At 34.9% G+C, this 72,089-nt stretch overlaps 2 pseudogenes; one reads left to right on the top strand and one right to left on the bottom strand.

Annotated features, from left to right (window-relative positions):
• Positions 1 to 13,590: 13,590 nt before the first annotated feature.
• Positions 13,591 to 26,106, bottom strand: LOC140506851 (ornithine decarboxylase pseudogene; annotated as a pseudogene).
• A 35,808-nt stretch (positions 26,107 to 61,914) lies between these two features.
• LOC140506850 (small ribosomal subunit protein uS7-like) lies at positions 61,915 to 62,524 on the top strand (annotated as a pseudogene).
• Positions 62,525 to 72,089: the final 9,565 nt, after the last annotated feature.

The raw sequence follows: 72,089 nt of genomic DNA, 5'->3' as shown, positions 1-72,089 counted from the left end.
TAGATTTGAGTAAGAAAGATCAGGTTAAGTGTGAAGATTCAAAGGGAGCTCAAGGAGGCTCTCAGAGTCTGAACTCCATCACTTTGACATCCAGACCCAAAGGAAATCACAATGAGAAGGAAGTCAGAAATAAGCAATAGGGAAAATAAGGGGGAGGAGGGTAAAAAGTATCAAAGATTCCAAAAAGTAGGAATCTCAAAGCCTTTGAATATAAACAGAAAAATCAATAAGGACAATAATGACAGGAAATGTGGCATCCAGACTTAGTAAAAAAAAAAAATCAAGAATTTATGAATAAACGCTGCAGAAGGAAGGGAAATGATCAAACAGCTGAGAGAGTTGACTTTGTGGAAAATGAGGAGAACGTGAAACAGCATCCTGTAGTTTATGTTCAGCAGAGCAAAAAGTAGTGAGAATAGAAAAACATGCTTGAATCTAAAATGACAAGCCTCACCAAAGAAATGGAAAGTAGAACAATAGTTTGGGATTGCAAATGCAGAGAAGTGAAAGACAATCTAGAAGAAAGGAAACAAACAAAAAATAGCACCAAAATAATATATGTTCTTTATGTAAGCAAAATACGAATCTAAAACACAGGATGCATAGATACAACATAAGGATCATTGATGCCCCAGAGAAATATGACCAGACAAAAAACAAACAAATAAAACTTTAACACCATAATGAAAGAAACAATAGGGTACAGCTTCCCAGAACTTCTGAATATAGAAAATAAAATTTTAATTGAAAGAATTCACAGATTAACTTTAGGAAAATTGACAAATAAGACTCTAAACTTTAAGACACTCAGAGGCTAAATTTAACAGTTAAATAAAAATAAAATCAGGTTCTTCAAGTCAATAGGAGAAAAACTTTCAAGTACAAAGGATAGGACCTTCAAGCAAAACAAAACTATTGTTCCCTCTAGAAAAATGAAGAGGGAATGGAATAATGTGTTTTGAAAAGCACTGGAGCTCAGCGTGTAGATTAGGATGAGCTATCCTGCAGATCTCAAACTAATACAGGAAACAAAAGATAAAGGTTCAATAATTAAGAAAAGTTTGAGACAATTTTTGAAGGAGAACCAGAACTGAAGAGTTATTTGCCTTTTGAACATCCCAAGTAACAGAAATACAGAAAAGCAAAAATGCAGCAACTAGTGACAAAGAGGTAAATACATACACACAGTAAGATTAACAATGACAACAGAAAGACTTCTTTTTAAATGCGCACAAGGAGACAGAGATTAAGGTGGAGAATTTGAGAGGCATCAGCTAATAAGTAAACGAGTGGCATTATAGACAAAATTTGGCAACATTCTGCTCACAAGCTAATATTTCTTTTGCGATATATATTACAATACGGGAAGGCACATGAAATGGAGGAAGAGCAGGAAGGGTATAAAGAGGAGTAAATGATACCCTGGAGTCAAATCAAGCACTAGCAATGAGGGGAAGATGAGCTTTGGAGTTCATGAATAGGACATGCCATTAAAATAAAAATGACTATATTACCAAAATTATTTTCTGCTTTTAATGGTATACCAATGAAATTACCAAGAGGATACGTTGTGGAGCTTGAAAAAAATTAACAAAATGCATTTAAAAAAATAAACAATCTAGAATATCAAGAGAGTTGGTGAAAAGAAATGGAGTTGAAAGGGAATTAGCACTTTGAGATATCAAATTATATTACAAAGCAGCAATAACGAAATCCACCTGGTACTGGTTTAAAAAAAGAGAGATCAATGGAACAGACTAGATGGAGATGATTCAGAAACAACACATTTCAATATTCTAGAGTCTGATAAAGTAAAAAAGAAAGGTTACCTAAGGGAGTGTTCTTTATTTGATAAAAATTGCTAGGAAAACTGGAAATCAGTCTGAAAGAAGTTAGGTTTAGATAAACATCTTACACCACACTCCACAATGTATTCTAAATGAATATGTGAACTCTATATTAAAGATCATGCTATAAAATAATTAGAAGAGAAACAGATCATGTAACCCTCATAGCTATAGGTAAGAGATATTGCAACAACTAAATAAGAAATAGAAGCAATTAGGAAAGATAAAATAGATAACTTTTATTGCTTGAAACTGAATAGCTTCTGCATAGATAACATGAATGCATTTAGGATAAAAAGGGAAGTGTTCAAAGGTGGAAAAATTTGTATCAAATTTCTCTAAATGAGTTTGACATCCAAGATAATCAATCAATAAATATATTAGAGTGATAGCCGTATGTGACCCAATAGATAGTCAACAGATATGAATAAAAAGTTCTGAAAAGACCTCAAAGGACTGTAGAGGAAAAATTGGATAAAGAAATGACAACAAAAAAAGAAAATCATGAAAAGACGTATTATGCTATCATAAGATTATTAAAGGCAACAGGAAAGCTATATACTTTACTGTTAATTAATGTCATCTGTCTCAGAGAAACATGCCTTGTTTTATCTTTTTGCAAAATTTCACTCATCATATTCCTCTTGAAGGAAAGTGCTCTCTCCACTCTTAAACTGTGATATAGGAGTGGGTATAGCAAATGGAGTTGCCTACAGGGTCCTTTCCTTTTTCCAGTGCTAGGAAAGGAGTTTCCTGTAATCTCTTTTTGACCAGTTGTCAGGTCCCTTTAGCATTTCTGACTTGAGAGCTCTCAAAGCTGTTGCTGCTTCTTTTACTACTACCTAGTTCCTGCACTGATGTTCAATATTTATGGGCTCCAAGCCAGCTTCCAGTCCCATGTCAGGGATCTCAGAAGTTAGCTCTTAAGGTGTCTGGAGCTGGAAGAATATTTCACTCTTTTTGTTGGCTCTGCCACTTTAGAATTTGATTTAAGATTTTATCTTAAAGTTGTTTGGAAGGGAACATTGGGAGAATTTACAGTTTGTTCTTCACCATCATCTTTGCTCTACCCCCCAAAATAGTAAAATTCTTTTCAATGGTGCATTTAAGTCAACAGGCATCTTGCTGTGGAGGCAGAGAACTTGAAAGAGACAACTGCACAAGACCAGAGGTTGTTAGCAAGTAACTAAAATATGTGCTGAGAGCACTGAACCAGCTTATGGTCACCTTGATCATATAACAATAATAATATGAAGGAATAAAATGCACAGATTTTATAAGGCACAAATGGCATTGCAATTGCCATATTTCTGAGTCCAATGTCATCAAAATAGGTATTCACAACTAGTATTTAAGAGTGACATGCTTCCGAAAATGAGTTTGACAAAGAGATATAATTTTGTCTTAAAATTATGAATGTATTCCCCTCGTGATGGGACCTTAAAAGGGTAATTATGTCCAGATCTACAACTACAGAAAAGGTCAGACTAATTGTTTAAGTGATTTTAGCTTGTGAAGATACAAATAAAGTTATCCAGAGATAATTTCACTATTGTCCCTATGTTTTATATTACTCCATTTGTCTATACTGGAAAATAGCATGATATTCAGAACAGATGTTTATTAAAGGGGCATGAGAGACTAGTCTGATTCCTTTAGCTTTTTTGAACACATATATTCAAAGCAAACAGTACTACTACAGACTAAGGCCCAGCTCTAGTGTTTCAGTTGTGTTACTCTGGGCAAGTTTAACTTTTTTGAATCTCAGTTTGCTCACTGAGAAAATGGGGCTAATAATATACTTGAGAATGTCATAAGGAAGTACTTTGCATAGTCTGTATGAGTTTTAACTTTTTATCAAAAATAAAGGGAAGGGAGGAAGAACTTAGTATGTAATACCTTGTATTAGTTCAAACAATCCTGCCATCAGGTCAGTGTGTTACATCATTTGACATATGACCTAGTTTCTGCATATTTAAAATGGAATTATTTGGTTATTTGTTGTTCTTTGTGCTCTAATGGGACCAAAATGACATCACATTGTGATCAAGGTACAGTATATCTGACTATGACTGATCAGAACAATACAAGCATGGAAGGCTCTACCTCAGGTCAAGTACAAATAGTGTATATGAACATTTGGAGTGGAAATGTCTCAAAATATGTGCATCTCACATGTTTTTGAACTATTGCAATTTTGCTTTGCTCATAAAACTAAGTGTCTTCTTTGATACAGTTCTACTGTGCTGGGTGCCAGTGCCTTACATATTTCACAACCAATTAAAAAGTTTTTCAGAGACCTTGACAATGTCCTTGTATCATTTCTTCTGACTTCTTCATGAGCACTTGTCTTACATGAGTTCTCTGTAAAACAGTCTTTTAAGCAAATGCACATCTGGCATTTAAACAATGTGGCCAACTCATTGAAGATTCACTCTGCAGTAGTTTGAACACTTGGCAGTTCAACTTGAGAAAATACTTCATTGTCCAGTACTTTATCCTGTCAGTTGATCTTCAGAATCTTCTTAAGATAATTCAAATGGAAGAGATTCAATTTCCTGGCATTATGTTGGTATACTCTTCAGGTTTCACAAGCATACGGCAATAGAGTCAGCACAATGCTTCTGTAAATCATCAGTTTAATAGGCATCCTAATACCTCTTCTCTCCCCCACTTTCCTTAGGAGCCTCTCAAATGCTGAGCTAATTCTGGTAATGAGTGAGTTAACCACATAATCTCTGTTTATGTCCTTAGAAAATATACAGTCAAAGTAAGTGAACTTATCATTCACAGTATTTAAATTTTCTCCATCTGGTGTAATCAATGGTTACACTTAGGGATGGTGTGGTGCTGGTTGGAGAAATGTATGTATTTTCTTAATGTTGAAAGTCAGGACAAAATTAGCACAAGCAGCAGAGAATTCATATGTTGTAGTTACTTCTAAGCCTTAGGTAGCTGCACTGAGTTTGCAATCATCTCTAGACAAAAAAGGTCAAACACCAACTCTCCTTCTACTTTAACCTTAGCTTACAGCCTTTTCAAGTTAAATAATTTACTATCAGTGTCATAGATGATGTCATTGCTGTTTTGGTCTTTGTTGAAGGCATCTAACAACATTACTGAAAACATCATGCCAAACCCATGGGAATAAGCGCACAGCTCTGCCTTACTCTATTCATAACTAGGAAAGCAGGAGAGCATTGCCCATTATCCAGAACCTGTGCAAGCATGCTGTTATGAAACTGACATACAATATCAATGAACTTCTGCAGAGAACCAAATTTTGCCATGATCTACCACAAACCCTAATGACTGACAGCATTAAAGGCCTAAGCTAGATCAATGAACATTGTGTATGAACTTCTGCTCCTTGAGTTTTTGGGCAAACACCATACTGACTATTTCTCAACCCTTTCTGAACACACAATTCCTTTTGGGTAGATGACAATCTTTCAAGATAAGCTTTTTAATCATGATTCTAGCAAGAATATTGACAGCATTGACAGACAGACAGACAGAGACGCACACAGAATGAGGGAGAGACAGAGAGAGAGACAGAGACAGAGAGAAAGAGAGAGAACTTATCTCCTTTTCCTTTATGGAGATGGATAATGGCGGCATACTTGAATTCCTAGGGCATAATCTTCTCTTGCCATATAAACCAGAAAGTTTCCAACAACTTTTATATAAGAAGTAGAATCCTTGCCTTCTAAATCTTAACTGGAATAAAATTAGCAACACAGGCTTTGTCCTAAGAGAGGAACCTAAAGACAGTCAGTTGGATGTTTGACTAGAGAGAGATTAACTTCAACCTAGGTATATGATCAGTGACTTCAGTACTGGTTGATGACAGTCTGTTAAACATACTTTGGAAATGTTTACACCATCACTCAAGAACCATGTCCTTATTATTAATGAATGTGCTCATCAGTGTCATGCAGTTGAGATACACTATAGGTCTTTGGCACATAAATAGCCTTCAGGGAAACATAAAAATTATTTGGATTGTTACTATCTGTTGGGATTGGAAGCTCAAATCCGTGTGGATGGTCTCGGGCGGGTAAAAGTGGGACTTCTAAATCTTAGAGTCTTACGAGGCCCTCGATGAACAGCGGGGGTTCGAGAAAGTCAGACTGAGCTAGCTCGGCTAGCTCGGGTATTTCCGCCTCTCCCCGGGAGATAAGTGATGGGTGGAGTCTCCCTGCCCTCGAGATTGTCCCAGATTGGAGCACACCTAGTTACCTAACAGCACGGTATTGAGATGCAAACTGTGCGGCTGAAGGTTAAGTAGGATTGAAGAAGCCTGAAAGCTCTCTCTTAGCATGTGAGGAGCCAAGAGGACAGTAGGCTCCGCTTTCTTCTTTCCTCTCTCCCCTCCCCCTCTCTCCCCGCTTGTACTTCTACTTCCAATCCCTTAAGCTTAGCCTCCTTAGGAAATCTCCCCCTCTTCCTCCTAAGGAAGACCCACCTGCACTTGTAACTAGATCCTGAAATAAAGCTCAACCCTTGTTCGACTCTGGAACGTCCTTTCTCTCATATGTGCATCCGGTTTTGGCCAACCGAAGACCTCAGAGGTGAGGTAAGAAAGACTCGGGTAGCCCACACAGGCCTCTAGGCCTGGCAACTATCAGCATAAAACTGAATTTTATCTTCCTTCTTATTGTTCCAAGAATCTCTAAGCCTTGCTTGCCCTTTACTTTTGGCAGAATTAAATACTTCCTTCTTAGAGATGGATAAACAGCCTTGCTGGCAAACTGTGGTGTTCTCTTTTTTTGCATTTTCAGCTTCTGAATTACCCCATCATTTCTGTGAAACCAGTCTTGATGCCCAAGTATACTATGGCCCAGATGAGTAAATATGGTTTTGTACCTTAAATCTCTGAAAGCTGTCCACTCCTTTGCTGTTCCACTATTTCCAACAGTGTGCTGGCTAGCTTTCTATCCAAGTTAGCAACAAACTTCACATGGGTAGAAGCAATCTAATCTATTGACACGAAGTTTTATGGTAGTCAACTTGCATTGGGGCTACCACTTTTGAAGAGTGTAAATGTTGAGCTTGGGGAATATAAGTCTATGATGGTCCAGTACTTGGTGCCATAGATTGCCTTTATCCCTCTCTTTTCTTATGTCTCATCTCTTTATAATTCTATTGGCTGCTAAATTCCAATATTTGCTGCAAGGGTGAATGTATGAAGCTTTACTTTTTTAGGTAAGCAGAAAACAGTGTTGGTGATGAGAATGTCATGAGATGCACAAGCATTCAGTAGAAAGTGGCTATTGCTGCTGTTTTTGACTCAATTCCTCCCAAGGATTCTTTCCATATCTGATAGTGTGTTCCCATTCTGGCTTTAAACTCACATAGAATTACAAGCTTGTCCCCCACCCTTTTTTTTTTTAGCACATTGATGATGTGGGTCTCCAGGTATTTATAAATTTTTTCTTCTTTGATCTCATCTGGGTTTGCCATGGTGGGAGCATATGTACTGATGATGGCTGTGTGGCACTTTCCTAAGACTGACAATCTCATAGTTACGTGCCCACCATTCTCTCCTTTTGGGAGGCATGCAAGTGTTTTGGCTAGATTAGTTTTGATTGGGAAACCTACAGCAGATTCACCACACTCCCAATCATCACAGACTATCCAGAAAACAAACAAATGAACAAACAACAACAACAACAAAACATATGCATTTCTGATTTCAGTAAGCTGGCGTTCATTTATCAATTTTGTTTTACTCAAGGTTGCTATTTGGATGCAATACCTGTTGAATTGCTTTGCAACAAGAGCAGTTCACCTTTCAATTCTACAGTATTTCTTTTTGTCCACTAACACCTTTATATCCCATGTACCATTGGTGAGTAGAACTATCTTTCCAAAGGGTTTTGTGCATTTTTTGTGTTTTGACCACAGGCCCTAGCCTAAGATCTCTTCTTGCTTCAGTAAGCAGGCCAAGTTTAGGTTGAGTGAGGCAGAAAATTTTTAGGGCATCTTTACTAGGCTGTTCCTCATGCCAAAAAGTGAGCATTGCAGTCCTTCAAAAAGACCGCTCAAGTACTCAGGGGGCTGCCAAATCCCACTGCTACTTATATCCAGTGAGAAGATGAGCCTGTGGTCTGGGTTGCCAATGAACAATGCTATGTGCACTTGTAATGTATCCGTACCTTTTGCTTCATCACTTTCCCATTGCCACAGAAATTTGATGTGGGTAAAAATGATAAAATGGTACAAATGATGTATTTTGACTCATGAATAAATTATACTTAGGTGAGACAAATTTGCACCATCATCAGCCTTATTCTCTCTTCCATAGTCATTAGAATCCAGTGGCAAGAAAAAAGTGTCTTTGATGTCTCACCAAGCTCTTAGCACCCTAATAACACCTGCTTCCCCTGTCTTTGTAGTCTATTAGAACAAATACTTCACTTCTGCCTATTCTGCTGAGGATGTCTTCACATTCTTGGGGTAGATATCTCCTTAACTCACTTGGTTATCCCCAACCTGGTTAAGCCCATCTACTGAAATAATTTACTGAAATATGGGTGCTGTGCATGTCACAGGTTCTTGGATCCGCTGGTGAGAGTTGGGTGGCAAGACACCAAAGGTGGAAGGTGCCTTGGAAAGGGCTCACCAGCCTTTATTCCAGAGGCATTAATCTTCCCTAAATATCTGTATACCCTCAAATAGAATTATTTAAGAAACATTTAAAGTTCCTAAGAGGTGGTGGGACAAAAAAAACCCAAGCAAGCAGAAAAATGATGCATGCACAAGTGTCCAACATTCTACTGGAGGCCTGTAACATTTAAAACAGATAAAGCTAGGGAGAAGAACACTGAATTCCTTGATATAGGGAACACTTGGATGAGGGAACTCCAACAAAATCTAGTGTTTTTTTCCTTCATGGCAATTTAATCTCAGAATTGTGTAACAGAGAGAGATTATGTCACTTGCTGAGGACAACAGTATGTTGAAGATGAACACCTGAACTCAGGTGTTTCTCACTTGTTTCTTCTACAGTCTATTTCTTTTCTTTCTCCTCCCCTCCTCTAGCAATGGAGGGGTTTACTCTTTCAGTCTAGGCCCTGCTCAGAAGATCTGGAGATGGCTGAGGTGGGAGGCTTGCTATTGGAGGAGAGAATAGTCTTCCCAGTCACTGGTGTCTTTGCTGATTTTTGAGGTACAAATTCTCACAGTGGAAATTTCACAATCAACTCTGAAGATTTGATACAAGCTACCTACTGCACGTCACTCTGTTGATCAAAACCAGGGTATGAACTAATGCCTAGAATTGTGCAATAGACTATTTTTACCCATCATAAACATACCACAAATAGTATAAAAGAAATCTAGATCTTATATTACCCATGATAATTCACGAATAAAATTAGTTCACAGTGGTAGTTATCATAGATAGAATCCCTGCTCAAACTTACTCAGACATTATATTGATCCATAAAATGAAATGAAAATATTTTAATATCTGTCTCCGTAACAAATATTTATACTTTTTAATGGACATCAAAGAAAACATGTTCATAATATACAGACTTAGCAGAAGAAATGGAAATGGTATAGGAATAAGAAGACACACATATAGCATATGTGTGCATGTATGTATATGCATATATATGCATATCTGTATATGTGTACATATACACATACAATTTTCTCTTGTTTCTATATAAGAGGTGTGTGTGTGTGTACGTGTGTGTGTGTGTGCGTGTGTGTATATGCTATTCTGTTTACTTTCTGGAGAAGAGTAAGATCCTTTCACTATGACACCAATAAATTTCCCTTTATAGATCCAGGTTTCTTCATATGCTTACTGTCTAAACCAAAGGATTTTTGCCCCATATGATTTTTTTCAGAGTCCATCGACATGACAAATGATATTATGCTGACTTTGGTAAATGTTTTACTGGGTCTTTCATGCTGTTGGAGTAAAAGTAAGGGATACATAGGAAGAATTTACCAAAAATTAACAGATGATATATAATATAACAAGCAGGTATTACTACCTGTCAAAGTTTTCAGACACAGAGTAGAGAGTAAAAGCATAAGGAAATGCTTATGCTCACTCTTCCAGTTCATTCCTACTATAGGAATATGAGCAAAGCAAATTTTTCAAACCTATAACTTTTTATTTTCATTGCTTTGAGTTAGGACCTTCCCTTGGTTCATGACTCAACTCTGAAATTTCTTGCTTTGGAAACCAGGATGTGCCTGACATACTTTTACTACAAGGCACCTGAATCTGTTGCTCCAATGACTCCTTTAATGTAGGAGTATATGGACCAAAGTTATATTGTTCATCTCTCTTTATTACTTAGGGGCTTACATAAATAAGAATAAAATGAGTAACATGAAATTATCTCATAATCAGTAAAACATCTAGATGATAATGACTTAGTATTTTGGAAAGAGATTTAAAGCTGTAACCTGTTCTAATATGGTGTATTCCATTATAATTCCTGTTGTTGTCTATCATACTCTGCCTTGCACATAATTACTTGATATATGTCACAGTTTGCTTATGACTGGTCACAATTCATAGAAGGAAAAAAATCAAGAAAGTAAATAATTAGAAAAAGCAGGAAAATCATTTTGAATGCTCTTCTCGGTGATAGTTTCAACCATGAATAATATCATCCTGTTTCAGTTACCCCATTTAGAATCCTTCACTTTTGAGAGCAAAGGCTTGCCTGCTACAACCTAGCACGAAATTCAGGTTTTTTTTACTTCTGAACTCTTTTTCCAATAGGTATTTAACAAAAGTTGTCAAGCTTGTTGCTCCTGCCAACATAGACTGTTGCTTATGGGCTCTGCCTTAACTAGTGTTAACAAACCAATATGGACTTTGTCAAATGAAACTAGAATCATACCTGACAACTCCAGTTCATCCCCCTCGATCTCCCAAAATCTCAGTTTCACTATTTCAGTACCAGAGATTCCATTTCAAATCCCATTAAATTTTTCTCTGAGTCCCTGAGGAACTATATTTATAAGGAAGCAGTAGTAGATATCAGAAGAAAGGAAACTGGGAAAGGTAGGCAAAATGCATTTAAATATTTGTAGAACCAGCAATTGTGAACAAGCAATTATTATAATTGTTCTATTTAATGATGCCAATCTGTGTATGTGTGTGTGCATGTGTGCGTGTGTGTGTGTATGTCTGTGTGTGGTGTGCTAAAGGCATAATTTCTTCTAGTTTTTCATTTTTTTTGACCTTTGTCCATAGATGTATAGAGTGAACACTTTCACCTGGGTCAGCCTAAGCACTGCTTAGCTAGATTCTTTCCTTAATATTTCATTCCATTAAGTGTTATTTCAGAAGATTTGCTACATTCTTAAGTCCATGTTCAGTGGGGGCAAAGAGAATGCGAGAACCAAAGCAACTTTTTATTGAAAGTTTTTTGTTTTGTTTTGTTTTCTTTTGGCCTTAGTTATCACTAGCAGTAAGAGTAAGGGAAATAAGTAACTTAGACTATGCTTAGGCAATGGAGAGATCATGTCTAATTCTTTGATCTGCAAAATGCCTGGGGTTGAAAAACATCATTAAAATTAATAAATTCATCTTGTGCTCTGGTAGATTCACTTTTCTCATGCTGCTGTTGCTCCACATCACACCACATAAACTGCAGTGTTCAGAGGGTGAAGTTGCAAATGGCAAGAAGATAGCCATATTAAATATTTATATAACACTTATACGCACTGAGACAAATTTCCAGTTTGTACATATTTATCTTAGCATTACATGGAGTTTGAAGTAAATACAAAGCACTCCAATACACTACTCCGTAAAACACTGGGACAAGGAGTTGAAGGTAGAAGAGTTTTAGAGACAAGATTGTTAATACTGACTACATGTCATCCTTCAACTTAAGAAAACCTATTAAAGCTATGCAAGTATTTACATGAAGAGATGAATTAGGTGGAGATTTTTTTTTACTTTATAAAGATGCACAATACCTTTTCTTTAAATAGCCTGCTTCTTTTGTATATATATACATAGAAATACATACAATACAAGTACATACATACATACATACATACATACATACATATTCACATGTGTGTGATTTCCATATAATTTTTAATTAGCACATCTTCAAATAAGCAAGACACACTTGCATGTCCTTTCACAACCTTGGGTATGTTCCAAGATATAAGACTTTAAATAAAAATTCAGTTTCTAATATTAGATTAACAATCATACTACAGTGACAACAGGTACCACTGCTACTACTGTTATAGTTATTATTACCAGCTAACCACATTTACATGTTTCACTTTTTCATTCACAAAAAAAGAAAATTTAAAAAATGAACTATATATTTATCTTGTACATAGTATATATGTGCTTTTTCATGTATATGTTGTCTTCTTCATAGAATGTAAATTCCTTGAGGGGAAGAACTGTTGTGTGTGTGTGTGTGTGTGTGTGTGTGTGTGTGTGTGTGTCTTTGGCTTCCTAGACATCTAAAACATAAAATTGGCATATAATTATTTTTATTTAAATGTAATATTTTATTATCCCCAAGTTACATGCAGAAGCAATTTTTATCATTCATTTAAACAACATTTTTGAGTTTCAGATTTTGACCTTACCTTCTTCCCTTTCCTCTCTCACTGAGAAGCAAACAATTTGATAATAGGTTATTCATATGCTTTCAGACAAAACATATTTTCACTTTAGTCATGCTGTGAAAGAAAACACAAGAAAAATAAGGTAAAGAAAAAGTATTATTCAATCTGCACTGAGACTCCATCAGTTCTTTTTAAAGAGATAGAGACAGGAATAGATAGAGCTAGAGATAGATAGATAGCATTTTTCATCATAAGTCCTTCATAATTGTCTTGGTTCATTGCATTTCTTAGTATAGCTAAGTCTTTACAGAAAAACATCATACAATACTGCTGTTGTGGTATACAATGTCCTCGTTCTTCTAATTTTACTTTGCATCAGTTCATGTAAGTCTTCTCAGATTTTTCTGAGAGCATCCTGCTCATCATTTCTTATAGCAAAAATAGTATTCCATCACATTATATACAAAAACTTACTCAGCCATCCCTCAGTTGATGAATACCCATCAATTTCAAATTCTTTGCCACCCTAAAAGAACTGCAAGTAATATTTTTGTACATACAAATCCCTTTTCCCCGTTTTTTAGTCTCTTTATGATGCAATCTTAGCAGGACATTGCTTGGTCAAAGGATATGCATGTTTTTGTAGCCTTTTGGGCTGATCCCTATACCACTTCACCAAAAGTGCATTACTGTCTTAATTTTCCCACATCCCCTTCAACATTTGTCATTTTCCTTTTCTATCATATCAGTCAATCTGATAGTTGTGGTACTTCAAAGTTATTTTCATTTATATTCTCTAATCAATGGTGATTTAGAGCGTTTTATACTATAATAGATGACTTTTATTACTTCATCCGAAAGCTCATATTCATATCTCTTGATGATTTATTAACTAAGGAATGGTTCTTATTTTTATAAACTAAGCTCGGTTTTATCAATTTGAGAAATGAGGTCCTTGTAAAATATGAATATATATATGTATACATATAAATGCATATGTGTATGTATATAAAATTTATTTATTTTCAGTTTTCAACATTCACCTCAACAAGATCTTGAATTCCAAATTTTCTCCCCATCTCTCCCCAACTCCCACCCCAGGACAGTGTGCACCCCAACCACCCTTTTCCTCAATCTGCCCTTCCATCTGTCACCCATTTCTTCTCCTATTCTCCCCATCTATTTTCCTGTAGGGCTAAATAGGTTTGCATACCCCTTTGCCTGTACAACTTATTTCCCAGTTACGTGCACAAACAATTTTTAACATTTATTTTTAAATCTTTGTGTTTCATAGTCTGCCCCATCTTCCCTCCCTACTCACCCTCATTGAGAAAGCAAGTAATTTCATATAGGTCATAAATGTACTGCCATGCAAAAAACTTTCATAACAGTTATGTTGTAACAGACTAACCACATTTTCCTCTATCCTGTCTTGCCCATCATTTATTCCATTGTCTCCCTTGATGTGCCCTCCCACAATAGCGTTTGCTTCTGATTACCCCTTACCCCAATATGCCATCCCTTCTATTATACTCCCTCTCCTATTTCCTTCCCCCCTGCCTTCCTGCAGGGTAAGATATACATTTCCTAACACTATCAAATGTGTGTTATTCCCTCCTTATGCCAAATTTGATGAGAATAGGGCTCACTTATTACCTCTCACCTCCCCCCTTCTCCTCTCTAAAGTAAAAGCTTTTCTTGCCTCTTTGATGTAAGATGATTTGCTACATTCTACCTCTCTCTCTTTCTCTCAGTACATTCCTCTCAAGACAATTTTATTTTTCAGGCATCCTCCCTCTGTATTCAGCTTATGTACCTTCTGTCTATCTGTCTATTTCTCTCTCTCTTGCTCTCTCTTTCTCTCTCTCGACATACACACACATATACATATGCATACACACATATATCTAGACATGTATAATATACCAATACACAAAGACATGTATACACATTTGCACACACACATACACATATGAGTATATATACATATGCATGTGTGTATATATATATATATATATATATATGAATATGTGTGTATTCCCTCTAACTACGCTAATACTAAGAAATGTTTCATGAGTTACAAATATCATCTTTCCATGGTGGAATGTAAACAGTGCAACCTTAATGAATAGCTTATAGCTTCTCTTTCCCATTTACTTTTTCATGTTTCTATTGATTCTTGAGTATGAATACCAAATTTTCTATTCAGCTCTGGTCTTTCCAAGAAGAATGCTTAGAACTTCTCTGTTTCCATTTTTTCCCTGAAGTTTTATACTCAGTTTTGCTGGGTAGGTGATTCTTGATTTTAATCCTAGATCCTTTGACTTCTGGGACATCATATTCCAAGTCCTCTGATCTCTTAATGTAGAAGTTGCGAAATCATATGTTATCCTGACTGTATTTCCATAGTCCTTGAATTGTTTCTTTCTGGCTGCTTCTAATATTTTCTTCTTGACCTGGGGACTCTGGAATTTGCCTATAATATTGTTAGAAGTTTTTCTTTTGGGATCTCTTTCAGGAAGTGATAAATGGATTCTTTCCTTTTCTATTTTACAGTCTAGTTCTGGAATATTAAGGTAGTTTTTCTTGATAATTTCTTGAAAGATGATGTCTAGAATCTTTTTTATCATGATTTTAAGGTCCACCAATAATTTTTTAAATTATTTCTATTTTTCAGGTTAGTTGCTTTTCCAAGAAGATATTTCATATTGTCTTCCATTTTTTTCATTCTTTTGGTTATGTTTTACAATTTCTTGATTTCTCATAAACCCATTTGTTTCTATTCACTCCATTCTAACTTTTAAGGAATTATATTCTTCGGGGAGCTTTTGAACTTAGTGTTCTATTTGGCTGATTCTGCTTTTAAAGGCATTCTTCTCCACATTGGCTTTTTGCAACTCTTTTGTCATTTAGGTTAGTCTATTTTTTAAGGTGTTATTTTCTTCAGCATTTTTTTGAGTCTCCTTTTTCAAACTTTTGACATGTTTCATGATTTTCTTGCATCACTCTCATTTCTCTTCCCAATTTTTCCTCCACTTCTCTTACTTGATTTTAAAAATCCTTTTTGAGATTTTCCTTGAACTGAGACATTTTCATATTTTCTTGGGGGTTTTGGAAGTTGGAGCCTTGATCTTGCTGTCTTCCTCCTTTTGTGTACTTTAATCTTCTTCTGGTTATATGCTTTGATGTTCCTCTGACTGCATGTTTTGACTTTTTTTATCTTAAGAAAATACCTTTTCACAAAGAAAGTAACCTTCAATACTATTATTTTTCCTGTTTTAGTCATTTACTCAGATAGTTATCTGACTTTTGAGCTCTTTGTTAAGTGGGGAGTATACAACTACAAATTTTCAGAGTTTTTTGCAGCTGTTCTCAGAGCTATGTATAGGGACCTGTAAATTCTCAGTTCCTCCAAAGTTGTATGATCAAACTAGATACTCCTCTCCTGGCCTTCACTCTGGTCTCTGAGCAGCCACAAGTACTTTTTTCTTCTTTAGAACTGCAAGCAAGATTCCCTCTCCACAGCCACCACCAGGTCTGTCATGCCAGTTTTCCTTCTTACCCCAGAACCTCCATCCACACCCATAACGCAGATCAGCTGTTTGATTCCCTCACACTCAGTAGACCAAAAGCTCCAGAAGCAGCCTCTGCTGAAGCAATGGCTGCCACTAACTTGTACTGGAGATTGAACCACATTTCTTTCTCACCCAAGTGAGAGAGTTTTCTCACTGATCTTTGAAGCTGTCTTGGAGTTCGTGGGTTGGGAAGTCGAGAATCTGCTACAGTTGCCAGTGATTCAGTGCCCTGAGGTTTGCTCCAGTCCCATCTATGCTAGCATGGACAACATTGGGCTGCATTCCTCTCTGAGTTGGGCACAATAGACCCTTCCTGTTAGCCTTCCAGATTGTTTAGCTGGAAATCGGCTTCACTGTCCTTTTGTGGCTTCTGATGCTCTAGAATTTGTTTAGAGTAATTTTTGCAGGCATTTTGAGATGTTTGAGGGAGAACTCAGGTAGGTCTCCATTCTTCTCCACCATCTTGGCTCTGCCTTTAGAATTTAGGTCTTTATTAGAGAAATTTACTGCAATTATTTTGCACAGTTATGGTTACTATCTTTATATTTCCCTCTATCTTCCATTTGTTTGTCCCACTCTCTCTCCTTACACCCTATCTATTCTCAAAAATGTTTTGCTTCTGACTTTTACCTCCCCCAAAATGTTTTCCTTTCTATCAGTTCTCTTTTTTCTTTGAGCTCATTCCCCTCTTACTTATCTGTATTGTAAAATACATTTATATACACAACTGATTGTGTATATTATTTCTTCTTTGATCCAGTTCTGAAGAGAGCAAGGTTCACACTGTCCCACCCACTTACCCCACCTTTGCTGCCTTTATAAAACCTTCTTTATATCAAATAAATAACCCTATTTTATCTGTCCATTTCTTCTTCTCCCAGGGTATTTGGTTTTCTCAAGCCTTTATTTTATGTTTTAAAATAAATATCCCACTGTATTCAAATCACATGCATGTCCTATGTCTATGCATACTCTTTCTCACTGCCCTGTTCTTAAGTACAAGTATATTTTTCTCCACAATGTAAAGAGTTTAACTTTATTGAAGCTTTTGTTATTTCTCTTTACTATGCACCTTGTTATGGTTTTCTGAAGTCGTCAACTTGAAAGTCAAATTTTCTTTTCAGTTCTGGTAATTTTATCAGAAGTGCTTGAAAGTCCTCTATTTCATTGAATGACCACGTTTTACCCTAAAGTATTAAAACCTATTTTAAAACTCTAACAGAAATTAAGTTAGTGGTCCCCCTAAAATTTTCTAATGCAAGCTAAAATTGCAATTAATGGCAATAAGCAGCAGTTATACCTTGATACTCCTAATTACAAGCTACTGAATCATTTTCCATTATATTTTCCCAAGCACAAGACAGTGGCAAAGTCTTGGTATCCCTATCCTCTATTTCTGGCAGAAAAAAACAAAACAAAACAAAACAAAACAAAACAAAACCCAAAATCAAATACTTGGTTCTTTATGTGTTGCATGCATTGCCATGCTGGCCCAGAAATTATATAATAGATGATGAGGCTCTGGAATCCATTTGAAGTAGAAGCAGCAACAACAGGATAAGTGCCCTTTTTTCTATTAACATCCAAGGTGGGAGGTCACACGCATTTCTCGCAAATTACAGTCTTCACCAATTTGCTAAAGGCCATCACATGTTGTTCCTTGTATAGTAGAAGAGTAATGTTTCTAATGTGGTTTTGGTCTCTTGCACAATACGTTTATTATGTACCCAATGAAATAGGATGCAATTAAACGATCCATTTATTCCATCATTTACATAGTACATAGAGGTTTGGCTAATTGCTTCACTTCCTCATCAGAACCCATCAAATTCACACACACACATACAAACATATATGCACACACACACATCCAAGAATAAAAGCTGATGCAACCTAGTATCTGCCTAGTTCAGTTAGGATTCTCACTCGTCAGAAGTGAAAACATCTCAACAACTTGTCCAATGTTGGATTAATTACAGTTGAACTCTCTACAAACTTAAGCTTTACATCTTCAGGACCAGGAAGTCTATCACCAAAAGCAAGGAGATACATGTTGAAACCAAACTCCACCCCTATGTCAAAGACACATTAGGCATCAGGAACCTCTTTGGAGAAAGGTTTTTTGTTTCAGTACGACCACGTCTCATGTGGGAATTGACTCCAATAACATGAATATTCAGTTCTTTTCCCTGCTCAAGCAACAGTCTGCTAGTTTTTAGAGTGGCACCAAATTTAACACTTAGATCACCAAGAGCTTTGGAATCATCAGTGAAAATCCTCAAAAAAAACTTTGCTCTTGGATGAACTCTGATTTTACCATCTTTTCACTAATTCTGCTTCCCTATCAAAAGTACTTTTTACTCCAGTTTGGGCAGTGGACTTAATTTGTGACAGTTGTTTGCATGGATTTACATAGACTATGAACTGTGAAGATATCTCAAGACTGTGGTAATTATACTTCACTCTTGCCAGCACAATCAAATCCTACTCCCATAACAGTAAGTGTCTTCACTATAGCTCTGTGATCATTACTTTTAACATCATAAAAAGGAGTTACTCAAGGAAGAGCATTGTACCCTCTCAAACTTTTTTTAGGATGTCACCAAGGTCAGCAACACAGAAGACATCTTTATCATCAGAAGAAACTTTAATATTTTTCTAATGCAGAATATTCTTAGCAGTTAAAACTCTGTGAAAGAAATCAAAGCTAAACTTATTGTTACTAAAACTGTTCATTTTTCTCTGTTCCTCTAGAGTACAACAAAATGGAAAACATGTTAATGTTAAGACAAACTATTTCCAGCTTTACACTGAAGGTGATTCTCCAAGAAGATAAAGTCCTGTTAAATACAAGGTTATGATTGTGCCTCTAGTCTAGCCGTTGCATGGGCAGTTACTTTATATGGCATGGATGGAGTGGACAAACCCCATGGAGATGCTCAAGATGAGTGAAGTTCGATGACTATGGTGACTTTCCTTTAACATCCACCCTTATCGAGCTGTTTCCTGCCCAGCCAGATGAGCTGTAATGAGCCATTGGTCCAATGCAGCACAAGAGCTGGTGACAGAGCAGCTAATGGAAGTCAAGGTGGAAGGGGTTTGACAAAACAGAAGCCATAATTCTGCTTTTTAGGTTCTTTTCTTCAGTGATTTTTTTATAGTTTTTTTTCCCCATTTATAGTTTTTTTTCCCCATTGCATTTTAAAGAGTTTTTGTCTTAAACAAATTAGAAAGTTCTACTATTAAGACTTCTTCTTTTTCCTCTTCATTGGATTTTTGTGCTTCTTTTGCCACTTGGCCTATTCTATTTTTAAGGTGATACTTTCTTCAGTATTTTTTGTGTCTCTTTTACTAAGTTGTTGATTCTTTTTGCATGATTATTTTGCATCAGTCACATTTCTCTTCCCACTTTTTCCTCTCCTTCTCTTATTTGATTTTAAAAATCTTTTTAGAGTCTACCATGGCAGTGAATGATTATCTCTTTCTCTTTTCTCTTTCCTTCTTCTTTCTTCTCTCTCTCTTAGTCCTCTTCCTCCTTCGCTCTCTGTCTCTCTGTGTCTGTTCTCTCTCTTTCTCTTTCTCTCTCCCCTCTCTCTGTGTCTCTCTCTGTTTCTCTTACACACACACACACACACACACACACACACACACACACACACACACATATTCTCCTGCTGCTTTTCATACAGCTCAGTTAATCAGCTCATCAAATTCCAGACAAGGCAGCTTGCATCAGCACTGTAGCTGATACCATTGCTAAGCTCATGATACCCCTTGTCTTGTTTTGTACTCTTCTGTAGACTGCAGATCCTATTACACAACTATTCGGAAGGATTAAGATCAGTCTTATATCTCAAAAATTATAGAAGTCCACATATGTTACACCTCTTATCCACAAATCTGAGAACATCAGGCATTTCTCAAGCTTGTATTATAATAATTCCATAAATTTAGAGAGCTTGAAAGGAATTCAATGGCCACTTAGTTTATTTTTGAAGATTTTCTATTTTTATTTTGGAGATGATGATATTGATCATGTCCAAAGAGTTTAATTGAATTGTTGGAAATGCTATAGAATAATTATTAACAAAGAAGTTTGAATCTTGCTACTAAGTCACAATTCTTTCCCCTTGCATTTCATCTGAATATTAGATGTCCAGCACAGTCCTTGTCACATTTTGTGTTATTAACAAGTACATAAGCTGAATTGATGTGTAGAATGTTAAAATTCCCATATTAACCTAGACCTGTGCTTGCTCTAACCACTTGTTTTACTGTTAATAAATGAATCCAAGAGATAGGATAGATCTTTCTGGATCAACCCCAAAGTTAAGACATACTTTAGATTTTCTTAAAAGAAATTTAGGAAACTATCACTTCAGAGTTTAGTTTTAGAAATTTTTCTGTCATGTCTGATTTTTCATGAACCCATTTAGGCTTATCTTGACAAAGATACTAAAGTAGTTTCGCATTTCCTTTTCCATTTTAAAGATGAAGAAACTGAGACAAACAGGTTGAGTCATTTCCCCTAGGGTCACACAACTAGTAAATGTCTGAGGTCATCTTTGAGCTCAGAAAGATAAGTCTTCCTGATTTCAGGCACTATCTTGCTGTCCTTGAGAATTTATAACCATGTATTTTTCCTGCCAGTACCAGTTCTTGGCACTATTGGGGTTCAAAAGATTTTTCAGGTTGAGCCAGTTCTTAGTCCATAATAGCCATTTTATAAAAATTTACTGAATTGAATTTCCATAATCTTTGATTTCATATGTTTAACTGTCTCACTAAATTAATAAAGAATAAGCACCAATCTTTGAGTCACAGAACGTGTTAAAATTCTGACTTTGCTACTTACTGTTGACATGACCTTGAGGAAGTTACTTAACTTCCCTGGATTGCATTTTAGTTATTAAAGTGAGGAAATTGAATGAAGAAACTTTAAGTTTTCTTTCAGTTCCAGATCTATGAGTAAATAATCCATTGACGGTTCCTCTGATGACATATTCGTTTTTTATCTCAAATAAAATACTTAGAGAATATTATCCTCTTTCTACATGTGTTGCCCTTATCATTTTAGGCTTTCCACATATGTCCAATCTCTACAGGAGTCCAAAAAATATAAGCATTTGAACAGGCAAAGACGACATGCTGTCATGTTCTTAAGTCATTTTCCAGTAATTTGTCTGTTAGTTAGTACTAAATTTCAATAAGAACATATAAACCTCAGTATAATCAGAACGTAGAAAGAATGTTATTGTGTTGCTGCTCCCAAACTAGTCATGTGTGGAAGTGTTGAAATAATCTCCCCAAAGTTGGAAAAATGTATTAAATCTAAGTGATAGTTTACAATGAATTTATTTTCACATTCTTAGGCACTGCATAGTTTAAATCCACTGAATGCTGAATAGGATACTTTAATCTCTAACGTGAAAGAGGGGCAGAGTTTCTAAAAGCAAATCTTCAGGTAGGAATATAGGCTTGTTTAGCTGAAAAGCTATCCGTTTTTTGCTTCTGGAAAGCAATTTACAGTAGGAAATCATTTCTATCTCAGCCAAGAGATTGAAAAATGAAACTATAAATGAAAGTTTTTCACTGTGCATCATAGCTATGGAATGTGGCCATGATGGTGTTTTTAATGATATTTGAGCAGCTTTTGTCATCCTGTCTTGATTTGCATAGAATTCAAATTTTATGATACCATTCTTCCATGCACTGTGGCTGGATCTGGAAGGATCTTTAGCTGCATTTAAATTTTGATTTGTAAACCAAATGCCAGTATTTTTGAATGGTATCCAAATTACTCAAAACTTTGCAGACGTTAATGCTAATCACTTAATTTCAATATATAAATTAAGTGGAAGTGCCATACAAGGACATTCCAATTCCTATGACAGGTCACTAGAATTCAGACTTTAACACAGCTATACAATGGAGGCTTCCTGTAAGTCAACAATAGAAAGTGAATGTGAATTTTGTCATATTTATTTAAGAATTTGGGTCATTAGTGTATTGAGCAAATCCAAATGCTGCTTTAGTATAGAAAAAGCTTCTTATTGTAACATGGTTTTCTCTCACCTTGAACATTTGCTTCCTTAATTTGTATATTTTGCTTGCTAATTTATGCTTCAAAAGATGCTAATGATCTTTGAGAATGAAGAACAGGGTCACTTTGTCATTTCAAGTGTGTTTCACTAATACTATACACACAAATACATATACATAAACATGTACATATAAAACATATATATGTAAATGCATACACCAGTCCATGCAGGAAAGGAATCTCCATTTTGACATATGAATCTTCATATGACATGGACTCAAGCTCATTATCCTGATTGTCTTTGGGTATTCTCTAACTTATCAAGGTCCTTCTTAATCCACAGTATCCAAGACTAAGCACAACATATCATTTATGTTATGAGGAGACAATAAATTAGTCCAGTGGCTCACTATTCCTAGAAATTATGCACTTCTTAATGAAGCTCAAGATTCCATTAGCATTTTTACTAACATCGCACTGCTCACTCCTATTTAGTTTATAGGGAGTTTATAGGGAGTTAGTTAACCTTCAGATTACTTTTCAGAGTAACTGATGTCTGTCCATTGCACTCTCATCTTTTTAAAATTGGAGCTAATTTTTTAATTCAATTAATCATGGCAATTGATTTCATCTAGGTTATGTAGGGTTGTTGTTGTTGTTTTTTTTTTTTTTTTACCATCTCTTTACATACATTAGTTATCATCTGTATGTTAATTTTGGTCTGTCATTTGCAAGCTTCTATTCATTTAAAATATTTTTCACTTTTGCCAATATTGTCTTGTGTTTCCCTTAATAATTTTTTACACTACTGGCTATATTTTATTTCATAGTCCCCAACCAACTTGTTATGGGGATTTAGAATACTCTTCATTCTGCATTACCACTTCCAAGTTCCTACCCTATCACTATTACTCAGAAACATATTCTCTCTTAAAGTTTATGATATCTCACTTTATTGATCCATTCATAATGGAATGACAATTATCTTTTTCATCTCCAGAAAAATGTCCTTTTGTCCTTAGAGTTCAGTGCTAAGTTCACCATTCTTTATCTGTCTCAACATAAACACACATGTCAGTGCTCCCTAAAATAGTATAACGTAGTATATTTCCTCAGGCTACTTAGCCCCTATGACATGCTTTTTCCACTCCATCTCACGTATACACAGAAATGTTATTCCTTTCATATTATGATGACCAAAAATGTTCCATATATGTGTTTATCAGCTCTGAATCATAATTAATATATTATTTTATACTCTTTTTTTTGTACCTTATAACCCTTAACTCTGCTCTCCACCTGTACCATGACTGTTCTTCACTCTAACCCTCAGTCCTTTCCTAGGTCATCACAACTACACTGGTAATGTTTTGCTCACTTTCCTATCTTGACATCTATTTATGTAGCAGCTCAATTATCCACCATACTTTCCAATCCATTGTTCCATCGTCTTATTGTCTATTTTATTTTGTCAAATTCTCACTGTAGAGTTCTCTCACCAACTCCTTTATCCCTATTGATATGCTTCTGAACAGAATTGAAGGATATTTTTTAAAGAAATGCAGATTGAGTTTATATTATCAAATCATAAATGGACCAGTCTGCATTGGAGAAAGGCAATTATTGTATTTGCAAATGGAATTTTAATCATACTCTCCAAGCAGGTGTTTCAAATCTCAACTTGTGTCAGGGTTCCCATATCACCTCCTTCCCAACTCTTTTTCTGGAGGACCTCACTACATAGCTCACTGAGAACTAAATGAGGTTGACAATATCTACTTCTCCCTTATTCCTCATCATATACACTAAGAAATCTTCCCCCATTATCTTTTCCTCTGTTCCTTTATTAAATGAAGAGATGGGTCTTGTTTTTGCCAAGACTAATTCCTACTCATGAAGATTTGATCTCAACATTTCTTGTCCATTCCAGGAGATTTCTTCCCACAATCATGTTCACTTTGTTTCTCATCCTCACACACTCCATGTCAATACCTTCTTCCTTTAGCCTACAAATTTGTGTACATCTCTTTTTTATCCCTCTAAAAATTTTGAACATCTCCACTGTCATTCTATATTTGTACTCACTTCACCCTTTTCTCCTAAATATTTTGAAGAAGGTATCTACAGAGATAACAGCAGATATGGAAGAGTAGGAAGAAGGAATATGGTCCATATTTTCCCCATAGCTATTCCTGTTAAGGTCTATAGGGAGCAGAAGCTAAGTTGTGATACAGAAAATCACTAAAAGAAATAGAAAATATTTTTAAGTCCAGTTAAATAAGAAGACACAGAGCAGCTAGTCAACAAAGGCATCAAATCCAGAATTAGAAGGAACTTGTAGGTCCTTTGTTCTGAACTTTTCAGTTAGGTTTGAAGACCAGGATCAGCAGCACTTACCCTGGAGACCCAAGTAGGGCCACTTCTTTAGTGTTATATAGTCCTGATGCAAATTGGGGATAGCAGCTAGCAAAATTCAGATAAGAAAGGAAATAATCAGATCTGCCTTAGATCCAGCCTCTGTGGGTGTGCTAAAAGACTGCAGGTCTCTGCTCAGAACTATTGCCAAGATTATTGAAGAACACAGCACTAAAACATTAGCATAATGCAATAGAACATAAAGCAGAACCAAGTTTGGACCAAGTCATTCTTTCCAGAAATGTAGAGTCTATACATAGGAAAAGGAACTTGAAGAAAGGGTAAACAAATAAAGCAGAAAGGTTTTCCCTCAAAGTAAAATAAAAGCAAAATATTATTTGGCAACAGGTATGCCCAAGAAACAAATCCAAAGGAATAGAATGACTCTAAAATATTTTAAATTAAAACTTCAATTTAGCACACACACACACACACACACACACACACACAAATTGGGCATAAAATCAACTACAGTTCCTGAAAGAAAGGCTATGATAAAAAAAGAGTTAAAATGATTTAATAAATTTAATGTGAGAATTAAAGGAAAGAACAACAAAATTAATGAGAACTTTGTGGGGGGAGATTCAGAAATAGAATTGAGAATTTAGCAGAAGAAGTGCAAACTGTACTCATACAACTGATTTTTTAAAAATTAGAATATATCAAATAGAAGTGAACAAATCTATGAGACTACAAGGAATATCAAAACAAAGTCCAAATATTTAAAAACTACAAGGGGGTAGAGCCAATATGGTGGAGTGGAGGCAGAAAATCATCTTCACTTTCTAAAATTCCCTTCCAAACTATTTTAAAATAATGACTCAAATTAAAGGAGGCCCATGTTAGTAATGTTAGCAGCAGGGCTTGGAGGTGACTACATCTGTGGTAGCATAACTTCAGAAACTCTCTTCCTACAGATGATGAAGGAGGTCCAGAAAATGATTAGAAAGAAATTACAGGGGGCACTTTTCTGACATTGGATTCAGAAATGTATTCAATTGGCCATATGTAGATCTAAGGAGAAGAGAAACACTTGTGGCTACAGGGGTGCAAGGGTCCTGGTCATAGGTCTAAGGCAAAGAGTGCTTGTGGTGGATCACCAAAAAATCATAGGGGACTTATTCTCCCTTTCAAGGCAGAAAGTAGCCCTTGCACTTAGGACTGCAGAGGAACAGGAGAACTAATCACAGCTCCAGAGTCAAGAAGAATGCTAACACCTGAAGTTAAAGGGAAACAATATCCCTTTTGGTAAAGACCAGGGCACAGACCAGGAGTGCAGTGACAATACCTCCCCATGGATCATACCATGCTGAACACACTGAAAATTTACAGACTCTCAGAACTAGCTCTGAAAAGAGCAGCACAAATAAACGAAATTTGAGAGAATGCCCACTGCACCCTGAGAATAGAGTTCAACCTGAATCAAAGTTAAAAGTCAAGAAATTTGCTGGAAAAATGACCAAAAACCAAAAAAGTATCTGACGATAAAATATTACTATGGTTTCAGGTAAGGTCAAGATACAAACTCAGAAGAAGACATCAGTGTCAAAACTTCTACAAACAACGCCTCAAAGGGGAAAAATTAAATTGGACACAAGCCCAAGAAGAATTACTAGAACAGTTAAAAAAGAGGAACTTGAAAATCAGTTAAGAGATGTAGAGGAAAAATTGGAAAAATAAATTACAGTGATGTGAGAAAATTATGAAGAGAGTCAACAATTTGATAAAAGAAAGTACAAAAATTAATGAAGAAAATACTCCCTTAAAAACCAAAATTGGATAAATGGCAAAAGAGATATTAAAATTCACTGAAAAAAACAAGCCTGAAATATGAAAACAGGTCAAATGGAAAAGAGAGGTAAAATAATTCACTGAAGAAAACCATTCCTCAAAAATTAGAATTGGGCAATTGGAAACTAAAGAGTCCATGAGATATCAAGAAACAATCTAACACAGTCAACAGAATGAAAAGATTGTAGAAAATGTGAAATATCTTATTGAAAACTGATCCAGGTAAGAAAATGAGGAGAGACAATTTAAGAATTATTAGATTATTGAAAGTTACAATCACAGAAAAAAACAAAACCTCATATTTCAAAAAGAGTCAAGGAAAATTATCCCTATAGCCTTGAATCAGAGGTTCAAATAGAAAAAAAATTACCAATCACCTTTTGAAAGAGATCTCAAATTGAAAACTCCTAGGAATATTATAGCTAACCAAATTTCAGGGTTCCCAAGTCAAAGAGGAAATACATTAAACAGGCAGGAAAAAAAATTCAAATATAATGGAGCCACAGTGAGTATTACACAAGATTCAGCAGTAACCACCTTGAAGAGGCAGAGACCTTGGCATTATATTCTAGAGGGCAAAAGTGCTTGGATTAAAACTGAGAAAAACTTACACATCACAACTGAGGGAGAGATAGATTTTTATATCTCATTACTTGTATTTCGTATTTCCCAGTTATATGCAATAACAATTCTCAACATTTGTTTCTAATACTTTGAATTCCAACTTCTATCCCTCCCTCTCTCCCCACCCATCCACACTGAGAAGACAAGCAATTCAATGCAGGTTATATATGTGTTGTTTTGCAAAAGACTTCCTTAATAGTCATGTTGTGTAAGACTAGCTATATTGCTCTCCATCCTACCCTGTCTCCCCTTTTTTTTCCTGTTCTCTCATTTAACCTTGTACCTTCTCAAAAGTGTTTACTTCTAGTTACTCCCTTCTCCCATTTGCCCTCCCTTCTATTATTCCCCTCACCCCACTTTTCCCTTTCTCCCCTACTTTCCTGTAATGTAAGATAGATTTTTATGCCAAATTTAGTGAGCATGTTATTCCATCCTTAAGCCATATACGAAGAGAATAAACTTCACTTTTCCCCTCTCACCTCCCTCCTTTTCTTCTCCACTGAAGAAGATTTTTCTTATCTCTTTTATGGGTAATAGTCTTCCCCATTACATTCTCCCTTTCTCCTGCCAATATTTTCCTCTCTGAACTCTTGATTTTTTTTCTATGGGTATCATCTCTTCTGATTTAACTCAATCTGCTCTCTCTCTCTCTCTGTCTCTCTCTGTCTCTCTCTTTCTCTGTCTCTCTGTCTCTCTCTTTCTCTGTCTCTCTGTCTCTGTCTCTGTCTCTCTCTGTCTCTCTGTCTCTGTCTCTCTGTCTCTCTGTCTCTGTCTCTCTGTCTCTCTCTGTCTCTCTGTCTCTCTGTCTCTCTGTCTCTCTGTCTCTCTGTCTCTCTGTCTCTCTCTCTCTCTCTCTCTCTCTCTCTCTCTCTCTCTCTCTCTCTCTCTCTCTCTCTCTCTCTCTGTGCATGTGCTTCATCCACCTACCCAAATACTGAGAAAAGTCTCAAGAGTTACAAATATTATCTTTCCATGTAGAAATGCAAACAGTTCAGCTTTACAAAGTCCTTTATGATTTATCTTTCCTGTTTACCTTTTCATGCTTCTCTTGATTCTTGTGTTTGAAAGTCAAATTTTCTATTCAGTTCTGTTCTTTTCATCATGAATGTTTGAAAGTCCTCTGTACCATTGAATGACAATTTTTTCCTTTGAAGTATTATAGTCAGTTTTGCTCGGTAGGTGATTCTTCATTTTAATCCCAGTTCGTTTGACTTCTGGAATATCCTATTCCAAGCCCTTCGATCCCTTAATGTAGAAGCTGCCAGACCCTGTGTTATCCTGATGGTATTTCCACAATACTCAAATTACTTCTTTCTTTCTAGCTTCTTGCAGTATTTTCTCTAGGTCATTTTTTTAAAGAATAAAACTAAATTATCAGTGTCAAAAATGAAAAAGGAGTGGTTGCCATCAACAAAGATAAAATTAAAACAATTATCAGAAGCTATTTTGCCTACTTATATGCCAAATAAATCTGACAATCTAAGCAAAATAGATGAATCTTTAAAAGCACAAATCGCCCTGGTTAATAGAAGAGGAAATAGCACACTTACATAACTCCCTTTTAGAAAAAGAAATTTAACAAGACATTAATATCTTCCCTAAGAAAAAAATGCCAAAGAGCAGATTGATTCATAAGTCAGTTCTACCAAACATTTAAAGAACAATAAATTCCAATACTGTTTGGGAAAAAATAGGTAAAGAAGGCTACTACAAAATTCTTTGAAGATATATATGCAATTTTGATATCTAAACATACAAGAACAAAATCAGAGAAAGAAAATTATAGGCCAATATCCCTGATACATTAATAGATAAAAAAATATATATATGAAATGCTCATGTATACCTAGCAAGTAATATATCACACAGATCATATACTATGACAAGGGAGAATTTACATCAGGAATGCAACGCTCATTCAATATTAAGAAAACTATTTGCATAATTGACAATATCAATAATAAAACAACAAATAGCCCATGATTATATCAATAGATGCAAATCATAAAGTACTTCTCTTATTCCTGCTAACAACACTATAAAGCACAGGAATAAATGGAGTTTTTCTTGAAATAATTAGTAACTATCTAAAACCAGTAGCATGCATTCTCTGTAATTTGGGTGAGCTAGAAGCCTTCTCAATGAGATCATGAGTGCCCATTATCACCACTTTTTTCAATATTGTACTAGAAATGAAAAGTATAGCAATAAAAGAAGAAAAATAAATGGAAGGAATTAGACTAGGAAATGAGGGGAAAAAATCATTCTTTGCCAATGACATTATGGTCATTGACCACTAGTCCAGTATACCTAGGATGTCTGTCTTGATACATCCAGGGAGGGACTGAAAAAATAAAAGTAGAATTCAAGGGGGCCTGAATCAAAAGCTACTTTATTAGGTATGGGAGGTTAACTTACAAGTGGAACAACCTAGAACCTAGTCTTAGAGCCCACTGAGAAAAGGTTACATCAGAGTATTTAAAACTCAAAACCACATTGCTGGTCTGTTACAGAAAATAGTTTACAAGATGATAAAATCTTGCAGCTTCTGGGTATGCATAACCAAGGTGTTGAAGCACCAGGATCTTCCAATGTTACAAAACAACATGGCACCTGATAATGGTTTCAACCTTTTAGTTTCAACGGTTTTGCAAAGGATCCCTGGTATGTCAAGCAGCACTATTTGCTTGTCCAATATCTGAATAACAGGGAAGCTCAAGTATATAGTTAATATTAGTAGGATCATGTTCACATGGTGTACTTGGAGAACCCTACAGGATTAACTAAAAACTAGTTGAAGTTATTAACAACTTCACCAAAGCTGCAGGATATAAAATAATTCCATATAAGTAATCAGCATTTCCTTATATTACTGACAAAATCCAACAGGAAGTGGTAGACAAATCTCATTCAAAGTAGCTACAGACAGTATAAAATACTTGGGAGTCTACCTGCTAAGACCACCCCAGGGATTATATGAGCATAATTACAAAACACTTTTTGCACAAATGAAGAAAGATCTAAACAATTGGAGAAATATTAATTGTTCTTGAGTACACAGAGTCAGCAGAAAAAAAAATGAAAATTCTACCTAAATTAATTTTCATTTTCAGTGACACACCAATTAAGCTACCAATTTTTTATAGAACTAGAAAAAATATTGATAACAAGATTTATCTGGAAGAAGAAAATATGACCTAAGAGTACTGGAACTCAAACTTTAATATGAAAAGATAATCATCAAAATGGGCAGGTAGGTGGTGCAGTGGATAGAGCTCCAGATGTGAAACCAAGAAGACTCATCTTTTCGAGTTTAAATTGACCTCAGAAACTTACTAGTTTTGTGAACCTAGCAAGTTACTTAACCCTGTTTGCCTCAGTTCCTCATCTGTAAAATTATTTGGAGAAGAAAATGGCAAATTGCTCCAGTATATTTGCCAAGGTATTTACAAGAAAGAGTAAGGCATAACTGAAAGGACTCACAAGAAGAACAATAGTCATCAACATAACCTCGTGCTGCCTAAGGAACAGAGTGTTGGAGCAGTGGAATATATTAACTACACAATACATAGTAGCAAATGACATAGTCATCTAGAGTTTGATAAGTCCAAAGATCCAAGCTTTGGGGATAATACCTCACTATTTGATATAAATTACTGAGAAAAAATAAAAAGCACTTTGGCAGAAACTTGGTATAGAGCAACATCTGACACCATGCACCAAGGTAAGGTCAAAATGAATAAAAGATTTTGAGTTAGGCATAAAGAATGATATCTTAAGTATATCAGTGCACCATGGAAAGTTTTACCCATCAGACTATGAACAAGAGAAGAATTTGTGACCAAATAAGCAATAGATAGGATCACATGATCTAAAATGGATAATTTTGATTACATTACATTAAAAATATTTTATGTAAATAAAACCAATGCAGGCAAGAAGGAAAGCAGGTAAATGAGGAGCTATTTTTTTAGAGTAAGTTCTCTTATGAAGGCATCATTTCTCAAATATATAGAATATTGATTCAAATTTATAAAAATAAAACTTATTCCTCAGCTGTTGGATTTTAAAATGATTTAAACAATCAGTTTTCAGAAAAAGTGACCAAAGCTAGTGTAGTTGTATAAAAATGTTCTGAGTCAGTATTGATTAGATAAATGTATATTAAAAAAATTCTGAAGTACTACCTCTCTGTTCAGATTGGTTATGTGATGAAAAAGGAAAATGGGAAATATTGGAGGGTATGTGGAAAAAGTAGGACACAAATGTCTTATTGGTGGAGTTGTAAATAGATCCAACCATTTTGGAGAGCAATTTGGAACTATGCCCAAAGGGATATAAAATTGCACATTCACAAATTGCTAGCTCTGTATTCCAAAAAGATAAAAAAAGGAGGGAAAAATGATCCATCTGTGTAAAAACATTTATACCATCTCTTTTTGTGAAATTGAGGAAATGTCCATTAACTGAAAAATTGCTTACCAAGTTGTGTTATATGATTGTGATAAAATATTATTGTACTATAAGCCATTATGAGAAGGATGGTTTCAGAAAAACTTGGGAATTTTTTTTATTAATTGATACAAAGTAAAGTAAGCAGAAACATGAGAACATTGTGGACAGTAACAGCAATGTTATATGATAATCAATTGTGAATGACAGCTATTCTTAGCAAAACACAATGATACAAGATAATTCTGAAGGATTTATGATGAAAAATGTTATTCACCACCAGATAAAGAATTGATGACTTCTGAATGCAGATCAAACAAAGCAAACTTTTTTAAAAAGTCTTTTTTTTTTCTTGGCTTGTGTTTTCTTTTGCAACATGGAAAATATGGAAATGTGTTTTATATGATTTCACATGCATACTATCTATCAAATTGTTTTACTTCACAAGGGGCATATAAGGGAAGGAAGCAGAGAATTTGGAACTCAAAATTTAAAAAATTGAATTTATTTTAAAAATCACTAATTTTACATGTAATTGAGAAAAAAGGAAAATATTTTAAAATGTCAGGTATTTCATATGAAAAAGTTTCTGATGCCTAACATAAATCAAGAAAAGATTTCAAGAATCATCTGATCACCTTAAAGCTACAACCCTGAAACTGCACCATCACAAAAGAAAATTTCACAGATTGATTAGTTCTAGAGAACAAAACCAAAATAAAATACACGGGTTACTTACTGAAACAATACCCCGAATGATAATTTCTAGGAATGTGATAACTCAAAGGCAGAGCTTTCAGATGACAGAAAACTAACTTAAGTAGTTAGACATAAATTAGTTTAAACACCTAATAGAAACAGGGTCCCACAAGAGTTACCATCTTTTTAGTCCCCTTTTCCCTTACTAGTTCTTCTCTCCCTTTTAGGCTACCCTCTCTTTTCTTTCCCTCTTCCCCTCCTACTGCCTATAGAGGTAGTTGTATTTCTATACTTAAATGAGTTTGTTGTTCCCTCCTTGAACTTAATCAGACGAGAGTAACTCTGAAACAATGCTCATTTCCTGTGAGCTGTGAGCTTATCCAAACATTCTGGAGAGCAATTTGGAACTATACCCAAAGGGCTACGAAAATCTGCATACCCTTGGGCCCAGCAATATTGCTTCTAGGATTGTATCCCAAAGAGATCATAGAAATGGGAAAGGGTCCCACATGTACAAAAATATTTATAGCAGCTCTCTTTGTGGTGGCCCAAACCTGGAAATCAAGGGGATCCCATCAATTGGCAAATTACTGAACAAGTTGTGGTATATAAACAAGATCGAATACTATTGTGCTGTGAGAAACAATGAACAGGACAACTTCAGAGAGGCCTGGAAAACTTATATGAACTGATGCTGAGTGAAAGTAGCAGAACCAGGAGAGCTTTGTATACAATAACAATCACAGTGTATGAGGAATTTTTCTGGTAGACTTAGTACTTCATTGCAATGCAGGGACTTAAAAAAATTCCACTGGACTCTTGAGACAAAATGCCTTCCATATCCAGAGAAAGAACTATGGAATTGGATCACAGATAGAAGCAGACCATTTTCTTTTGTGTTATATTTTATTTTGTTCTATGGTTTCTCCCATTTATTTTAATTCTTCTACACAACACATATCTAATAGGAGTGTATGTGTAGAACCTATATAAGATTGTACACCGTCTCAGGGAGGGAATGGGGAAGGAGGTGAGAATAAGGAGAAATGAGGGGGAAAACATCTAAGATATATAAAACTGATTGTTGAAAACTGAAAACAAATAAAATAATTTAATTTTAAAAAATTTAGCATCTTTTACTATAAAGGTGTGCGGAGCTTGGCATATAATATTACAAAGGTAAAATTTATAAACTTACAATTTTACAGCTTTATATACTTACAAAACAGAGGGGGGAAAGGAAAAGACATTTAATTAAACAGAAGAATTTCAAATATTACTGATTAATTGATTGTATTTAAGTAGAAATTTTGAAGTACAAACACAGGAGTCCATAGAATCATAATACATTAAAAAAAAAGATGAATAAAAGCAAGATTTCCTGAAGGAATAAACTGAGATGTTTGCATTCTGATAGAAAGAGAAGATAAAGGGTACATTCAGAACCATATATTTAAGTGGGTGCCTATTTCTTTTAGAGACATATAAAATGCTTGATATTTAAAGATTTTCCCAAATTTTATTTTTTTGCTATCTTTCTAGTCTTCATTCATTTTGCTATTTTCCATATATTCTATGACCCCACCACATTCCTCTCCTACAAAACACATTACTTCTCACATTTCCAGGCCTTTGAACTGGCTTGCTCTCATCTCTAGATTGTTCTCTGGCCTCACTTTCACCCTATCAGTTTCTCTTACTTTCTTGAAAATTTGACACAAATACTCCTTTCTGATCGAGACCTTCCTACTTCTTTCCATATGCTAAAGCTTTCCTTTATGACATCATATTCTATCTATTCTTCACTTATCTTGAGATCATTTTTATGTTTGTCTTCTGCTTTATAAGTTAAGTTCTTTGAAAGTAGCTGATGATCTTACTTTTCTTTTTATTCCCATTGCTTAACACAGTTCTGGGCACATTGCCCTAATTTCTTGGTAGAGAACATAGTCTCGTGTGATTGAGAAATAATTTAAGGTATTTGCTGTGAACTCTTTCTTCTTATCTCCTATCATTCAGGTATCTTCTGTGACTTGATCCTCCTTCATCTCTCTTTCATACGATAAAGTGACTTTACTCCTTATCAAGTTTAATCCTTCTAATTCAAGTGATTCCATTCCATCTCTTCTCCTCTAGTGGCTTGTTCCCTGTGTCATCACCAATCTTTCACTTATTTTCAATCTTTCCCTCTCTATTGGATCATTTTCTATTGTTTAAAAACAAGCTTATGTCTCCTCTATCCAGAAAAAACCCCCAACGACCCTATTTGATCTTTCAATCTCTGTTAATTATTGTCCTGTATTTCCTCTGCCCTTTGTAGCAAAACTTCAAAGGCTGTCTACAATAAGTAGCTTTACTGTCTCTCCTCTCATTTTCTTCTTAATCCTTTATAATCTAACTTCAACCTTATCGTTCTACCAAAGTTACTAAGAATCTCTTAGCTGCCAAATCCACAGGCCTTTTCTCAATTCTCATTCTCCTTGACATCTCTGCAGGCTTTGACCCTGTAGGTCACTCCTCCTTGAGGCTCTCTTCTATTTAGTTTTTGGGACACCACCCTCTTCTGATTCTCCTCCTATTTGAACTCTACTGTGTCATCTTTGCTGGATCATTTTCCAAATCACGATCTCTAACCATTGGGATGCCTCTGAATTCTATTTTGGACCTTCTTCTCTTCTTCTATACTACTTGATTTGTTGATTTTTATCAGTTACCATGGATTTAATTACCATTACTATGCTAATGATTCTCAAATCTATCGTGTCCTAATCTCTCTGATGACCTTAAATCTCATATCACCAACTGTCTTTCAGACATCTCAAACTAGATAAACAGTACACATCTGAAATTCAATGTAATCATTTTCTATCTACCCTCTACATTCCCTACAATTGTAAAGGATGAAACCATCCTCCCCAAACCACAGATTCACAACCTAAAAAGCATTCTGGATTCTTCAGTATCTCTTACTTTCACATCCAATATATTACCAAAAAATATCTATTTCATCTTTGCATAATTTTTCAAATATGCCCTTTTCTTTTCTCTGAAATTGCCACAACTATACAGGAGGCGTTTATCACCTCACACCAGGATTATTGTAATAGGATCTTGGTGGGTTTACCTGCTTCAAGCCTCTTCTCACTTCAATACATTTTCCATTTAGCCACTAAAGTAATTTTTCTAAAACACGGATCTGATTATTTCACCCTCCTATTGAATAAACTCCAGGCTTCCTATTGTCTCTAACAGCAAACATGAAATAATTTTTTCTATTCACAGTCTTTCATAACCTAGCCCCTCCTACCTTTCCAGTCTTCTTACACTTTACTCACCAACATATTCTCATCTATCTAGTGACACTGGCCTCTCGTTTGTTACTTGAAAAGAACACTTCATCTCTGGGCTTGGGCATTTTCTCTGGCTGTTCCCCAAATCTGGAATTCTCTTACTCTTCTACTTGGGCTAGTGAACCCTCTGGCCTCAAGACCCAACCAAAATCCCACCTTCTGCAGGAAGCCCTCTCCAATCCCTGTTAATTCCAGTGCCTTTCCTCTGTTAGTTATTTCCCATTTATCACGAATGCAGCTTGCTTTGCATATATTTATTTTCATATTTTCTCTCCTATCAAAATGTAAGATTCTTGAGAGCAGTGACTATTACCTCTTTTTGTGTCAACAGTGCTTAGCACAGTGGCTTACAAAAGACAAATAAATGCTAATATGCTTATTGTTTTATTACTTGATGCTTGCTGATTGACAGGATGATTATAAATAGACCTTTCTGAATTATTTTGTTTTTCTTTAATTGTCTTCATACAGTTTTGAAGCCTCACATTGAAAATGAACAGAATATTATAGAATCTGATATTAGCTCTGCATACTAGCGAAACTATGGCTGTCTTTCATGTTATCAAGTGAAGAGAGTGAGTAGTAAAGACTATTGTAAAGTTTTATTGATGGAAACAAACAAGAAGGATGGTTATAGTGCATGGAACACAACTTATTGGTATTTATCACATTCTCAAGTTTAGGCTCTTCTTTATGGGCATCTTTAATAGATACATTTGAGAAGTTTTGGTGTGCCCTTATTATAATGATGAATTTGACAATATTTCTATTGTAGCCAGAGTAATGTAATAATGTCACCTATTAGCTAAGACCAGTTGTATTACCCACTTGGGGAAAAATGGAATTGATAATATGTAAGCCATAAATTATTTGGCTAGTAGAGAAACTATCAAGATTCCATGTCTATAATTAAGTGCATTTCTCTCAAATATCATTCAAAATGGTAAGAAAATAGTTGGGAAAAACTTAATATTTCATTATTTTCTTTATAGATTTCGACTGACATGATTTTACTTATGTATCATTATATCTGTACCCATACACATGCATTATTTTAGAACTTGCAAATTCACAAGACAGCAAATGATATCAATATTATGTTTTTGGTAGATGAAATTGAGCATTTATGAAGATTCTGTTATCTCATTATGATAAGAAAGTGAATTTATCTATAACCATCCATTTAACTGAAGGTTCTCTAAATATAAGAACTTTGCTCTATCTCCTAGTTGTTATACTTCTGCAAATTTTTACTATGTTTTCATTAAGAATGTCTTCTGATCAATGCAAAATGAGGAACAATTACATATAAATAATGAGAATCTTCAGACTTTTGTTTCCTGGAAATCGTGTGCTAATTGTTGCAATAAAATGGCACAGGTGGATAGAGCACTGTGCCTGGAATAATGAAGACTTTAGGTCAAACATAGCTTCAGACACTTATTAGCTCTGTGACCTTGAACCAATTTCTTAACCTCTGTCAGCTTCAACATTTTCAATTGCAAAATGAGAGTAATAATAACACTTACCTACCAAAAATACAACGACGTTAACATAGTGGCTGGCATATATGAAAGCCTTAAACATGCTTATTCCTTTTCCTTTCTTCTCTCCATTTGAATCTAGCTCCTAAATACCATAAGGCATTTTTACTTCAGTTTAGCATACAATTATTAAATGCTTAGCATAGGTGACCACTCCATTAGGAATTTGAAATATCAAGATAATTAAAACTTCCAACTGAAAGAAGTTTATATCCAACTGGAAAGAAATAGTTTGCATACAAATAATATAGTAGAAAATTTAGAATGGAGACATCATTAACAATTGGAAGGATCAAGTATCTCAAGGAGATTCATTACCTCTCAAAAGAGATCGATTAACCCAATCACAAAAAAAGATGGATAATGCATAATGACCAGATTGTGTTATAATTTGGAAGTTACTTATCTTCGTAGGACAGAACATATATCTTGAAGAGTTTTTGTGAACCATTTTCTTTCTGTTTATTTTCTCTTTATCAGTTTTATGTTCAGAAAATTCTTCACCTTTTCAAGATAAATTTCTCAGGGTTTTCCTAAGCTCCTCCTCAGATAACAAGTGCAGTCTACAGTCAGAAGCCTTCTTGAAGATTTTTCAAGTTTACTGAGTATGTTGCAGCTTATAAACTTCTTGAAAACTCATCAAAAAAATCTAGATCATCTCCATGTTAATAATACATGAAGCAAAATTAACAGATTGCTATTATCATACAGATAAGAATATTGATAACTTACTAATATAGTAACTCTTTAAATATTCTACCTTATTTAATTTCTAAGAAAGGTCAGGGACTAGTCAGGAAGATCTCATACTTAATAGTAATGATTGGGTAAGTGAATTAAGTTACTAGCACCTCTAATATTTTGTGGAACCAAAAGTTACAGAGATCTGTTGATCTCAGTTGAAATATATAGTTTCTTTCTTGGTAGTTTTTTTTTTATTTTTTATATCATGTGAAATGATATGGCTGGACAAAAAGCAACAACAAATCTTCTATAGTTTTATCCAGAGTTTATACTTTATGAATAAATTTATTAAACATTTCTTTTTAAATGTTTAATCTAGAAAAGCATTTTATTTTAATCTGATTTATGACAGAATGAAGTTCTTTTGTATTTATATACCACAATTTGTCAGTCCTTCTCAATTAATGAATATGTAATTAGTTTCTATTTCTTTGCAACTACAAAAAAAATGCTGCTGCTAAACATATTTTTGTACAATTGTGTTCTTTTCCTCAATACTTTATCTATTTTAATATCCATTAAAATACAAATGTGACGGTGGTTACAAAAGTGCTGAATGAGGTCTTGTGACAAAATCCAGCCCTTCTTTATTACCTCAGAGTTACAATATATATGCCAAACAAATATTTTAAATCCTTCAAGGAAAAGAAAGTAAAGGAATTTTCATAGGGAAAATCATATCTTAGTAATATGAAAAGATTCACTGAAAATAAATACCACAAATTCAGATTGCCCAAGATAAGTAAACACATAAATAGCAAATGGTGCAAGATCTCTGGTAATACAGGGAAACTATTGTTGGAGGAATTATGAATTCATTCAACCATTATAAAAAACAATATGGAAACATAATGTAAAAGCAGTTTTCATGTATTCTTCAAACCTATAGTAACACTACTGGGAATTTAATGACAGAGAGGGAAAAATTTTCATATGCATAAATTATTTACTGTTTCCCTCTTGGTAGTATTAAAAAATGGAAGGAAAATAAATACCTCTTAATTTAAAAAGTGCTGAAAAATTCATTGTATATGAATGTCTGAATTATTACACTAAAACACTGCATATGAAAATTTAGAGAAACTTGGAAAGACTTGTACAATTTCATGCAACAATAAAGCATATGTAATCAGGAGAACAATATACATAATCAATACAATAATGTATGGAAAGTCATATAGAAAAAATACAACTAACTTGATTAATGTTATCACAAATATTGTCTTTTCATGACTCACACTGAGGTATATAGCTTCATCTTCTTGGCAAAGAGGACAATGTACTCAGCCCCAAACCAGTGCCATATATTGTATGACTTGGCCCATAATATGTTGATTGATTTTATTTACCTTTATTTCTTCATTCCAAAAGAGAGATTTATTGGAGTGGTAGAATAGGAGTGAGAACAAAGATACTGGGAAGCAATTATAATATGAAAAAGAAAAAAAGTCAACAAAAGACTTTTAAAAATACATTTAAAATTTTACCTTAAAAGAATTCAAGGCATAGATTATGGGACTAGCATGTAGTACTGACATGCTAGTGAGGGGAAATTAAATTATCCAGATATCTATTGAAACTCACCCCCCCTCACAGCCAATAGATCCTCAATATTCTTAAAGATAATTTTATCTTTCAAATGGTGGAAGAAACAAAGAAAAATGGTATTCTAAACTGTTTCTCATCAATGAGAAGGTATTGATTACTAAATTAGAAGCAAAGAACTCTATGAAAGAGAGGTAAAAACTGTTAATTTCTTTAAAAAATAAAACAAGTTTACAGGATAGATAAAGGAAATGTAGAAAACATTTGCCTAGATATTAGTATAAAATTTGCCAATTATTTTATTGTAGATATGGCAGAGGCAAGTGAGTATGGGAAAAAAAAGAATTATATTGCATGACTTTTGAACTTATTAAATAACCAAACTCTCAACACACTCCTTAATGGTCAGATGTCAAGTTAAAAGGGTATCTCCAGCACAATGACTCAGGGATCTCTGTTTGTCCATATATATATGTATGTATGCATGAATGTATGTGTGTATATATGTACATATATATGTGTGTGTGTGTGTGTGTGTGTGTGTGTGTGTGTACAAGCTTCAGCGGTTGCACTGAGTGCACAATCATCTGCGGACAGAAAATCATGCACCAACACTCCCTCCACTTTGGTCTTGGCTTGTAGATATTTCAAATTGAAGAACTTAACATCATTACGGTAATTGACCTTGATGCAGTGTTCATCCTCATTGAAAGCATTTGGCAACCTGGCTAAAAAAGTCATGCTAAAAAGGAGGAGAGCAAGCACACAGCCCTGTTTCACTCTGCTGGTGACTGGGAAGACATGAGAGCGTGTCCACTATCCAGAACCCAGACAAACATGTCATCATGAAATTGATGAAAATGCTGATGAACTTCTCTGGGCAACCAAATCTTGGGGTAATTTTCCATAAGCCCTTATGACTAATAGTGTCAAAGGCCTTGGTCAGATCTACAAATGCTGAGTACAGACCTCTGTTCTGCTCCTGGCATTTCTCCTGGAGTTACCAGGCAGAAAACACTATATCAACTCTTCCTCAGCCCTTTCTGAAGCCACACTGACTCTCAGGTATATGGCCATCTTCCAGGTGAAGGATCAGCCTATAAAGGAGGGTTCTAGCAAGAATCTTGCCAGCAATGACTAAAACAGAGAACCCCTGTGAAAATCACAGGACAATATATTCCTTTTACCTTTATAGAGATGGATAATGGAGGCATCCTTGAACTCCTGGAGGACAACCTCCTCTTGCCATATAACCTGGAATATTTCAACCAGTTTTTGCATGAGCAATGGTTACCCTACCTTGCAAATCTCAGATGGAATAGTTTCAGCACCAGGTGCTTTGCCAACATGAAAGGAGCCCAATGGTCCTCAAAACCTCTTCTTCTGTTGGAAGTTCAGCTAAGGAGGGATTCACTTCAATCTTAGTTAAACTGTCAATGGACTCAGCATTGATTGATGATGGTCTGGTGAGAACATTATGGAAGTGTTCAGCCCATCTCTTTAGGATCATGTCTTATGATCTTATCATAATCACTAATCAATGTGTCTGTATCAGCATTGAGAAGTTGTGAAACACTGTATGTTTTTGGTCCACAAATAGCTTTCAAGGAATCATAAAATTTCTTTTGATATCTATCAGCATAAAACTGAATTTCTTCTGCCCTCTTACTGAACCAGGAATCCTGCATCTCTCTAAGCTTTGCCTGTACTTTATTTTTGATGGAATTAAATGCTACCTTCCAAGAGATGAATGAACTAGCCTGCTTGTAAATCCTATGGAGTTCTCATTTTTCATTTAGCACCTTCTGGATTTCCCCATAATTTTCATCAAACTAGTCTTAGCGTTTGTGAGTGTTCTGATCCAGATGAGTAAATGCAGTACTGTATACCAAATTTCTGAAAACCGTCCACTCCTTTTCTACTCCAAAGTTTCCTACTGTGTTTTTACTCAACTTTCTCTATACGTTAGCAACAAACTGTTCACAACAAGTTGAGATGCAACAAAGTTTGGATAAATTCTCTGGCTCCTGCGCTAATTTTGATCTAATAGCCAACACAAAGAAAACATAAGTGCTCCATCACCCACCACCACACTATCCATACATGGAACCATTAGATGGTTGGTTTCTCCATTTCTACAAATGGAGAAATTTTGAATGCTGTGGATAAGTTCACTTACCTTGGTGGTGTACTTTCCAGGATTGTACACACTGACAATGAGGTTGACACATGCATTGCCAGAGATAGCTCAGTGTTTGGGAGTTTCTGAAGAAAAGTTTGGGAGAGAAGAGGTATTAGACGGACTACTAAACTGAAGGTCTATGGAACCATTGTGCTGACTTCATTGTTGTGTGCCTGTGAAACATGGGCAGTCTACCAGTACCATGCTAGGAAACTGCTTCACTTCCATTTGGATTGTTTTAGGAAGATTCTGAAGATCTAGCAGAATAAGGTACCAGACACTGAGGTCCTTGCTCAAACTAAACTGTCAAGCATTCAAACTATGCTTTAGAGTGTGCAACTCTGATGGACTGGTCACATTGTTCGAATGCAAAATGTATGCTTGCCAAAAAGACTATTTTATGGAGAACTTGCATGAGGCAGGTTATCGCATGATGGGCAGAAGAAGTGATACATGGACACTCTCAAGGTCTCTCTCAAGAACTTTGCATTTGTTTGTGGGACATGAGAGACACTGGCACAGGACCATTCAACATGGCATACCCAAATAGTAAAGGTGCTATGCTCTATGAGCAAAGCAGAATTGAAACAGCACAAAGGAAACACAGGATGGTCAAATTTTGAGTAACCACCCCAAATATTCACACAGACTGTCTGTGCCCAATTTGTTATAGAGCATTCCAAGCTCCTATTGGTCTGATCAGCCACAGTCATATACGTTGAAACTTGACTTTATCATGTTGGTGTCATTTTGGTCCCCTCCAGAATGAAAGACAATAACCAATCAACTATATACCTATACATACATACAAACATATACATATATATATACACACATACATACACACATATATATGTATACCTATATATAAAAATCTCCTTTGTTAAAGAGTTGAATCAAGATATAGATTGCATACTCATCAGTTTTACAGATGGGACAGATAATTAACACATGAGATAACTAAAAGTCCTTTCAAAATGAGTCTAGCAGGTAACAATGTGGAGCTAATTCTAATACAAGAATATTAAGAGCCATAAATTGATAATGATTTTGAAGGGCTTCAATATCATTCTATACAAGGATTGATTGAAGGAACCTGGGACATTTAGACCAGAATAAAGAAAATTTAAGGGTGGCAAAGCAAATTATCTTCAGTATTTGAAAGACTGTCTTTAACAAACACAAAAACTTTCAAGAAAGTTAGGAAGAAATAAATCACATGTCAAAGGAGCCAGGTTAAATCATTTCAGCCTAAGAGCAAGGGCAAAATGCCAAAGGATGGACTAGGTTGTAACATGCTATAAAACTACGGAAAATTGCTCTTCATAGACAAATTTTCTACTTCTTAGCAAATCTGAGCATGTCTTCATGATTACAAATGAATTTTTGTTTAAATAAAACATTTTTTAGCTTTAGGGAGGGAATTGTACATTCAAAACAGCCTGAAAGCATGAGCAAAATAAGACTAATAGATTTGAAACTGTGTTGTCATTTTTTGGTAGGATTGTTCTCTTTGTGACCCCATTTGAGTTGTTCTTGACAGAGATAATGAAGTGGCTGGCCATTTCCTCCTCTAGCTCATTTTATAGATGAGGAAACAGAGTTAAGTGACTTGTCCTGAGTCACATAGCTTTTAAGTAAGTGTCTGAGGCCACATTTGAACGCAGGGAGATGTCTTCCTGATTCCATGCCCAACACTCAATCGACTCTACCACCTAGCTGACAAGACTTAATGGGAGGAATGATGGTTTGCACATTGTATAAGGTATAAAATATTGTGATATCTTTCAAGTAGCACACTGCAAGAGAAACCTTGAAGAAATAATATCTCACTATGATACAAAGTCTCTCAGAACTCTAATGTCACCAGGCATCATAAAAGAAGTAAAGTAAGACTAAGATCCTGGCAGAGATATTGACATGGTTTTATTTTCTTAAAAGAAGAAAGGAAGATGAGGGAAAAAGAAAGATATAAGGAAAGTAAGATGGAAAATGATGGGCTAGCATCTCATATTTTGACTGGAAAATGATGAATTTATTTTCACTTCCCCCACATCATCTAATTCTGCCTAGGTGAAGTAGCAAGGCTACCCTGAAATATTGTTAAAATATTTACCCATTATTTAATTAAAAAGGTTATTTGTAAAACATTTAATAGTTAAATGAAGATAAATAAAACTTAAAAATTATTTATTGTCTATATGTTATAATGCACTTTTTCTCTGACATATATGAGATGATTTTTTGTTGCATTCTGAGTTAGTGTTTTCCATAAATGAGTAAAGTATACTGTGGCAAAGGAAAATAAATACACTCGACAAATATTGTTAGACATAACTATAAGCTTATATTGAAATTGTCTGTATGAAGATGTATGAAGATGTAAACTGAAGTTTCACATTGAAACAAGATGTATTCAAATTGGAATCCAAGATGAGCACTCTAAAGTGTAAAATTATATAATGCTAGCACTACTTTCCTTTGAGAATGACATATAAAAGATCTGGCTTTGACTGGGGTAGTTAAGGCATATTTTTGAAAGGATTTTAGAACTAACTGAAAAGAATCTTTGAAGTCATCAAGTACACTCTTTCATTCTAAACAGGTAAACTTGAAGAGGAAAGCTATGAAATAGCTTGCCTGAGATCACAAAATTCATTAGTGGCAGGGCCAGTGCTGGAATTCTGATTCTTTATTCAATGCTACATATACTATTTGGGGGCATGGCTAATCTATGTGTAAATGAATATATTTTCAAACGTGAGCTCTGATAAGGAATATATATATATATATATGTATATGTGTGTATATATTTATGTGTGTATATACATGCATACACACATACATATATGTATATATGTGTGTATGCATACACACATGTGTGTGTATGTATACTGGACAAAGGGATCACAGACAGAGAAAGAAGGGACCTTTTTAAGCTATGTAGTGAAAACCCTTCATTTTGCAGATGAGAAATTGAGGAAGGAGTTAAAATGATCTGCATAGAGTCATATTAGTAGTTAGTAGGAGAGCAAGAATTTGAACTTGTGTCTTCTGTTTTCTTTGGACTTCAAAGCCAGTGCTCTTTTCCTATATATGACATTGTCTATTAACTTTAACACATTCTGTTTTAATGTGAAATTTAGTATTTTTCCTTCTCAAAGAAAGCTACCAATGGAAATATGAGAAATACATTGTTACAGCACTGTGTAACTTGCAATGCACATCCTATGTTTCTGCACATTCCATGAAGTTTCCAAATGGCAAATAATTCTCTAACAGAAATCTTAATTGACATAATATGAAAGCTCTGTTCAAGTGCCACATTTTCAATTATATATATATGTGTGTGTGTGTATACATACATTTATATGCATACACATACACACATATATATTTAATTTAAGAAAAATCAATTTAGTGTATATGTATATATATGCATATGTATGTATATATGTACACATCATATGCATATATATGTGTGTGTGTGTGTATATATATACACACACACACACACTAAGTTGATTCTTTTCTTAAATTAAACAAATTTTTTCCCTTAAATTTATTTTTGCTATTTTTAACTAGCATTTGACAATTGTGTTAAGCTAGTTTTTTCTTTCAAAAACTGGTGAATGTTTACCTGATTAATGGTGGAAATGGACGTTTTTGGAAACCAATGCTTCAAATGTATTAGAAAACAAACTTCAACACCTACCACAAAAGAATACAATTCTCTATTTTGTCTTTGTAAGCCAATAAATATTAGGTGTATCCTAGAGAATATACTGACTTTTCATTATTATTCTATCTCAAGTAAGTTGAACTTTTTATAATTATCATAGCATGAATTGATACTTTCTGTCTATTTACTATGAGAATTTTCAACTAAAATTCTATTCAGTAAATTCAGTATGCCATGGAGACAAATTTGTGTTCTTATAGATCACATCAGCTAAGGCAAAGCAGCAAAGGTGCTAGTAAAGTCTTCACTATACTCCTGTTATCTGAGGCTTGACTTAACAAACATGAGCTCTTTATCAGAACTTTGGCTTTTTGTCTTCACAAAGTCAGCTTAGTTCTAGAGAGATTATGACCTATGCTTTTGAAAGAAGTAACTACAGTGACAAAGTCATGGAACTTTGAAGTCCTGATGTCTTATCATGATATCATCAGGATATAACAAAACAACTTCCTTCTTATTGACAGTAGTGGTAAATAAATTTTCACATCTTTGACTATGAAATCACATGAGTTTGATATTCTGGATAGAATTCATAGGATGGCAGCAAAGATGATGAAGTGTCTTGAGTTCAAATAATGTGAGAATTAATTGAAAGAACTCTGGATATTTAGTCTAAAACAATAAGATTCAGAGAGATCATGATACCTATATGTGAAGGACTGTGACATGGAAGAACGATTAAATTTGTTCTTTTCCTCTCCAGATAACGAAATCACAAGTAACAAAAATTTACAAAGAAACTAATTTAGACTTCATTTAAGGGGGAAAAATTATCCATCAACAACATCTAAACGTGGAATGAAGGAGCCTAAGATGGAGTGTTTTTATTTCTTTGAGGTATTCATTCAGAGACTGGATGACCCCTTGTCAAATATGTTATATCACAGAATTTTTTTTTTTGAGGATAATTCAAGGACTAAATAAAGACTGATATATCTTTGAGTTTTGCTATCAAGTGATTCTGAGTTTTGTTATATTTCAATTTTATTTTTTGTGTCCATTTCTTTTGAAACACTACTGTAATATTCATGATTGTCTCTAAAAGAAGGGAAAACTATTCCATATAATTTAGTTTTTTCTTCAAGCATTACCCCTATCCCTTGTCATTATGATGAGAGTATTTTAATGATATTTCTCTTCCTTGAAATATATTTCTTAGAATATTTCTATTCAGTTCAGGGTTGTAGGTGATTCTATCTACTGTTTTCACTGGAGCTTCATTACACAACATCTAATAGGTTTAAAATCCTGCTAGAGTTTCTATCTCCAAAGGAGTTGGCAGAATGAGTCAGATTTGTTGATCTTTGGGCACCTATAGCACATGAACTTCTCTAGCCCCTTGAGGACCACACCACTGCCTGAAATTAAAAAAAATAATAATTTTTGTCATGCACTGATTCACACACCCAATTTTACACCAATGGCAAATATTAAATATATGATGACTTTAATCAATATCAATTATGTAATACATCTAGTAATACAGGCACATAAGTACAAGATTCTGGATTTTTCTCTAAGAATACTCAAATAATATTTTCTTTCTGGAACATGAAAGGAATAAGTAAGTCACAGTTCATGACTTGGAGGGGAGAAAATTCTTCCTATAACCCATGTCCTTCCATTTGTTTCAAAGAAATGTACTTAACCTTGCCCAAGAGTTCAACTGTATGGGACCTGAAAGGAGCTTGACCTGTGCACTAAAGTCACATGTATAAATAGGATTTGGGAATAGATAAAGATCAAATACATCTATACTGTCAGAACATGTTTCAGAAAAATTTATATAGACTTGTTCATCTATTTACATATTTCTCCCCAGGTATCTAAGGATTATGCACTTATGCCCAGTATACACAGTACTTTCAGAAATCTACATAATCCTTTTGTGCATTTCCCACATCTTCTTACATTTGAATTTTAATTACTTGGATGCATCTTAATTCTCTTTCCAGATTGTCTACTCCTTGAGAATTAAAAACAATGTTTTTATATCTGTCCTAGTGCTTAGCACAGTGCTTTGGAAGTAGTAGGATTTCAACAAATGAATGACTGAACAGATAATGGCTATGATCAAACTAAATCTAAGTGCATTTGTCAATGAATCTTACTTTTTAATCCACTGCTTTCTGAGATAGTTATATTGACATATTCATCACATACTTTAAAAATTCATTTTATGGTATATGTGTTAATCTAATTAATTATAGAATAATGTCAGTTACAGAATTAGATAATTGTTATATATACACATGTGTATATGTGTACATACTCACATACCTTTTTTCTTTATATATTCACATGTATAAATATATGTATATATGTGTGTATTATATAATATATAGTAAATGAATATGTTTGTATACATATTACATAGCAGTATAGGATTCCAAGATAAATAAGCCATGGTCCTTGACCTTGAGAAGCATAAACCAGTAGCCTCATATAGATTCATGCATTTAGAGTGGAATATAGGTTGAGCAACTAAAGTTACTTTAGGCTCAAATAATACAGAAATCACTCCAAAAAGAAAATGAAATGACGTTACTGTAATTAGAGTGATATCTGTATAGTATATGAATAAAGTTCCATATCAATTGGTACTTTTACTTTATTGGCAATCATAGTAAAAGATTCTCTCCTGTAGAAAAATATTTATCTTTGACAGTCATCTGAAAAACATTTCTTTTCTGTGTTATGGTGACATTGGAAGTATTTGTAAATTCAGGTTATTCTCCAGCTTTAGTTGTCTCACACAAAGGTTATACTTTTCTAAGACACTTTCCTTCATCATTTTTGTTTTGTAACTATTACTTAATTCTCTATATATTAGAGAAATGAGGCTTTTATCAGAGATACTAGCTGTAAAAATTGTTTCCCAACTTTCTCCTTTCCTGCTAATTTTGCTTTCCCTGGTTTTATTCATATAGAAACTTTTTAGTTTAATATAATTAAAATTATATATTATACATTTCTCCATACATGTAGTAGGTAGACTGTTCCTTGTTCTTCTAATCTGCTCATGGCATCACTCTTTATATCTACACCCTGCAACCAATTTGACCTTATCTTGGTATATGATGTGATGTCCATCTATATTTAGTTTGTGTCCTATTGTTTTCCAGTTTTCCCAGATGGTTTGTTTTCATCCCAAAGTCTCAGGTCTTGGATTTATCAAACAGTAGCTTACTATGAGCATTGGCTATTTTGTCTTGTATACCTAATCTACTCGACTGATCCACGACTCTATTTCTTAGGCAGTGCCAGATAGTTTTGATGATTACTATTTTATAGGAGATCTGTCATTGCTAGACCACCTTCCCTTGTATTTTTTACTCATTAATTCCCTTGTTACACTTGAACTTTTGTTCTTCCAGATGAATTTTGTTGCTAATTTTTCTAGCTCTATCAAGTAACCTTTTGTACTTTGATTGGTATAGCAGTGAATAAATAAGTTAGTTTAGGCAGAATTATCATTTTTATTCTATTGATTCAACCAACCCATGAGCAACTGATATTTTTCCAGTTGTTTAGATCTGACTTTATTCATGTGAAAAGCATCATCTTAGCAGGTAAATTCCTAAGTATTTTATATTCTTTACAGTTACTTTAAATGACATTTCTCTGTCTCTTGCTACTGGGTTTTGTTGGTAATATAATGAAATTCTGAGGATATGTATGGGTTTATATTACATCCTGCAACAGTGGTGATGTTAATTATTTCAATTAGTTTTTCAGTTGATTTTTTTGGGGGTTCTTTAAGTATAGTAACATATCTTCTGCAAAAAGTGATAATTTTGTTTGCCTATTCTAATTCATTCAGTTCTATTTTCTTCTCTTATTGCTATACCCAACATTTCTAATACTCTGTTAAAGTATTAGAATTATCAATTCTTGATAATGGATATCCTTGCTTCACCCCTGATCTTACTGGGATATTTTACAGATAATGAGTGCTAATGGATTTAGATAGATAACATTTTATGGAATGCCCTCTTTATTGCTGTGCTCTCTAGTGTTTTTAAAGCAAATGGGAGACGGATTTTGCTGAAAGCGTTTTCTTCATCTATTGAGATAATCATGAGTTCTGTTGGTTTCATTAGTGATCTGATCAATTACATTGGTAGTTTTCCTCATATTGATCCAGCCCTGCATTTGTGCTATAAATACTGCCTGATTATATTGTATAATCTTTGTGATACATTGTTGTAATTACCTTGCTATTATATTATTCAAAATCTTTGCATTGATATTCATTATGGAAATTAGTTAATAATTCCCTTTATATGTTTCAGCTATTCCTGGTGTTGACATCAGCATCACATTTGTGTAATAAATGGAGCTTGCTGTGGCAGAACCAAAATGGCAGATTAAAAGCAGGGACTTGCTGAAACTCTCCACCCAATCTCAGGCAAATACCTGTAAAAATAACTCTAAAATTTTTTGGAGTGGCAGAACCCACAGAGCGATGGAGTGAAGCAAATCAGCAGCCCAATATATCCTGAAAAGTCAACATAAAGCATCTATCATGCTGGGATGGGAGATGAATGCAGTCTAGCATGGACCACAACAGAACACATGAGATCTGAGCAGACCTCAGGGGGCCTGAATCACTGGCAGCTGTGTTGGTTTCCAGATGTCATGACCCCAAAATGCTGAGCACAAATTGGAAGGTCAGTGGAAAAATCATGTTGGAACTGCGTGTGAAAGTAGAGTGGTATGACCATGGCCTCAGGGAAGCAGAGAAGGTACTGGAGACAACAGTAGGCACAGAAGTCAGCGCAGCAACAAGAGCAGGAGTAGCAGTTGTTTCTGAACCTCTAGGTCCACATATTTTGGGGGGAATGAGCAGCTGACAGTATACCCTCCGATCCCCACTGGAAGCAGAGAACTACCCTGATAAGGAGTTGAAAAGTCAAGTAAATGGATGGGGAAAAGGGAAATGAGAAAAGGCAGAAAAAGAGTCAGACAATAGAATCTCACTTTGGTGACAAGAAAGACAAAAACATACAACCAGAAGATGATAACACAGTCAAAGTAAATAAATCCAAAGCCTCTAAGAAAAATATGAATTGATCTAAGGCTATGAAAGGGCTCAAAAAAGATTTTGAAAATCAAGAAGATAAGTAGAGGAAAAATTGGGAGGGGTAATGAGAATGATGCAAGAAAATCATGAAAAATGAGCCAACAACCTGCTAAAGGAACCCAAAAATGCTGAGGAAAATAACACCTTAAAAATAAACCGATCCAAATGGGAAAAGAGATGCAAAAAGCCCAGGAAGAGAAGAATGTCTTAAAAAACATAATTGTACAAATTGAAAAAGAGGTCCAAAAACTCACTGAAGAAAATAATTCCTGAAAAATTAGAAGGGGGACAGATGGAAGTTAATGACTTTATGAAAAATCAAGAAAATATAAGACAAAATCAAAGGAATGAAAAAAAATAGCAGACAATGTGAAAAATCTCACTGGGAAAACAATGTACCTGGAAAATAGATCAAGGAGAGACAATTTAAAAATTCTTGGACTACTTGAAAGCCATAATCAAAAGAAGAGTCTAGACATCATCTTTCAATAAATTATCAAGGAAAACTGCTCTGATATTCTAGAACTAAAAGGCAAAATAGATATTTAAAAAATCCACTGATTGCCTTCTGAAAGAAATCCCTAAAACAAAACTCCTGGGAATATGGTAGCCAAATTCCAGAGTCATCAGGTTTCTATATATAGAAAATATAGCTAGGAGCCAGAAAGAAAAAATTCTAGTATTGTGGAAGCACAATCAGGATTACACAAGATCTAGCAGTTTCTACATTAAGGAACTGGAGGGCTTGAAATATGCCATTCCAGAAGTCAATGGAATTAGGATTAAAAGCAAGAATCACCTACTCAGCATTGAGTATAATCTTTCAGGGGGAAAAAAAAAGGTCACTCAATGAAATCAAGCATTCTTGATGAGAAGACCAGAGCTGAATAGAAAATTTGACTTTCAGATACAAGAATCAAAAGAAGCATGAAAATGTAAACAGGAAAGAGAATTCATAAAGCACTTACTCAAGTTGAACTATTTAATTTTCTACATGGAAAGACAACATTTGTCACTCTTGAAACTTTTCTCAGTATTAGGGGAGTTCGGAGGATTGTATACATATAGACAGAAGGCACCAGGTGAGCTGAATAGATAGGGATGATATCTAAAAACATATAATTAATGGGTGAGAGAGGAATGTATTGGTAGAAAGGAAAGAAAGAAATAGAATGGGGTAAATTATCTCTCACGTAAAAGAGGCAAGAAAAAGCATTTTCAGTGGAGGGGAAGAGGAGTGGAAATAACTTAAGGAGGGAATAACATGGCCACTTAATTTGATTAAAAGTCTGTCTTATGCTACAGGAAAGTAGGGGGAAGGGGACAAGTGGGGGATATGGAGATGATAAAAGGGAAGGCAGATGGGAGGGAACAATTAGAAGTAAACACTTTGGAGGAGAAACAGAGTCAAAGGAGAGAACAGAATAAATGCGGGACAGGATAGGATGGAGGGAAATATAGTTAGTGTTTCAAAACATGACTGCTATGGAAATGTTTTGCATGACTATACATGCATAATCTATATCAAGTTGATTGCCATCTCAAGGAGGTGGTTGGGGAGGGAGGAAGGGAGAAAAGCTGTGACTAAAAGTTTCTAAAACAAATGTTAAAAATTGTTTTTACTTGTGACTGGGAAATAAGACATACAGGCAATGGCATATAGAAATCTGTTGTGGTCTACAAGAAAACAGAAGGGAAGGGGATAAGAAAAAAGAGGAATATGATAGACAGGAAGGAAGAATGAGGGAAGATATAATCAGAATGAACACTGTCTTCTTGAGGGTGGAGGGGAGAGATAGGTAGAAAATTTGAAATTCAAAATCTTGTGGAAGTGAATATTGAAATGAAAATTTTAATTAATTAATTAAAAAGATAACTAAAAAGAAAAGAATGAGAAAGATATAAATGGAACTTGCTTTGTACAAATATTGCGTGTTGTATTGGAATTAATTGCTTTTTAAATGTTATGAGAATTCACTTGTGAACCCATCTGACCCTGGTGGTTTCTTCTTTGGGAGTTCATGAAAGTTTTAGTCAATTTCTATTTTTTTCTAAAATAAGGCCATATAGGGATTCTATTTCCTGATCTATTAATCTGGGTAATTTATATTTCATAAATATCTATGGAATTCATTTTTTTGTCAGATTGATTGGCATGTAATTGAGCAAATTATCTCCTGATTGTCTTAATTTCTTCTTCATTGATGGTGATTTCACCTTTTTTACTGGTGATATTGGATATTTCACCTCTTCCTATATTTTTAATCAAATTAACCAATGAATTACCTATTTCATCATTTTTTTTCATAAAACCATCTTTTTATTTATTCATTTAATCAATGGTATTTTTTTAATTTTCAGTCTAATTACTTAATCTCATTAATTTTCATGATTTTCAATTTGGTGCTCAATTATCAATTATTTTGATTTTTAGTTTGTTCTCTTCCTAATTTCTTTTAGTTGCCTGCCAAATTCATTGATCTGCTCTTTTTCTATTTTGTTGATACAAGAATTTAGAGAAATAAATTTTTCATTGTTCTAATTGTATCCCATAAATTTGGCATGTTGTCTATTCTATTTCACTGAATGACCATTTTTTTCCTTAGATGTATTATGCTTAATTTTGCCGAAAAAGTGATTTTTGTTTGTAGTCCGAGTTTTGTTATTGTTGTTGCTGTTGTTTTGCTTCCTGGATTATAATGTTCCATGACCTCTGATCATTTAATGTTGCAGCTGCCAAGTCCTGTTTAATCCTGATTTTGACTCCACGATATTTGAATTGTTTTCTTTCCTGGCTACTTGTAGTATATTTTCCTTTACCTGATAGTTCTGAAATTTGACTGCAATGTTCCTTGGAATTTTTATTTTGGGATCTGTTTCCTGAAGTGATTGGTTGATTCTTTCAATACCTATTTTGACCTCTGGTTACAGGATATCAGAGCAGTTTTCTTCACAGATTCTTGAAACATGCTGTCCAGGCTTCCTTTTAATTATAACTTTCAAAGAGGCAAATGATTCTGATATTGGCCTATTTTCTAGGCCAAGTGTTTTCCTTAGGAGATATTTTACATTTTCTTCAATTTTTCATTCTTTTGAATTTATTTGATTGATTCTTGATGTCTCATAGGGTTATTAGCTTACATTTGCTCTATTCTAACTTTTATGAAATTGTTATCCTTCCTTTGCTTTTGTACTTTTTTGTATTTGGCTAATTGTAGTTTTTAAAGACTTGTTCTATTTAGTGGCATTTTGTTTCTTCTTTTCCATTTGGGCCAGTTCTACTATATAAGCAATTGTTTTCTTTTTCCGAGCTATTGACTCTTTTTTTCTTATACTTATTGTGTACCAATCTCATTCCTTTTCCCAATTTCTCTTCTTCCTCATATGATTTTAAATTTTTTGGGTTTTTTTGAGATCACTTACTATTTTTCTTTTGGGTTTTGCCCATAGATGGTTTTTTTTTTTTTAACATTGTTGTCCTCTTCTGAGCTTTTGTCTTGATCTTCCCTGTCACCATAGTAACTTTCTATGATCAGATTCTTTTTTTTATTTTTGCTCATTATTTTGACCTTTGACCTTTCTTTCAAATTTGATTTCTCCTCCCAGCATGAAAAGGGCATTATCTAAGGCTCCTTGTGCCAGACCTTGGTATTTATTTAGTACTGCACTGATGTTTACCCTGAGTCCCACAGAGGACCTTTGTGTCTCATGTGGGTTGGCTGACCTTGCTACAGGAATAGGCATGTGGCAGGTTATCTGGTGTTCACCTGAAATCCTAGTGCTGGTATCTGGGATGCGTTGAAGCTGGTGGGATGTTTCTGCATTTCCAGGGGAGTCACTGAAACACATGCAGTCTGGCTGCTTGCCTTCTGACTTTTAGAGTTAAGCTGAAACATGTAGAACTTTGACTGCTGGAGGTTCTCTATTTGTCTGTGTCTACACTGAAGCAAGTGGTAGTTCTCCAAGTTGGAGTCTGTCTATTTACCCGACTATGCTGAGTCATGTGTGTTGTCCTGTTGTTGGCATTTGCCTGATCCACTATATTAGGGTTCAGTACCTATTGCTGATTTGCTGAGGCAGGTCTTCCTGTTGGATTGCTAGGATCCTTTTTGTACTGGATGGCACTCATTTTATCTGAGTAAACATCCCTTTCCTGCCAATCTTCCTAGTTTGCTGTGCTCAAAGATTGTTTTCAAACCATCTTTGGTTTCCTTGATTTGGTTCTGGTGTTCCAAGATTTGTTTTGGGGTGCCATTTTATGGTTGTTTGCAGGTGAGTATGGGAGAGTTATGGTGATTTTTCTGCTTACTGTGCCATCTTAGGTCCTATAAATCCAGTTATTTTTTTAAATTACCAATACTTTTACTTTATATAGTTCTTGTTGTCTAACTAATTAAGCATTCTAAACACAGAGACCATATTTCTTTAAGTTTAATATATAGCTTTGAATTTAATTTGGTTTGCTGTAGACTTCAAAATTTTGTTCTAATCTATGAAACCTTATTAAAAATAAACCCAATTTTAAAAAATAGATAATAGGTAACTAGGTAAATTAGGTAACTAGGTTAAATATATTATCAATGTCTTTAGGTGCCCTTGACTTCTAGAAAGTTGCATTTTGATCTTTAAATCAGTGTCTAAAGCCCCCCTAAAATAAGAATGTAGGATTTTGTTTAAGGTAATAATGACTCCTGATTGCTATTTGTCATAACTGGACTTGATCCTAGGCCAGGTTCTTCAGGATTATCAAGTTATCAATGTGATCCTTTAAAGTTAGTGTTTTATGTTAGGCCCAGAGAATACGAATCTTTAAAAATTATAAGGAGAAATATAAATAGACAAAATGACAATAAAATTGGATTTGATCCCTTCATTTTGACAGCCACAAAGGAATAAGATTTACTTTTATTCATGTCACTCAAATATTTACTCACCACTGCAATCCCAGATGCATTTCCCCCCAAAAAAGAAATAATAGCAAGCTGAACAAGTTACAGAGCTCTCCCCACAACTGTTAGATTGCTTTTACAGCTTCCCTCCAATGCCCATTTATCATCCTATTAAAAATGGTTTGAAAGAATATAAGGACTTTGCACTGTACCCTGAAAACAGGAGATTAAGGTCTTTGAAGTCAAGAGTTTTTCCAAATAAACGTTGTGCAAAGAATGCCCTGTATTCTGATACATCAAACTTAAATGTCAAGATTGTCAGTAAAAATATTTCAGATGATCCCTATTGCAACAATGGCATGGAAAAGAAATAATCTTCAAGGTGCCCAGGACTCAAAAACCAAAAGATTTTGTCACTCAAACTCATTTTTAGAATTGGAATGAGAAAGAGAAATGAACACTTCCTATATCTATTTAAGGTCTAGAAGAACTTAATACTGAGTTGAGTTGTGATTCAATCAGGGTTCTGAAGAGTTCATCAGTGGGTCTAGTCTCAGTCACCTGTCAACCACACTTAAGAATTCAATGTAAACCCCTCGAAAGGAGGAACTCTTTCATTTTTTTTTTAATTCTCAAAACTAAGCTAAGTATGTGACACATAAAATGAACTTTTAAATGAGGCTTGTTGATACATTTCCTTGCTCCTTTTCTTTGAACTGGATATTCATTATTCTTTATACCGTGCATACACCTCCTCCTCACCTCTTTTTTCAGAAGAATCCTTCTCTTTTATCAAGCACTACATTCTAAAGCCTTTTCTGATCTGTTCCCAATAATAGTGGCCCCTCTCTCCCTCTGCTTCATGTGTGTGTGTGTGTGTGCGCGCATGCGTGTGTGTATTTGTGTACACGTACACAAAAAATCTATCTTATATACACATAAACACAAAACTAGTAAATACAATATATCTCTATATCCATCTTTTAGTATATCATGTATATAATTACACATCTGTTCTTCCTTGATATAATATAAACATCAAGAGATTGTGGATTGTTTGTGTCTGTTGTGCAGACAGTGCATATAGTACAGTGTCTGTCACGTATTAGGCTCTTCATAAATACATATTGATTGATGACGGAATGACGAATGGTAAATGCCTTTACCCAGTCAAAGGTGAAGCTAGCCAAATATACATGAATGTACAAAATGAACTATAAAAATTGAGATAGAGGCTTCAATTACATTTAATCATCATCATTCTCTAAAACCTTGAGGACCTAGAGGCCCACATCTGGTCTTGAGCCTGCAGGTTCCCCAATCTTGAAAATATTTAAATCCCTATGTGGAAAGATGATACTTGTACATCTTTTAAATTATAGTAATAATAGTACAATTAAAAAGAATATACATAAACAGAGCATTAGGACGTAAGGTGAATTTCAGGGGATGGCATAAAAATAATTAAAGGATAAGAAAGAGGTATACACTGGGTGCAGAAGGATGGGACAGGTAGAATGGAGCAACTTATTTCATATGAAGGTGTGCAAAAGAACTCTTACAGTGGAAGGGAAGATGGGAGGGATGACTGATGGGCAGACTTACTCATCAATATTAGGTCAAAGAGGAAGTAAAAGACACAATCAGTTGAATATAGAAAGATTCATTATCTGACAAGGAAGTAGGAAGGAAAAAGATGAAATAAGGAGGTGTGCAGACTAACAGAAAGGCAGAGAGATTGGGTTAGGTGGTAGACAGATACAAAATTTTGTTGAGGAAAGAAAGGGTGTAAAGAAGATAAAGAAGAGGGAGAATAGAGATGGAGGGAAATACACAGTTAATAACCACAGTTGTGAATGTGAATGGCCTGAACTGTTCTATAACTCAGAGGTGGGTAGCACAGTGAAAATCCTACAGTATGGTGTTTACAAGAAACACAACTGAATCAAAGAGATACATGCTTCAGCTGAAGTAAGAAAAGCAGGGTCAGCAATCCTAATCTCAGGCCAAGTAAAATCAAAAATATATATGATTAAAAGATAAGAAAGGTAACTACATCTTTCTAAAAGGTAACAGAGAAAATGAAGCAATATCTATATTAACATATAAGTGCCAAGCGGTATAGCATCTGAATTATTTTTTTTATTTCATTTTAGACTCAAACACCAGAAAACAAATACAGAATAGAGAAAGAAAGAAACAAACAAGAACATATCATAAACTCATATATTGGAACTTACATACAAAACAAGAAAGAAAAAAAGCATATCATGTTCAAAGCAGAATTTTTAAAATATATAACATTAAATTTACATTTCAATAAAGCTTGTATGAGAAGTACTGCATATTGTGTTGAGAGCTGAACAGTTTTTCTTTGCTTCCTTGTAAGTTTTCTTTTATTCTCTGCTGTGTACTATTTCTTTTTACTTTGTTCTCCTCCTCTCTCCCACCTTGAGTGTAGCTGCATTTCTTTATAGATATAGATGCATACATACCCGCACACACACACAAACACATACATACAGACATATACTTTCCCAAACACATTCTACTCCTGATTTTCGTTTTTAAGTTTGTGCATATCTCTTGTTTCCTATACCTCCTGCCTCCACTACTTTACTTCTAGCTTCTACTTTGCCCTCTTGTTACTTACCTACCCCCCTTCCAAGGAACACCCTTATCGTCCCACTCCCATGAATCTAAACATCCTTCTTTAGTCCCCTATAACCTATTCCCTCATCCTTGCCTCTCAAGATTCTTCCCTTGTCCTCTCCCTGTCCTTATCCCCTTGCCATTTTATTTCTTCTGAATTTAGAACACTTTTATACTATTCTCTTTCTCTCTTTCTTGCTCTTCCTCTCTCTCTCTGGATGTGATATAATATGATATGATATAATATAATATGATATGATATGATACAATATAATATAACATAACATAACATAATGTAATATAATGTAATGTAATATAATAAATATAATATAAATAACAATATAACAACATAACATAACACAAAATAACATAAAATATAACATTGTGTGTGTGTGTGTATTGTTCTATATTAAACCCATTCCTGATGAAAGTAGGTTACCAAAACTGCCAGTCATCTTCCCCCATCTGATTCCTTTGGATGGATTCTCCCTCTCGCACCTCATTTGTATAAAATAATTACTCTTTTTAGCTGTTCCTAAATGGTTTTACTTTTTAAATTCATATCATACTCAGGTTTACCTCAATGTTTCTTATGATCTATCCCATTATTAATAGGAACCTTGGAGACACATTTTGCATTTTATGTACCTAAAAAGTAAATGGTCTGTCTTTATTGAATCCCTTGTAATCAGTCTTTGATGCATATCTTATACAGGCTCTTGGCTCTTGTATATCAAATCTTCCATTTAAGTTCACTTTTTTAAACAAAGTCTTCAAAATCTGACAGCTGATCACATATCTACTTGTTTTTCATTCAGTATTATGTTTAACTTTCTTGTTTATAATATTTTTAGCTGGAGCTCCTGTTCTTTTGCTCTTTGATATACAATGTGCCAAGACCTGCAGCCCAGTAATGTCTCCACTGCTGGGTCTTGTGTGATTCTAATTGTGGCACAATCATATTTAAATTTAAATTGTGTTATTCTTGTTGCTTTTAATATCATATCTTTGAGCTGGAGGTTTTGCAATTTGAGTATAATATTTCTATGAGTTTTCCTCAGAGGACCTATTTTAAGTGGTGATTGATGGATTATTTTTCTATTTCTATCCCCCCCCCACACACACACCTTGTTCTAATGCTTCTGGATCATTTTCTTTAATTATTTCTTGCATTATTATATCAAGATAATTTTTTAACATAGTTTTCAGTTTATTTTTGTTTCCTCTTCTTGATCTATTTTCCAGATCTGTTGTTTTTGGTTAATAAAATTTTTCAATTTATCTTCTATTTTTTTTCATTATTCATACTTTGTTGAATTATTTCTTTATTTCTCATGGTTTTGTTCACTTCTCCTTAAGAAAATCTAATTTTCTCTTTTAAATTAATTATTTTTTTTAATTTTTCAACATTCACATTCCTAAATTTTAAATTCTCTATACCTTTTTTACCTCCTCCCTCTCCACGGTGTTGTACAATCCAAAATAGACTCTACATATACATTCTTTCTCATTAGTCATGTTGTATAGAAGAATTAGAACAAATGAGAGGAACTATTAAAAAAAAAACAAGAGAGCAAATAATGTTTCTATCTTCATTTGGACTCCATATTTCTCTTGATGTGAATGGCATTTTCCTTCATGAGTCTTTTAGGGTTGTTTTAGATTCTTGCATTGCTGAGAAGAATTAAATCTTTCAAAAGCAGTCATCGCACAATATGGCTGTTACTGTGCACAATATTCTCCTGCAGTTCATATAAGTCTTTCCAGATTTTTCTGAATTCCTGCTGCTCATCATTTCTTACAACACAATAGTATAACATTATATTCTTATACCACAACTTGTTTAGTTCCCCAGTTGACAGGCATCTCTTCAATTGCCAGTTCTTGGCCACCACATCCAATTCCGATTTTCAAAGTGTCATTTTCTTCCTTAAGTTTCTGGATCTCCTTTTCTAATTGGTTTACTTTTCTTTCATAATCTTCTTTTTTTCTTGAATTATTCCTTTTTTTTATTTTTAATTTTGCCTCCATCTCTGTCATTTAAATTTTAAAGTTTTTTTAAAGATCTTCTTTGAATTCTTTTTGGGAAGATGGCCATTTGATGTTGTTCTTTGGGGTAAAAGAGGATTTCTTTGCTTCAATATCGTCCTCTGAAATCAATCTCACTATTCTTTATACCTTCCAACTTACAAAACCTGTGATTTTTTTAATATGAGAACTTTGTCTTAATATTCAGAAACTTTGACTGCATTCCCCACATCTCCAACCCCCTGAATATATAGTCATGATGCTCTTATTTTAGTAAGACTACAATCTGCAAAAATTTTGGGAAGAAGATTATAGTCAATAAAGGGTCAGCAAATTAATGTTGAGTGTGGCTCTGTCCATGAAGCCATGTGAAAAAGTGAGTCAATTATCCTGAAGTTGGGAGGAGAAACATGGAGGAGACCAAAAGGGGAAAAAAGATTAGAAGAAAATGGGGTATTATGAGTTTAGTAACATATTTCAGGGTAACTTCCATGCTCTTCACTTCACTTCACTTCACTTTGCTTTTTAATAATATAAGGCAGTCTCTAAAAGAGGATCTATTATGCCTTCTTCATTGGTTTACATAGTTGAATCCTCTGAATTTACAGCTATCATACAAAACTATGATCAATAACCTCATTTTTTAAGATGTGAAATAATCTAATTGCCAGGAGTAGATCAAAACAATTAAAATATGCTATTCCAGGTCAGAATCATTGACAGATTCTTTCCTTCCTTCTCCAGCAAAACATATGTACACATATACATATATATGAATATGTGCACATATGTACAGATGTATACACATAAATATACATACAGACATGCATATATGCATAAATGTATGCATATACACACATATATACATAAATGCGTGTGTGTTTGTGTGTGTACTTTGCAGAATTTATTTTTTTTTGGTTGTGTTTTTCTCTCAAAATGAAAATAGAAATGTAACTCTCACTGTTTTTCCAGGGTTTCTTTTTGTTGTTTTAAATCCTGAGAGCTGTAAAACCATTTCTTTTTTAAGTGAGTAATTTTATTTGTAAGAAAACCTGGCTTGTGAAACTTGTATTACATGTTGTCAAACCAATAACATGGTATTTCTGACTGGTAAATCAATCCAGTGTCTCTTAGGGCCAGCTTAAACTTGCCAGGTTTAAATAGGGGAAAGAATCTCATCAGTATTTGAAATAGTGGTAATGTTTTACCTCCCCTTACACTATAAAGAGTAAATACAGAGAACAAAAACAAAGAAAACAGAACAAAGAGGATTCTTCAAATTGATAGCATAGAAGTTAAGGTATTTTTGAAAAATTCACAGTCTGTTCTAGAAATTTTTTTGGGATGCAAGTGATATGGTTGGTAAATGTGGTAAAGAACAATTGAATTGATGATTCCTCTTACCCACTTTTATCTTCATTAAATCATGCACTATATGTTCTCAGATTGGCAAGAAACTATACATCTTCTAAGTAAGTTAAATTGAGCTTTCACTAAGCACCAATTGCTGCTGTCACTGTAACTGAGTCTAAGAGAATCTATGTCCAGTGTTCTGAGTTATTCCATTACATAAAGAAGTTGCATTAATGTCCATTCCACTTGAACAATAGAAATCTTTAGGTCCTTCATTTTCCAAATTTGCTTCAGAGAAAAAACAACCTTTCAGAACAATGAATTATAAGTTGTAAATAAATTATCTTATCTGGATCCACCATCAGATTGATGTGGGTATTCTCTCAATCTGTACAAATCTCTACCCTGCCCTACCTTTTCATACAGCATGATTCTTGTCAAGTCTTTCCTAAGATCTTATCCAGAGGACTTGTCCTACACCTTAAGGAAATCAACACGCTATATATAGAGTATGAAATGGCAGAGAGAGTATTGGTTTTGGAATCAGAGGATTTTGAGCTTCAATAATGACTCTTCTGGTACCTAGGTAAGTGACTGGTATGTGTATGCTGAAAACAACTCATATCTTATTTAGAAAGAATGAAATCTCTTCCCTGTTCCCGTGCCTGGGCAAGGCGCATGGAGCGAACGCAACCGTGACTCTGAGCGCCCAAGCCTGGAGTCCACAGACTCCCTTCTTGCTCTGAGAGCTGACCAAGGACCCAGCGACATGACTGAGTGGGAGACAGCGGCTCCGGGTGTGGCAAACACCCTCGACATCAAACTGTTCAGTAAGTGGAGCATGAACGATGTGCAGATCAATGGCATCAATCGTAGGATTACATTACCGTGAAGGAGAAGTATGCCAAGTACCTGTCCCACAGCTCTGAGTGCTACACTGCCAAGTGCTTTAGCAAGGTCCAGTGGCCCATCGTGGAGGGCCTCACCAACTCCATGATGATACAATGCCGCAATAATCGCAAGAAGCTCATGACCTTGCGCATCGTCACGTACAACTTCAAGATCATCCACCTGCTCATGGGAGAGAACCCTCTGCAGGTTCTCGTGAATGCCATCACTAACAGTGGTCTCCGTGAGGACTCCACCAGAATGGGTGGGCAGGGACTGTAAGGCACGAGGCAGTGAATATGTCCCCCCTCAGGGGGGTCAATCAGGCCATCTGGATTCTTTGCATGGAGACTGAGAGGGGGCCTTCCTCAAAATCAAGGCCTTTACCGAGTATCTGGCAGACGAGCTCGTCAATGCTGCCAAGGGCTCTTCAACAAGGACATGCCATCAAGAAGGACAAGCTGGATTGTGTGGCCAAATCCAACCGCTGATCCCAGCGGCCTGTCAATAATAAATGCCCCCTGCCCCTCTGAAAGGGCAGGGTCCCTGTGCCTATCCAAAAAAACCCATAAAGAATGATATCTATTGGTGGAGGTAATCATCCTGGGAGTTGTCAGTACATTATTAATTAATGCAGATCCCAACTCATCTATGCATTCTTGGCCATTGCAACCTCACCTTCCCCTTTTTATCATAAACTTATGTAGAGGATTTATTGGATATACTGAAGTCCTTCCTCATAGTCTCCTAAGGGGAAGTAACAATGTCTCATCATTGATGCATGAATGCCTCACATTCATTCCTAGTCAAGTATGATGTCAACAGGCTTATACAGTTTGATTTTGCAAGCAAGTCATCATCAGTGCCATCTTGAATCCATATCCATTCATTGAATCTGATTTTCCATTTTCCATTGACTTACACTTGCAGAAATTGTTCCACACAGTTTAAATGTACCCTCCACTCCTTAGAAATTTTGCTTGTTTCAATGTTTGGTTTAGACACCATTTTCTGGAAGAAACTTTTGCAAATTACTTTAGTTGTCATTGCTCTCTTCATCAGATTATCATGTAATTATCTATTTCCATTCAGTATTCCTCTATTGATATCTATTTACATTCTGTCTTCTCATGTTGGATGCACCCTCCTTTAGGACATACCACTTTTTTTTTCTTATGTGACCAGTGTCTAGTATAGTTCCTTGCTCATAGAAGATACTTCATAAATGTCCTTATATGCAGTGATGGTAATTAGTTTTCATCCACTTGATTTTCCTAGTTAGATGTCTGGTCCAATCTCTTTTCAATTCTTTTCTATTTAAATTAGAAGGTTTTATAATATTATAGAGTCCTTTTGCAATTTGTGCTATGTCATGAGGAATATAAGCATTTGGAAACCTTTTCGATCAATAGGAATTCTTTTTTGTTTGGACACTTTCTGAGATACCTAAAAAGTTTAGCACAATATTATTTAACAATAGCAAGCAGATCGCTGAACAGGGTGGCACTCAGACTAGAAATTATTTCAAATTATTTTCATGTAAAGAAATTAGATATCTTGCCTGAGGAAAAACTTGAAAGTCTCATTGTTTTCTAAAATCTAATAAAAATAGAGCCCAGTCCTGTCAACTACATTTCTGATTCCATCGTGTAGATTTTGAAAATAAGTTTTCACTGTAGACAATTGTCTAAGATAGTTTGTCTTATATTTTCTTTGAAGTCACCCTTCCTAATGAATTGGGCATCCTAAGAAAGGTTTTATAGAAATTTAAAATGCTTTTGTGGATATGGATCAATGTTCTTTATAGATATTTTAGTTATCCATATCCATATCTCGTGAATGGAAATACAGTTAATGTCTTCACTTTCATGCATTCCTCAATTTTCTGAGTCAATAGAATATCTGAAGTCACTTTGAAATGATTTTACTCACATCCAGTATTCTCCTATCATATTCTCTTATCATCTTTATTCTACCTTCTAGTATGGAATTTATTTTGACCTTTGCTCTGACCAGTTGATGTGATTGCACATAGATAATTCTAACTCTATTGCTAGGTTATTTAATGTTCATTAAAATGTAGTACCTCGGGAAATTGCAACATACTTTACACAACGTGTCTTCAATGGAAGCCATTAGGTAGATAGGCTGTGATTATGGTCAATTTTGTATCTTCACAAACCTCACTAATATTAGGCATTGCATCATCTGGGAAAGAGGAAGGTAGGGCTGAGTGGAATGGAAAGCCAGTTAATGAGGAGCTCTAGTCAAGGGAAACAGGCTTCTAATATTAACTTCATAGTTATTAGGAAAATGAGTGGGGGATGGGATGATCTAACTAAATTATTATTAATTACATGTTCTTAGTAAGTTTGTAGAATATTGGTTGGAGGTTCCAATCTACCTAAGTTGGATGGTTGACTATTCCCCAAATTATGCAAAATAAGTTCCCAGGCTTAATTTGCCCCTCTATGTTTATATGTATTGTTTACCTAAGGACCTAATTGTGAAAGCTATGTCATGTTAATATCAGTTTGCTTAATTCTGAACGAAGAAAAGGTCTGTTTTCAATTATCCTTCTTATGTTTCCATAACTAATTTGATGTTATCAATAACTCTAATCCTTACTTCTTTTACAAAGAAAATATTAATATTAGAGGAGCAAGATATGGGAATATTTCAGCAGTAAGGAACATGTTTACAAATAGTTGTATAGAAACACTTTACTTCCCTATACATATTATATAAGTAGCCACTTGAAATATTTATAAAATGTAAAGTTGAAATTATTATGCAACCTCCATTAATGTTTACTCCAATAACTTGTGAAAGTTATTCTTAGATATCAAAGAATGAAATGAGAACTTATAACCTGAATTGGTTTAGGAGAGACCATCAGTGAAGAAATAACAGATTATTGAAGCTGAATTAAGAGGTTATATCATGTTAGTAGTAGTCCCTATCTTAAATTTGTGATCCATTGGTTTGTTTATAAGTCCAAAGTTTGAAACTCAAAACATATTTGTCTGTAGAGTTATAGAAATTATATATGCTGGCTAGTTTCCCAGATGAAATAACAAAACATTTCGACATGTTCTTTACTTGGAGTATGCCAATATTATGTAGGACTAACAGGAAACCTTTATTTTTGTACAGAACATATATCTATATTAACCATATTACAAAAGAAATCGCAAACCGAATAAAATAATAAAAATTAGGATAGTAAAAAAAAAAAAAGTATGTTTCAAACTGCATTCAAAGTTGACCAGTTTTCTCTCTGGAAGTGCATAGCATTTTCCATCACGGGTCCTTTGAATTGAATTGGATCATTGTGTTGATTAAAGTAGCCAAGTCTTTCACAGTTGATCATCATTATAATATTGCTGTGATTATGTGTAACATTCTCTTGCATCTGCTCACTTTTTTACATGAGTTCATATAGCTCCTCTCAGATTTTTCTGAAAATGCTTCAGTTTTCTTGATAGCAAATCACTTGAAATTGCTTGAAATAGCATGATAGCATTCCACCACAATCATATACCACAAATTATTTAGTCATTCTCCAATTAAGGGACATTCCATTGATTTCAATTTTTTGTGCAACCGCAAAAATAGCCACTATAAATATTTTCATATAAATAAACCCTTTTCCCTCTTCTTTGAACTCCTTGGATATAGACCCAGTAGTGATAGTGCAAGGTCAAAGAGTATATCCAGTTTTATAGCCCTTTGGGTAAAACTCCAAATTGTTCTTCAGAATGATTGTATCATGTCAGAATTCCAGCAACGATGTGTTAATGTCCTGATTTTTCCACATTGTCTTCAGCATTTTATGTCATGTTAGCCAATCTGAGAGGTGTAAGGTGGTATCTTAGAGTTAATTAATTTTCATTTCTCCATTCAGTAGTGATTTAAAGTATTTTTATGTGACTATTGACAGATTTGATTTATTCTTCTGAAAACTGCCTGTTCATATCCTTTCACTATTTATCAACTGGGAAATGACTCTTATTCTTATAGATTTGTTTCAGTTCCCAATATACTTGAGAAATGAGATCTTTATCAGAGAAACTTGATATAAAAGTATTTTTTTCAGTTTCCTGTTTTCCTTATAATTTTAACTGAGTTTTGGGCTGTTAGATGATTGTGTATAAAGTTCTGAGCCTGCAGTCATAAAGAATTATCCTCACATTAAAATCTGGTCTTAGGCATTTGCTAGCTATGTGATGTTTCACTCAGTTTCCTTATCAGCAATGTGAGTTGGAGAATGAAATGGAAAACCTCTCCAGTGTCTTTGTGAAGAAAATCCCAAATGGAGTCACAAAAAATCAAATATGACCGAAAGGACTGAACAATAACGGCAGTTGCAATTACCTCTTTTAACTTATGTATCCTCTTTTTCTCGTTTTGGGTCATAAGCTCTTTCCTTATCCATAGATCTCACAGGCACATGTTCCATGTTTCCCTAATTTACTTTTATATACCATTACGTCTAACTTATTTATCCATTTCTTATCTTTACATACTGTGTAATATGTTGGTCTATGCCTTGTTTATGACAAACTACTTTTGAGTTTTCTCCCAGCAATTTTTGTTAAAGGTTGGATGTCTACCTCCATTGCTTGGATCTTTGAGTTTACCAAACACTTTTCAGTTACTTGCTTCATCCCCAGTCTTACTGGGAAAGTTCAAGAACATCCCCATTACAGATAAATCTTGCTCTTGGTTTTAGACGGCTACCACTTATCAAAGTAAGGAAGATTGCATTTATTTCTATGCTTTCTGGGTTTTTTATAGGAATGCATATTGCATTTTGCAGAAGACTTTTCATGTATCTATTGACACCATTAAAGGATTTTTATTGTTTCTGTTTTTGATATGGTCAATTAAGCTGATAGTTTATCTAATACTGAACCAGCGCTGTATTCATAATACAGATTTTACCTCACCATAATGTATGATCTTTATGATATATTGCAGTAAACTCCTTGCTAGTATCTTATTAAAATTTTTGAATTAATATTCATTTAGGAAATTGATATATAATTAACTTTCTCTATTTTTTTCTTCTCCTTGTTTTAAGTATCAGAACCATATTTGTGGAAGCAGAACCAAGATGTCAAAGTCAAGAAGCACTCAGGCAAGTTTTCCTAAATTTCTCTTCTAATAACTCTAAAATAAAGCCTTAAATAGAATTCTGAAGCAGAAGAACTAAAAAAAAAAGGTGGGGCAAAACAAATTTTCAGTTGAAGACAATTTACCAGGTATGCTAGAGATGTCTTTCTTACCTGGGTGGTGGTGGGTCCTGGGAGTGTAGCATAGGCCTTGCTTATCTTATGGGTAGCTGTGCTAACTGTAACAACAACTTCTAGAGTTTTCAGCACAGAAATGATGGGACAGTTCCTTGGTGACTACATGGGAACAAGGTCCCTTCCTGGGTAAAGATCAGTGTACAGACCAGGAGAGCAGTAACCACACCTCTTCCTGAATCACACTATCTTTCAATCACTAAAATCCTACAACACTTAGCTTGAAAATAGCAGCAAGAAAGGCCTGAAGATTGGAACAGTGCCCCTGGCATCCCAGTAGCAGACCCTAATTTGAATCTAATGTTAAATGTCAATAAATAGTTTGTAAAATGAGTAAACAAAAACAACAGCAAAGAACCTGACAATAACAAGTTATTAAAGTGACAGGGAAGATGAAGACAGAAACCAAGAAGAAGACAATGATGTCAAAGAAGCTACAAACAAAGTCTCAAAGAAAAATGTGAACTGGATAAAAATATGATGAAATTCCTAGAAGAGTTCCACAAAGATTTTAAAAATAAATAAAAAGGGTAGAGAAAAAAATTGGGGGAATAAATGTGAGTGGTCTGAATTCTGGTCCTTGTCAAGGTTAGGCCTCTGATCCATTTGGATTATAATCCTCCCTAGGGACCAGAAGTGAAACTACCCCTCAGGACTTCCTTTCCCTTTTGATTGAAAGTGTTGCCCGTGAACTATAACCCAGAAGTGGATATGGGCAATGGAGTTGTCAATAGCATCTGTTCTGTGCCCAGTGCTGGTACAGGAATACCCTGTAATCTTTTACTAGATTCCCTTACCACCTGCTGCTTGAGAGTTCCCAAAGTTGCTATTGATTTTGTCTCTATCACCCAGTTGCACCACTGGTTGTTTCATCCACGTGTCAGCTTCCTTTATTTATGTTTTTGGCTGGGAGAATGTCTCACTTTTTTTTTTTAGCTCCAGAAATCTATTTGGGGCATTATTTTAAAATTCTTTGGAGGAGAAATTGGGTAAGATCAGCTGCTTGCTTTCTCTATTTTTCCATCTTGGCTTCATCATCAGAAATTCTCAGTACTAGAAAACCTAAATATTACTGTGTCATGATCTTTCTGTGGGAAAATACATATAATGTTCTAACGGAAACCATTAGGAACTTTCTGCTCATGCTGCAAATTCTTAGGTATAGAGGGTATAAAAACAAGAAAATTACAAGGCCCCTATTTTCAAATAGCTTACTTTATTATAGAAAAAGACAAAGCAGAAGAGTAAAGTGAAAGGCAGAAGTTCTCCTGATGTGGAAAGGTTGCTAGTGTCAAGGTGAAAGTCTAAGGAACAGCATGGCTTGGGATATTCAAGATAAAGTGATCTTAGGTGGAAACCCACTAATCACTGAGTAAAAGTCATGTTAGAATCATTCTTAGGTGGGCTAGGCACTGACTGGTGACATAGAGGAGAAAAGAGAGTGAATAGGAAAGAACTTTGGGGCCATCTAGTTCAATTCTATCATTTTACTGATGAGAAACTGAGGTCTATGACACTAAGTCAGTGGGCTAAGCCACAGGCAGTAAGCTTCAGAGGTTGTATTTGAACCAAGGGCTCCTGACTTATCTTTTTCCTGTACCCTATTATCTTCTCAATTGCCAGAAATACAGATGGTACTATAAATATAAGTACAGGATTTAAATGTCAACCCCTTCAATTTTAGATTCAGTAATTATAAGATCCTAAGCGTCTTAATTTATCTGTAAATCTTGGAATAGGTAGTTGAAGAGCCTTATCTACCTTTCCCCCCCAATGGTCCAAGAGATTTCCTCGCTATTCATTTAAAATAACCACTACTTGTTGCTTTTAATATTTTTTTTTCATCCCATGACTCAGTGAAGAACAGCATAAATTTTCAACGATTTTATCTTGTCATTCTCTAAAATAGGAGTCTGGATTTGTTTGAATGGTTTGTTTTATTGTTAACAACAAATAAAAATAAACAGCACTATTCCTGAGGTGATTGGACACTTCCCTTCACCCTTTTCTTTCCATTAGACTATATGGAAAGAGTAAGTTCTCAAGTATATAAAGAATTGAAGATACATAGATGAACAAACCTCACATGGCAGTTTTGAAGAATATCCTCTGTAAATTAAAAAGGTGATGAAATTTGAATTAAATCTCAGAATCAAATTTTCTTGGATGTTTTCTCACAGGGTCAAGGTGATGGATTAGACTCAGCTGAGGATCAGAATGTGACTAGGCTTAATGTTGAGGAAACCAGTGGCAGAACTGAGGAAATAACAGGGCCGAGAGTGGTTATTGTCCTTTGTTCCCAAAGAGAACCACATTGACATCACTATGTTAGAGTCAAGTTATAATGTGACTGAACAGACTCATAAGCTCAGAATGCTTTGTCATTGGTCTGGCACAAATAGTCTATATGAACATTTGGGTTGGATACACCTTTAAATTTGTGTGTCTCACATTTCTTTTGAGCAAATGTGATTCTACTTTGCTGCTGTGAAATGAGAATGTTATGCTGCATGGTCCTTTTGCTAAAATCTCCCATGTCATATAGTCAATTCAAAGTTTCGTAGAGAGACCTTGAGAGTGTTCTCATGTCATTTCTTCTGACTACCATATGTTTTACACATGTGAGTTCTCTATAAAACAGTCTTTTAGGTAAGCATATATCTGGCACTCAAACAACATGGCTAGCCCATGAAAGTTGCATTCTCAGCATTAGAATTCACTGCAATTTAGCTCAAGAAAGGAAATCAGTGCTCAGTGCCTTATCTTGCTAGGGGATCTTCAGAATCTTCCCAAGAGAATTCAAATGGAAGCAGTTCGATTTCCTGGCATGGTGTTGGTATATTGGCCAGGTTTCACAGGTATACAACAATGAGGTCAGCACAGCAGCTCTGTGACCTTCAGTTTAATGGGAAGTCTAATACCTCTTCTCTGCCATAATTTCCTTTAGAGCCTCCAAAAAACTGAGCTAGCTATGACAATGTGTACATCAAACTCATCAATGTATATATCCCAAGAAAGTATACTGCAAGGTAAGTGAACTTAACCATAGCGTTCAAAAATTCTTCATTTGCTATAACTGATGTTTCCACATATTGATAATGTGATAGAGAGCCTGTGTTTTCTTGATGTTAATTGTTAGGCCAAAATTGTTAGCAATTGTTGGCAAAATTAATTGTTAGCAATTAATTGTTAGCAAAAGCAGCAGAAAACCAATTCATACTTTGTTGCATCTCAGACACTACACTGAGTACACAATCATCTCTGAACAAAATTAAAATCACACACCAACTGTCCCTCTGCTTTAGTTTTGGCTTGAAGCCTTTTTATGTTAAATAGTTTACCATCAGTGTGGTAGTTGACCTTGATGCCAAGGCTGTCCTCTTTAAAGGCATTTGACAACATTACTGAAAATATCATGCTAAAAAGCATGGGAGCAAGCATACAGTCTTGTTTCACTCCATTGGTGACTGGGAAAGCATGAGCATCATCCATTATCCAGAATCCTGGAAAGCATATCATCATGAAATTGATGCACAATACTGATGAACTTCTCTGAGCAGCCAGATTTTGACATAATTTTCTGTATGTCTTATAACTGACAGTATCAAAGTCCTTGGTTAGATGAACAAATGTGTACAGAAGTTTATTCTGCTCCTGGCATTTCTCCTGGAGTTTTTGGGCAGCAAACACCATATCTACCATTCTTCAGCCCTTTCTGAAGCCATACTAGCTCTCAGGCAAGATGACCATCTTCCAGGTAAAGAATCAGTCTATTAAGGAGTACTCTGTCAAGAATCTTGCCAACAATAACTAAAAGGGAGACTCCCTGTGATTGTCACAGGACAATCTATTTACTTTACCTTTATAAAGATGGCAGACTTGAAATCTTGGGGGATAATCCCCTTTTCACATACAACCCAGAAAACTTCACTTAGTCTTTGTATGAACAATGGACACTACACTTTGTATATCTCAGCTAGAATAGGTGATTTGCCACAGAAGAGTAGCTTAATGGCATTCAGAGCTTCTTTTTCTGCAGGAAACTTAGCTAAAGGGGATTGACTTCAATCTCAGATCAATGGCTTCAGCATTGATTAATAATGGTCTTTTCAGAATACCATAGAATTATTCAATCTTTCTCTTTAGGATTATGTCCTTATCACTAATCAATGTAGTTCCATCACCACTGAGTAGCTGAGAAGTAACATAGATCTTTGGTCCATAAACAGTAGTTTTTTTTTGCCTTGGGATGCCACTTTTATAGAATGTGAATATTTAGCTTAGAGAGGATAAGTCTATGATGAGTCCAGCACTCTGTGCCTCACATTGAATTTCTCACTCTCACATCCTGTCTGTCTATTCTCTTTACAATAATGCAGGTTATTAAATGCCAATGTTTCCTGTGAAGATACATTCATGAAGTTTATGTAAACAGAAGACAATGTTGGTGATGAGAAAGTCATGAAATGCACCAGCCTTCAGTAGTAAGTAACAGTTTCAGGATGCAGGAAATCCTTCACAACACTTATACCTTACCTATACTTCCATGCCCACTGAGTATTATTTATCCTTCCATGCTCCATGACTCAGCCATAATGTGTGTGTGTCCCTCTTTCAGGATAGTTGTGACGCTTTCTCTAAGTCTTTGCATTGGCCACCACATATGGTTGGGTTATATTTCCTTTTCATATCTGCCTCATCAGGATCCTCTCTATATTTAAGACCTAGCTAAAGTATCATCCTC

The sequence above is a fragment of the Notamacropus eugenii genome, chromosome 5 (genome assembly GCF_028372415.1).
Source record: "Notamacropus eugenii isolate mMacEug1 chromosome 5, mMacEug1.pri_v2, whole genome shotgun sequence".
In the NCBI taxonomy this organism is placed as follows: Eukaryota; Metazoa; Chordata; class Mammalia; order Diprotodontia; family Macropodidae; genus Notamacropus; species Notamacropus eugenii.
This window is presented reverse-complemented; position numbering and strand designations above follow the sequence as displayed.